This window comes from Nicotiana tomentosiformis, chromosome 2 (genome assembly GCF_000390325.3).
Source record: "Nicotiana tomentosiformis chromosome 2, ASM39032v3, whole genome shotgun sequence".
Lineage (NCBI taxonomy): Eukaryota > Viridiplantae > Streptophyta > Magnoliopsida > Solanales > Solanaceae > Nicotiana > Nicotiana tomentosiformis.
This window is the reverse complement of record NC_090813.1, coordinates 117,106,354-117,178,442: the sequence shown is the minus strand read 5'-3', so window position 1 is coordinate 117,178,442 and position 72,089 is coordinate 117,106,354. Positions and strand designations below refer to the sequence as shown.

Sequence of the window (72,089 nt, the reverse complement as noted above, 5' to 3'; positions counted from 1 at the left end):
GCACCGGGTGACAACATATAATAGGAATTAGTAGATTTTTGGCCTTAGATTACATTTAACAAAGGCAACTCTAAAAAATTAGCATTGTATAGCCAAATTCCAAAAAAACATACGTTCCTATTTATTCTCTCCCTCTCCCTCTCTCCCCCACATTTCTTCTTCTATCTGTCCTATCTTTTTCATGAATAAATAAATACAATTGGTTAGGCGTTCAATTAAAGTTTGAAAGTTTGGATTCCACCAATGATTTGGACCGAAACCTTAAACCGGTCTTGGAGACCTTAAACGAATTCCCCATTAAATTGCTGGAATTTTACAACGTCGACTAATCCGATGTCGGAGACTTAACAGAAAATTACTTGATTCAATGAAAAAGCTTCAAATTAAGTAGGAAGTAGCGTTTTTGTATTGGGCATAATAACAAGCACAAGAGCTGATGTAGAGACCTCTTAAGGAGGAGTTGACTCAGGACGTTTTCGAAGTTCCTTCTCTTTAGTTTTGAGAATTGAGATAATATTCTCACGAAAATTTTGAGTTATATACTACGATATACAAAGAAAAATTCTTTTTGATATACAAAAACGAAAAATAAATTTTTGATATATATATTTTGATATAGACAGAAGAAAAATAAACTTGTAATATATATTTTGGTATACATATCATTTAATATGTTATACACTACGATATACAAATACTACAATTATTTTCATTGTGATATACATTGATACAGAGACAAAATAAATTTTAAGCAACTATATTTATAATTTCATATTTTAGATATACAAAGAAGGAAAATAAAATTTTAATATACACAAAGAATGAAAATAAAAGTTACGGTAAACATTTTGATATATATAATATTGTTGTTATATATATTTACTAGCTACTTAGTGCTAATATCTATATTTAGGGCTTTTTTTGGGTTTAATTATGTGAATCATTAGCACTTTTAGTGTATTGAGTATTAATTTGACAAATTTAAGAGTTAATCAATCACATTAATTCAGGATGTGAAAATAAAACTTGGATAATCAAAGAGTATTCTAATAGGATGATAAATTGTGATTTTTCTGAAACTAAAACAACAAATGTAAAGCTCCTAATTTTTTCCGCTAATTATTATATGCTCAATCAAGCTCATAGTTGGACACAAAGGTGATTGAAGAGTTATAAAGGTATAAAATACATAAATCTTATATTTAGAAGGTTGGCTGGATGGTTATAAGAAGGGATAAGTAATTTGGAATACATTGGAGTTGTTTAAGGGGTGAAACTGATCTTAGCCACAAATAACCTAAGTTTCAATGAGCATATTTATCAATATATAATAAATTGAGATTTGAACTATATATCAAAAGAAAGCCTTTGAAGTCTAGTTTCTATCATTTCAAACCGTTTGTTATTTTGATATTTCTATAAAAAAAAATTATGGACGTTTTATTGAAGAATGTCCTGCTAGAAAGATGGACCGCGGGTTTGGGCGCCCGTCATAATGTCAAAACTAGCAGAAACTTTTATTTGGGCGCTGTAGGGACCGCTGGACGCTGGTTGTAGCGCCTAAGGCGTAAAATTATGATAAAAGGGATAGGGAGAGTGAAAATAACTTCATTTTTCAAAAATTAAACCTCTCCTCTCATCCTAAGTCATCCAAGGGTTCTCATACTACCTAAGGTGAGTTCTCAATGTGATTAACGCTAGAATACTACTTCCAAACATCAATTCTAACAATATTCAACCTCGAAATCGCTAAATTCTCAATAAGAATTCAAGAACTAGATCTCTCTCCTAACCCAGGTTTTCGTGACTCAAGGTAAATTTCGTAACCGCTCTCAACCACAATTGTTAGAGAGGTTTACGTTTTATATTCGTTCCTAGAAACTACTACAAAAACTTAGATTAACTGCGGACCTTAGAAATTGAGAAATATGAAATCTAGGGTTTCTAAAGTTGGAAATTTTAAGATATTTACAATTGATTCTTAAATTAACTATGTAAAAAGATTTATTTGGTGAGTTGAACCCATTGGATTGAAGCAGATAAAGGTATTCAAAAGCAAAGGAATTAAGGTGAGTAAAGAAAATATTTTTACTAAAGTTGTCTTCTAACAAAGATCATGACAAAAGTAATTGTTGGATTGTATACGATGTTAATGTGGGCTATGATTGGAAAGAGTGTACTCACATTATAATAACCCGACCGATCGTTTTGAGCTCTAGCATATCGTTCGACGGTTTGAGGTATTGAGTAGCTTCACCTTATGTATTATGACTTGCACGTGTGCTTGGTTTCGATTTTCGAGGAGTTCAGAGTTGATTTGGAAGAATAATTCTCTTTCAGAAGTTTTAAGTTAGAAGAGTTGACCAAGGTTTGATGTTTGAGTAAACGACCTTGGAATCGGGATTTGAAGGTTCCAATAGGTTCGTATGATGACTTCGAACTTGGACGTATGTTCAGATTGAGTATCAGATGGTCCAAGGAGTATCAGCGCTTACTGTGCAAAGTTGGCATCTTGAAGATTTTAGAATTTTCTAAGTTTGATTTCAAGTGGATTTTGGATTTATCGATATCCGTTTGGGATTCTGAGCCTTGGAATAGGTTCGTATTGTGATTTCTGACTTGTGCGTAAAATTTGGTGTCATTCCGAAATGTTTAAGTATTAAGTTTGAATAATTTAAAAGTTAAAAGGAGGTTTTGATCGTCGATTCATACTTTTGATATTATTCGTGGGGTTTCGAGCCTTTGGATAAGTTTGGATGAGGTATTGGGACTTGTTGGTATGATTGGACGGGGGTCCCGGGAGGCTCGGTTGTGTTTAGGGATGGTTTCAGATCATTTCTCCATGTTTTGTTATTGTTATTGTTGCTGGTGTTTGGTGTTGTTCTTCGCGAACGTGAAGGGATGCACGCATTCACGAAAAAGGAATTGTGGTTGCTGGGAGTTTGTACTTCGTGTTCACGATGGTGGTCTCGATTTCACGAGGTATGGACAACAAAGTTACGCGTTCGCGATGAAGAAGTAGGGCCTGGGGGACTTGGCCTTCGCGTTCGCGAAGGTGTTGGCTACATTCGCGATGGGACAGCCTGGTAAAACATCACGTTGGCGAGCCTGCTCTCGCATTCGCATAGAAGATTTGGGAGCAGAAGCTGAGTGTGCTTCGCGAACGCGAGGCACTTGCCGCGTTCCCGAAGAAGGAGAATCTGGGCAGAATATAAGTTTGCAAAATCGGAAATTGCTAATTTCATCTCATTTTTCTCTCTTGGTGCCGATTTTGGGGCGATTTTGGAGAGCTATTTCATCCACCTATTGGGGTAAGTGTTTCTAAATCATTTTTAATTATATTTCATGAACATATATATGGATTTTAACATGAAAATTTAGTAGAAATTGTGGGATTTTGGAAAAAACCTGTAATGACCTGACCGGTCTTTTACTTTTAGAACCCTGTTTTTCTAAATAAGACTCACCATATATGATTTTACAGTTTTATGACTTGCGGGGATGGTTAGTTCGATATTTGGAAGGGTTCGGGTTGAAATCAGAACACTTGGTTCCTTAAGTTGGCCTTAAAATGCTAAGTTTGACTTTGGTCAACATTTTGAGTAAACGACCTCGAAATCGGGATTTGACGGTTCCAATAGGTTCGTATGGTGATTTCAGACTTGGACGTATGCTCGGACCGGATAGTGGATGACCCGGGAGCATTTCAGCGCATAATATTGAAAGTTGGTTCCTTGGAGGTTCTTGAAGTTCTTTGAATTTGGTTTAGAGTAGGTTATTGTGATATCGAGGTCTGGATGGAATTCTGAGACCAGGGTTAGTTCTGTAATGTCATTTAAGGCTTGCACGCAAAATTTGATGTCAATCCGAGAAGTGTAAGTACGTTTCGGCGCTTTGGGAGTAAATTAAAGAACTTAAAATTCATATTTTTGATCCAATTGGTTTGAGGTGTGATTCTTAGTTTTAATATCATTTTGGGCATTCTGAGGGTTCGAGCGGGTCTGTTTTATGATTTCAAACTTGTCGGTATTTTCGAGCGGGGGCTCGGGAGGCCCAGGTATCGATCGGGCGAGGCTCAGACCAAGTTGAAACTTGGGAGCAACAACTGAAGTTCCTAGATGTTGGCGTAATCGCACCTGCGCTTGGCCAGCTGCAGGTGCGAGCCAAGGACTGCAGAAGCGAGCAAGCCAAGGCTGCCCAGGATCCGCAGGAGCGAGGAGTTTGGCGCAGTTGCGACCGCGCAGATGCAATGACTGTGACAGTAGAAGCGGCTGTGTCCGCAGGCGCGAAAGAGTCTGCCGCAAGAGCGGTTGCGCAGGAGCGGCCCTGGCTCCATAGGTGCGAAGGGCGAGTGGCCAGGCCGGTTTCGCAGAAGTGGACTTTTGACCGTAGAAGCGAAAGTCCCTCCGCAGGTGCGGAAATCGCTGAAGGTAGAATCCTTCATTTAATGCGGGACTTAGTCATTTTGGCTCATTTATTCCATTGTTGGGTGATTCTTGGAGCCCTTAGAGAGGAAAGTTTCATCTAACATCTTGAGGTAAGTAATTCCTACCAAATATGAGTCAAATACATAACTTATGAGTAGATTACAACATGTAAATTAGTGAAAATCATGGGTTTAGGAGAAAAACCTAATTATTTTTGATAAAAATGAGATTTAATCATGAAATTCTTTATGGAATCTAGTAAAAATCATATATTTGAGTTCAAGAGGTTATGGATAACAAATTTCTTTGAAAATTTCCGGAATCCGGGTACGTGGGCACGTGGAATATGAACTTTTGAGCATGTATTGATTAGTTTATATACTATTTGATTAGTTTTGGGTTGATTCGTCATCGAATTGAGGGTGTGAGTACATTCTTGGATTGGAAAGTAGGTCTTAAAATGAGGTAAGTCTATTTTCTAACATTGTAAGAGGGAATTAACCTCATAGGTGAACTTAATCATTATGTACTTCTATTTGTGAAGGCTACGTACGTACGAAGTGATGAGAGTCCGTGCGTAGATACTATTCATGCTTATGTCCGGGTAGATTTAGGCTTACACCATCTTTTCGTTGATACCGTTGTTTGTTTATGCTTACTAATTGTTTGGATTAAAGCGGAGGTTGAGGATTTCAATATTTTAAAGGTTCCGAGCTGAATTTGTTATTTTGAAAAAGAATTGAGAAATATTATGATAACTTGAGAAAATCTATATTCAACCGCTTCGTAAGTATATTCCGCAAGCGGGGTAAATTTCCACTACTCTCATGGGAGCGGGCCGTTTGCCTGGGCAGGTTAATTGATGTATCTATGATTTGGACCGCTCGACCCTCGGCAGTGCACAGTACTTTATATGTATATTTGGATCGGGCCGTACGTCCTCGGCATAATTCGAGCGTAAGGATATTGGAACCCCTTTCTATTTAATACTGTTCCATGGACTTGAAAGTTGAAAGGATTAGACGAGAGAAATGACTTGGTTCTTACTTGAAATGAAAGGATTGTCTACTTATTTTCCTCCTCTGAGTTCTATTATCATTTTATATATCATGTTTAATTAGTACTTCACACTACTATATATTTGGCCCATAGTAAGTGTCGAAGTCGAACCCTCGTCACTACTTCTTCGAGGTTAGACTAGATACTTACTAGGTATATGTTGTTTATGTACTCACGCTACACTTCTGCACTTGATGTGCAGGATCTGAGGCAGGTGCATCTGGTTATCAGTCCGGCGCGTACGCTTGACTTCTAGTTCGAGACCACACGGTGAGCTGCCCTTCCGAGCCGTTCAGCAGCAGCCAGATTCTCTCTTTTGATTTATTTTCTGTCTATTCTATTTCAGACGGTAGAGTAGAGATCTTTTGTATATTCTACTAGTAGCCCACAAACTTGTGACACTAGATCTTGGCACACACTACTAGACTTGTGATTTTGGTTTTATTCCTATGGCTATAAATACATTCAACTGCTTTTGTTTTATTAATTTAAAACAGTTTCTTACTAAACCTATTAAATTAAGAAAAGTTATTTACTTGGAAAAAACTTATTAAAATGGGAAAATCACTAGATTGTTCACTATTGGCTTGCCTAGCAATGGTGATGGGCGCCATCGCAGCCAAAAATGGAATTTGGTCGTGACAAAACCAAGAATTGGTAATCTTGGATTTTGACCACGAAATTGGATATGGAATTAGTAATAAATTATATATTTGAGTTTGTGGTGCTACATAATATTTATCTTCAAAAAAATTTTGAACCCGGGAACGTGGGCCCGGAGATTGGCTTGGTTGACTTTTCGAGCGCAGTTGAGAATTGTTATAAGCTATTAAATTAAGAGTATTTGAGTATATTTTGATTGGTTTAAATGTCCGTTGACTAGTTTCAGATTCATTTGAAATTGGTTGAGGAGTTAGAGAGGCATTTAGGTCGGTTATCGGAATTCGGAGCGAGGTAAGTCTCCTGTATAACCTTGTGAGGGAAAATTTATCCCGTAGGTGCTATAAACTATGTGCTTCATGTTGTTGGTGCTACACACGTATGAGGTAATGAGTGTCCGTGTGTATGCTAAAATTCTTGTTTAGGTTCGGGTAGAAATAGACTCTTGTCATTCTTTAATTACAATATTTGAGATATCCTTACCTGTTTAATTGCATTAAATTACATTTTCGCCTTAGACTAGAATTGCATAAAATTATCGAACTTGCAATTTTAGATATTTGACGAGCTACTTGGGTAGCAGTAGAGTTAACACCTCCTTTTACGGATTGCTCCAGTGTTGAACGAATTATACGGAAGTTTTTTAAGTCTCAAGACTCACATATATGTTCACGAGTGGGGTTAGTGTCACGACCCCAAATTCCCTCTGTAGGATGTCGTGATGGTACCTAGTCTCTAAGACTAGGTAAGCCTATCAATGCGGAATAATAATAAATATCTAAAATAAATAAACTACAATTCAAACAATTTCAACTCCCAAAACCCGGTAGAAATAAGTCACAAGCTTCTAAGAATTTATTCTCAATGTCTCTATATGTCAAGGTCTAGATAAAATATAAGGAAGCAACATAAAATGATAGAAGGGGACTCCGGAGTCTGCGGACGCTGGCAGATACACCTCGAAGTCTCCGTGCGCAGGTAACTCAATGACGTCTAGGCTGGTAAAATATACCTGGATATGCACAAAAAGATGTGCAGAAGTGTAGTATGAGTACACCACAGCGGTACCCAGTAAGTGCCAAGCCTAACCTCGGTAGAGTAGTGACGAGGTCAGGTGAGACCCTACTGGAATATAATAATGGCATGGTAAAATGTTTATCAATGTAGTAAAATAAAATGACATTGAAAATGAATCAAATAGTATGTCACATTTAATGACACCAAATAATTGCAAATAATATCTCGTGGAAATCAAAACAGAATTTCCTTCAACTTTATGAAAATCACAATAATAATCAAAGGCAACTACGGCCATAAATCAATATCAACAAGGGCACTCCCGAGGTACCGCCTCGTAGTCCCAAATCATAAATAAATTCACAATATCTCATTTTCTTATATCACCGCAGCCTTCACAATTTATTTAAAGAAAATATTTTTTCCGAAATAGCATCCCGCATTTTAGCCACCCTTATCACACCGCATGACTTCTAGTAGTTTCCCTACTAGCCACGCGTATCAAGCCACCCTTATCTCACCGCATGCGTTTCAACACCCAGACCTTATACCACCGCATGCGTATCAATATCACAATATATCACAATTTGCAACCTCAAGTGCTCAAATAATTTAACTTGCCAAAATAATTCAACAACAATATTTTTTCACAATAAAGAGCTCACGGCTCATGCCAAAATAAATCATCAATAATAGTTTGCCACAATAAAGAGCTCACGGCTCATGCCAAAATAAATCATCAATAATAGTTTGCCACAATAAAGAGCTCACGGCTCATGCCAAAATAAATCATCAATAATAGTTTTCCACAATAAAGAGCTCACATCTCATGTCAGAATAATTCATCAATAATATTCTTCCACAAGTTTTTGCCCAAAACGAAAACGAAATGAAGGAAATGACCATTTTTGGTCCTTAAGTTTCTGCCCCAAAAATACTATTTCGGTCGCTAAAAGTCCAATCCCGTCGCTAAAAGTGTCACATCTGGTCGCTAAAGGTGCACACCAGGACTATTTACACCAACAGTTTTATTTCACTAAAAAGGCTCTAACTCCATCATACGAACTCGGAATTCGACGATTCTTATTCCTATGAGTCACAAATAAAACTACGAACCCATTCGATCAATCAAAACTCAATTCAGAGCTCATTTGCTCAATTTGGTATCAATTTCGCTCGTTAAACAATTAACTCATATTTCGCGCTTAAAACTCCATCGCGACTTGATAAAATTAGATCAAACTTTCCAGATCACTCCTATAATTCATTATCAAAATGTCGAAAGTCTCAAAATCGAATTTCGATCTCTAAAACTAAAAATGGACTTTTGGATCATTACATGCTTATGTTGAAAACATCAAACTCTTCCTCGAGAGCCTATAGTGTATCAATCATAACTTCTTGTACTCAACTCCAACTGCCAAACGGTTTAAAGTTCTACAAACTAGATACAAAGTACTACAACTTTCATGTTTTTCTCATCGCCCAACTCCTTATAGATTGCGAGATATAAGCTCCCAAAGTCAGCCCTGTGCAGCAGAAATTTCTGGCGATGCACACTGCTGTAGCAAAAATCTGCAGTAGCAGCTTCAGTCAATCGATCATAACATTTTGTATAAATGTCTGAATGATAAATGGTTTATCATTCTGGAAACTAGAATCAAAGGGCTATCCCTTTTATGTTTTGAAAATGTTCAGATTCCTTATAGATTTCGAGATATAAGCTTCCAAAGTCAGCTCTACGATTGCACCGGTTGCTGTCCAAAAACAGCTTCTGCAGCAGAAAAATTCCAGCAGCTCCTTTTTGTCCGAAATTCATTCCGTTAACCTTTCGAAATCCACCCGAGGTCCCTCGGTACCTTAATCAAATATACCAACATGTCCCAAAATACAATATGAACTTAGTTGAGGCTTCAAACCATGCCAAACAACGCCGAAATTACGAATCGCGCATCGAATCGAATTATGAGTTTTCAAATCTTCCAACTTCTATATTTTACGCCGAAACATATCAAATCAATTCCGATTGACCTCAAATTTTGCACACAAGTCATAAATGACATAATGGATTTATAAAAAATTTTAGAATCGGATTCCGACCCCGATATCAAAAAGTCAACCCCTCGGTCAAACTTCCCAAAAATTCAACTTTCGGCATTTCAAGCCTAATTCTACTACGGACTTCCAAATAAAATTCCGATCACGCTCCTAAGTCTAAAATCACCATACGGAGCTGTTGGAATCATCAAAATTCTATTCTGGGGTCGTTTGCACATAATTTGACATCCAGTCACTATTTGAACTTAAACTTTTAATTTTTCATCAAAATTCCATATCTCTGGCTAGGGACCTCGGAATTTAATTTCGGGCATACACCTAAGTCCCAAATCACGATACAGACCTACCAAAATTGTCAAAACACTGATCCGAGTCTGTTTGTTCAAAATGTTGACCAAAGTCAACTCAGTTGAGTTTTAAAGCTCTAATTCACAATTTAATCCATTTTTCACCTGAAAACTTTTTCGAAATTTTTTTTACGGACTGCACACTCAAGTCGAGTAATGGTAAATAGTTCTTAGATCACATAATTAATCATTAAATTTAAAGATAATATTTTGGGTCATCACATTCTCCACCTCTAAAACAAACGTTCGTCCTTGAACGGAGTTAGAAAAAGTACCTGAGCTGGTGAATAAGTGTGGATAACAGCTGCGTAAATCATTCTCGACCTCCCAAGTCGCCTCCTCGACCGGATGACCCCTCCACTGAACCTTTACAGAAGCAATGTTCTTTGACCTCAGCTTTCGAACCTGCCTATCTAAAATAGCCACTGGTTCCTCAACATAAGATAGATCCTTGTCCAACTGAACCGAACTGAAGTCTAACACATGAGACGGATCGCCGTGATATTTCCGAAGCATAGAAACATGGAATACCGGATGACCGGCAAGGAGACTAGGTGGTAGTGCAAGTTTGTAAGCCACCTCTCCAACTCTCTCAAGAATCTCAAAAGGCCCAATATACCTAGGGCTCAAATTGCCCTTCTTTCTGAACCTCATCACACCCTTCATAGGCGAAACCCGGAGCAATACCCGCTCACCAACCATGAATGCAACATCACGAACCTTCTGATCCGCATAACTCTTCTGTCTAGATTGGGCTGTACGAAGTCGATCCTGAATCAACTTAACCTTTTCCAAGGCATCCTGAACCAAGTCTGTACCCAAAAGTCTAGCCTCGCCTGGTTCGAACCAACCCACTGGAGACCGGCACCGCCTACCATACAAGGCCTCATACGGAGCCATCTGGATGCTTGACTAGTAATTGTTGTTGTAAGCAAACTCCACAAGTGGTAAGAACTGATCCCAAGCACCTATCACACACGCACGAAGCATATCCTCTAGTATTTGAATAGTGCGTTCGGACTGCCCGTCCGTCTGAGGGTGAAATGTTGTACTCAACTCCACACGAGTACCTAACCCTCTATGTAAAGCCCTCCAAAACCGTGAGGTAAACTGTGTATCCCGGTCAGAGATGATGGATATCGGTACACCGTGAAGTCTGACAATCTCGCGAATATATACCTGAGCCAGCTGCTCTGAAGAGTAAGTAGTAATCACAGGAATAAAATGAGCTGACTTAGTCAATCTATCCATAATCACCCAAACTGCATTGAACTTCCTCCGAGTCTGTAGGAGCCCAACAACGAAATTCGTAGTGATCTGCTCCTATTTCCATTCTGGAATTTCCAACTTCTGAAGCAATCCACCCGGTCGTTGATGCTCATATTTCACCTGCTGACAATATAGGCACCGAGCTACATATTTCATTATGTCTTTCTTCATCCGCCTCCACCAATAGTGTTGTCTCAAGTCTTGCTACATCTTCGCAGCAACCGAATGTATGGAGTACTGCAAACTGTGAGCCTCCCGGAGAATCAATTCACGAAAACCATTTATATTTGGCACACATAGCCTGCCCTACATCCGTAATACATCTTCATCTCCAATAGGGACTTCCTTGGTATTGCCGTGCTGAACTGTGTCCTTAAGGACAAGTAGATGGGGGTCATCATACTGATATTCCCTGATACGATCATAAAGAGAAGACTGAGAAACCACACAAGCCAAAACTTAACTCGGCTCAAAAACATCTAAACTGAAAAACTGGTTGGCCAAGGCCTGAACATCCAAGGCCAAAGGCCTCTCTGCTACCGGTAAATATACTAAGCTGCCTAAACTCTCCGCCTTATGACTCAAGGCATCGGCCACCACATTGGCCTTCCCAGGATGATAGAGAATGGTGATATTATAATCCTTAAGCAACTCCAACCACCTCTGCTGCCGCAAATTAAGATCATTATGTTTAAATAGATGTTATAGACTTCGGTGATCGGTGTAGACCTCACAATGGACACCGTACAAATAATGCCGCCAAATTTTTAAGGCATGAACAATAGTTGCTAACTCCACGTCATGTACGTGATAATTCTTCTCATACACTTTTAACTGTCTGGACGCGTAGGCAATCACCCTACCATCTTGCATCAACATCGCGTCGAGACCAATACGCGTCGCGTCACAATACACAGTATAAGACCTTGAATATGTAACTAATACCAACGCTGTGTCGGAGTCAAAGTGATCTTGAGCTTCTGAAAGCTTAACTCACACTCGTCTGACCCTGTAAATGAGGCACCCTCTTGGATCAATTTGGTCTTAATAGTTGTTAATAATCAATTACAGAATCGTCATTTAACCTCATGTTAACAAAAATCTCGTTGCAAACCTTCACAATACTGATAACTAGATGCGAGGCATGAAGACTTCATAATTATTTACTCAAATTAACGAGTCACATTTAACGCCACCTAGGCGGGTACCTATCTCGTAGGTTAAAAATTAATAATTACAACACGAATTTGACAACTATGCCCAAAGAATTTCATATAAGAATTTTCAAATAAGTCTAACATGCATGACTCCCTATTAGTACTATAGTACAAATTTAATTTCACAAGGGAGAACTTAAACACAAGAATTTTTCTCACAAGGATCTCGTCCTTATACAACTTCCACCGCAGCTCGTAGCTTGGTTTAAACATATCAATTTACATAAAAATGTGAGGATCTTGTCCTCAGTTCTGAATCACAAGTAATATGCACATCGTGCCAATTGAAAATTTCCATTTTCTCCTTTTAAATAATTTCAGTTACACCAAATCACAACACATAATGAACCCCACACCGGTAGGGCATATAATTCATAATTTACAATTAATTATTCGGAATTTACATAAAATTTACCGAAATGAGTAACAGAAAGCCACATTTAGCCTCGCAGCTCTTATTAGTGACCAACACGAAATGATAGGCGTAGTTATCTCTATAAAATCTCCCAACAGGGGTAAACACATAAGTAGATTATAGAATTATGAAGCTCACTCATAAGTGGAGCACAATAGGAAGACTCGTTTCGATATTGAGAACCGAATCAACTTAAGAAAATTATTCCTTTATATCAAATCGAGGTCGTACCTGTAACGACACCATCTGATGTAGCGACCTCCGCCATACCGTAAAACAAATATATCAACGGCTGGGTCTCCACCTCTAGGACGCCTTTTACTCATATGACCTTCACCCCTAACTGGTCGTGTGGGTGGTGTAGTAACTGCAATGGGGCACGTAGCCTGAGTGCTTTGATGAAATAAGTCTCTCCCAAGTTTTTGACAATTTTTCTCATGATGTGCCTAGTATCACCGTATTCATAACAACTCCTTTGCGGGTTAGGCTGCTCATATTGAGTCTGTGCCAGATAACTGGAATAACCATTGTAGGAACTCATGTCGGTGGTGCATTAAAAGAACTTACTGGAGCACCCCGAGTAATCCGTGTGCATACTGGGCTGGACGACTGCCTGAGCCAAGTGGGCGGTGTTGCATTGGCTGGTCTGCTCTCCTCATAGGCTTACCACGAACACTGGTGGAGAATTATCTCTCCCAAGGCAAATTTCTTCTTTTGTTATGCTGACTCAACACTGTTGAGCTGACCCATTTCTTAACATACTCTTTAATTCTTTTTTGGGGTAACCCTTACCCCTATTTATACACAACGATCACAAAAGTAGAGCTCCATACAGACAAATCTTGGCACGAACCACATAGTCCAGAATCTCGTCAACAACTATACTTACTCTGAAGCACTCCAAAATCCGCAACAGTGACGTCCACGCTGAGTAGACCTTCTACAAATTTAGAGTTGTTTCTATAACTCCTTTGCTATTTAAGTATAGGATTATTAAGGAGGCGGACATACCGCAAGTCCCAACCTTATCCTCTACAAAATCTCAGGTCTTAAACATGTGTAAATTTTAGGGAACCTTTCAATACCACATATATACATTTCAGGCCAAAACTGATATAATACATGACCCCGCAATCCACCCATTGGTAGTGGACTCTCCCTACTCAGCGCGAAGTCATAGGTCACAACGTACGATAATCCACAATAATATAATTCAACCAGATGCCAATGTCCGTTGCACCCCGCACATGATTCACTAGGTGATCTCTCAATACGCCCACATCTTCAGTCGGAACCACACGTTAAGGAAATGTTTGAGCATCTCTGGCTCCCTGGTAGTCCATCTGTGGCATCACGAACCGTCGACACACAACTGATATTGAGTGCGCAATGTCATACACGAGTAGATACAAAGGAATATGAGATATGTGTTTCACGCTAAATCAATGCCGCACGATAATGAATCAAGGAAGTGAATATTTTTCTAACAGTTCCATAGCCTCCCGAAGATAAGTAGAGACATTTCCGTACCGATCCGCAAGACTCTACTAAACCTGCTTGTGACTCATAATACCTATGAACCTAGTGCTCTGATACCAACTTGCCACGATCCCAAATTCCCTCTGTAGGATGTCGTGATGGCACCTAGTCTCTAAGACTAGGTAAGCCTATCAATGCGGAATAATAATAAATATCTGAAATAAATAAATTATAATTCAAACAATTTCAACTCCCAAAACCCGGTAGAAATAAGTCACAAGCTTATAAGAATTTATTCTCAATGTCTCTATATGTCAAGGTCTAGATAAAATATAAGGAAGCAACATAAAATGATAGAAGGGGACTCCGGAGTCTGCGGACGCTGACAGATATACCTCAAAGTCTCCATGCGTAGGTAACTCAATGACGTCTAGGCTGGTAAAATGTACCTGGATATGCACAAAAAGATGTGCAGAAGCGTAGTATGAGTACACCACAGCGGTACTCAGTAAGTGCCAAGCCTAACCTCGGTAGAGTAGTGACGAGGTCAGGTGAGACCCTACTGGAATATAATAATGGCATGGTAAAATGTTTATCAATGTAGTAAAATAAAATGACATTGAAAATGAATCAAATAGTATGTCACATTTAATGACACCAAATAATTGCAAATAATATCTCGTGAAAATCAAAATAGAATTTCCTTCAACTTTATGAAAATCACAATAATAATCAAAGGCAACTACGGCCATAAATCAATATCAACAAGGGCACTCCTGAGGTACCGCCTCGTAGTCCCAAATCATAAATAAATTCACAATATCTCATTTCCTTATATCACCGCGGGAGCCTTCACAATTTATTTAAAGAAAATATTTTTTCCGAAATAGCATCCCGCGTTTTAGCCACCCTTATTACACCGCATGACTTCTAGTAGTTCCCCTACTAGCCACGCGTATCAAGTCACCCTTATCTCACCACATGCGTTTCAATACCCAGGCCTTATACCACCGCATGCGTATCAATATCACAATATATCACAATTTGTACCTCAAGTGCTCAAATAATTTAACTTGCCAAAATAATTCAACAACAATATTTTTTCACAATAAAGAGCTCACGGCTCATGCCAAAATAAATCATCAATAATAGTTTGCCACAATAAAGAGCTCACGGCTCATGCCAAAATAAATCATCAATAATAGTTTGCCACAATAAAGAGCTCACGGCTCATGCCAAAATAAATCATCAATAATAGTTTTCCACAATAAAGAGCTCACAGCTCATGTCAAAATAATTCATCAATAATATTCTTCCACAATAAAGAGCTCACGGCTCCCTCACAATGAGTATAAAAATATTCAGGAGTAAATAATTTAGGAAAATAATATTTCAAAATCTTTACTACGTTGCTTCAATATCAAGTTTAAAAATGTCAAATACTTCATATTAATAATATTTAATTTAAAGAAAATCAACCTTCAAATAATGCACAGAATAAAAGAAACCAAGTTTCAACTAAACAGGTAAAACAATTAGTAAGAAAAGATCAAACAAATTTGAAGTATATATCTCACATCAATGATGAAGAATATAACAAGATAAAATAATTTAATAAATGCGCAACAGTGATCTACACAATTTAAAAATATAATCTTTCGCAATTTAACCCGTGTACACACTCGTCACCTCGTGCACACGACTTTCAACATATTTTAATAATCACATCAATACCAATCCTAGGGGAAATTTCTCCCACACAAGGTTAGACAAGTCACTTACCTCGACTTGCTCCAATTTAACCAAGTAATATGCTTTTTCCTCGAATTTCCAACTCCGATCGACTCGTATCTAGTCATAACTAATTCGATACAGTCAACAAAAATTATAGTAATCACTTTCATAAGAAAATATTATATTTTTATTAAAATCCGAAATTAGCTCAAAATTTGCCCGTGGGACCCATATCTCAGAATCCGGCGAAACTTATAAAATCCGATAACCCATTCAATTACGAGTCCACCCATACCAATTTTACCAAAATCCGATAACAACTCGACCTCCAAATCTTAAATTTTTGTTTTTGGAAGATTTTGCAAAAATCTTGATTTCTTCCATTTAAATCCGAAATAAATGATGAATATGACCATGGATTTATGAAATATGTTGAGGTTTTATTTTAAGATGTAATATTCTTAAAATGAGGGTGAATGGGAAATGGAGGGAAAATAAAATTTTGAGTAAAATTTTAAGTTTCCCACTCTTAACAATGAGACATTGTCCCATATTGGAAGTGGAAGACATTTTTGGTGGGTATATATATAATTGCTCTTCTTGTAGCTCTTAAAGAGTTAAGAAGAAAGCAAGCCTCGCGCCGTCGTCGTCGTCGCTCGCTCGGCTCGGCTCGGCTTCGGCTACGGCTACGGCTTCGGATTCGGATTCGGATTCGGATTCGGATTCGGATTTGGTCAAATGATCGATTAATTTTTTGGACCAAATTTATTTGTTAATAGTAAATATTAACGTAAGATTATCCGTATTTATAAACGGATATTTTCCAATCCGTGTATTGATAATTTGGCAGCCGGATAATGGTCTTCCCACCATGAAGTGCTTGCTCCACAAACATGAAGTGCTTGCTCCACAAACATGTAATGCTTGCTCCACCATGAAGGGTGGACGTTTGGTCTTGCACTCCTTCTTGGCTGCTATATATATGAGCAGCAAATGTTGAAGAAAGATACCAAAAACTCAACATACAATTCGCTCAACAAATTGGCTATACATTGCATTCCTTCCTCTCAGAACTTCCATACGTTTTTCTGAGTATATACTCCTTCGTTCTGCATTGTTTTTTAACTTCAAACAAAGCAACTGTAAGTGTGATTTCTACCGAACTTTGTGTTCGCCGAAACACTGGGGTTTGAAGTACCGCTACACCAGTGTGTTATTCGTTCTATCCTGGGAGGAAATAATCCATTACCTTGGGTACTAGGAGGGGATTAAATTCCTTAAGAAAACACTGTGAATTCAGTGGGCTCGAATTTATTATTATTGTTTCATTACGTTAACTTATATTTTGCAGAATTAATATTTACAAATACAGGAATATTGACGGGAATAACAATCTTAAGGAATTTAATATTTATTTCTGTACTTGTGTTATTCTTATTATTCTGCAAACTAAAACCTTTGTGGTTTGTGTACTCCCGTTTTGGAGAGTTAAGCCTTCGTGGCGTTTTGTTGGATATTAAAATCTACGTGATTTTTACTCTAGTTTGAAAACGTGTATTAAACGTTTGTTTGTGTCATTCTTTTACAGAAAAGATGATGACTGAAAACGAAAACCAAGCTGTTCCGATGGCGACTGCCAACGCAACGACAAGCCGAACACCGGCGTTGGCACCGGCAGAAAAACCCGGAAAATTTTCCGGGATTGATTTCAAACGCTGGCAGCAGAAGATGTTCTTCTACTTAACTACGTTATGTCTACAGAAGTTCATCAAGGAAGATGTTCCTGATCTGCCGGATAAAACTCCAGATAATGAACGCTTTCTCGTGATTGAAGCGTGAAAGCATTCTGATTTTTTATGCAAGAATTATATTCTTAGCGGACTGGATGATAATCTGTATAATGTATACAGTAGCATGGAGACATCCAAAGAATTGTGGAATGCGCTTGAAAAGAAATATAAGACTGAAGATGCCGGGATGAAGAAATTCGTTGCCGCAAAATTTCTGGACTACAAAATGATAGATAGCAAGTCTGTTATTACTCAAGTCCAGGAATTGCAAGTGATTATTCATGATCTACTTGCTGAAGGTCTTGTAATCAACGAAGCATTCCAAGTAGCAGCAATGATTGAGAAGTTGCCTCCGTTGTGGAAGGACTTCAAAAATTATTTGAAACACAAACGAAAGGAAATGTCCCTTGAAGATCTCATTGTTCGGTTGAGAATCGAAGAGGACAATAAAGCTGCTGAAAGGAGAGGCCGTGGAAATTCAACAATAATGGGAGCAAATATTGTTGAAGCTAACAAAAAGAGGAAGAAGGCTTCTGGTCCGAAATACAACCCAAGCAAGAAGCGGTTCAGTGGAAACTGCTACAACTGTGGGAAAACCGGACACAAATCTACGGAGTGTCGTGCTCCGAAGAAAGACAAGAAAAGGGGTCAAGCAAACATGGTAGTAAACCATGATGATGTTGATAACTTGTGTGCCATGCTCTCTGAATGTAACTTGGTGGGAAATCCTAAACTGTGGTGGTTTGATTCAGGAGCCACTCGCCATGTTTGTGCAGTTAGAGAGGCTTTTGCTACCTATGCTCTTGCTGAACCCGGAGAGACAGTTTATATGGGAAATGCTTCAACAGCAAAAGTTGAAGGATATGGGAAGGTATTTCTAAAAATGACTTCTGGCAAGGTCATGACTTTGAACAATGTCCTTCATGTTCCCGAAATGAGAAAGAATTTAGTCTCTACTGGACTTCTTGTTAAGCACGGTTTTAAGTGCGTCTTTGTATCCAACAAGGTTGTAATTAGTAAGAATGAAATATTTGTGGGAAAAGGTTACCTCACCGAGGGCCTTTTCAACCTAAATGTAATGGTTGTTGAAAATAATAATAATATTTCAGCTTCTTCTTACTTACTTGAGTCAAATGATTTATGGCATGTACGTTTGGGTCATGTCAATTATAAAACCTTACGGAAAATGATTAACTTGGAAGTACTGCCCAAGTTTGAATGCGAAAAATCAAAATGTCAAACATGTGTGGAATCTAAGTATGTTAAACATCCTTATAAGTCAGTTGAAAGGAATTCAAATCCTTTAGACTTAATTCACACAGATATTTGTGACATGAAGTCAATACCATCTCGCGGTGGAAAGAAGTATTTCATAACTTTTATTGACGATGGTACTCGATATTGCTATGTTTACTTACTGAATAGTAAAGATGAAGCAATAGACGCATTCAGGCAATACAAAAATGAAGTTGAAACGCAACTTAACAAGAAAGTAAAAATGATAAGAAGTGATAGGGGTGGTGAATATGAATCTCCTTTTGAAGAAATATGTTTAGAATATGGAATTATTCATCAAACAACAGCCCCTTACACGCCCCAATCTAATGGGATTGCGGAAAGAAAGAATCGCACATTAAAGGAGATGATGAATGCGTTGTTGATAAGTTCTGGTTTGCCACAGAACTTGTGGGGGGAAGCCATTCTTACGGCTAATCGAATATTAAATCGAGTGCCCCATAGCAAAACACAATCCATTCCTTATGAACAATGGAAAGGAAGGAAGCCCAACTTGAATTATTTTAAAGTGTGGGGGTGTTTGGCAAAAGTGCAAGTTCCTAAACCCAAAAGGGTAAAGATAGGACCGAAAACCGTTGATTGTGTTTTCATAGGATATGCGACAAATAGTAAAGCATATCGATTTCTGGTTCATAAATCAGAAAATCCCGACATTCATAATAATACGGTTATAGAATCAGATAATGCTGAGTTTTTTGAAAATATATATCCGTATAAAAAGGAATGTGAGTCGTTTGGTGAAGGATCTAAACGACCTCGGGAAGAAACAAAAGAAAGTACATATAATCAGGAGAATCCAAGACGTAGTAAACGTCAAAGAACGTCTACTTCATTTGGACCAGATTTTGTGACTTTCTTATTGGAGAATGAGCCTCAAACATTTAAAGAAGCTATGACTTCTTCGGAATCATTGTTTTGGAAAGAGGCAGTCAATAGTGAAATAGAATCCATATTGAACAACCATACATGGGAATTGGTTGATCTTCCTCCTGGAAATAAACCTTTGGGTTCTAAATGGATTTTTAAGAGAAAAATCAAAGATGATGGCACTATTGATAAATTCAAGGCAAGGCTCGTAGTCAAAGGGTATAGACAACGAGAAGGTCTAGACTACTTTGATACATACTCTCCAGTTACAAGAATTACGTCCATACGGATGTTAGTAGCATTAGCTGCAGTGTATGGTCTTGAAATTCATCAAATGGATGTTAAGACGGCCTTCTTAAATGGAGAGTTGGAGGAAGAAATTTACATGGAACAACCTGAAGGGTTTGTGGTTCCAGGTAAAGAAAAGAAGGTATGTAGACTTGTTAAGTCTCTTTACGGACTAAAACAAGCACCCAAACAATGGCATGCGAAATTTGACCAAACAATGTTGTCAAATGGTTTTAAGATAAATGAATGTGATAAATGCGTGTACATTAAAAATGTTCCAAATCACATAGTCATTGTTTGCCTATATGTGGATGATATGTTGATAATGAGTAATGACATTGCCAACATAAATGCTACTAAGCGTATGCTCAATAGCAAGTTTGATATGAAAGACTTGGGAGTTGCTGATTTAATTCTGGGAATTAAGATCAATAAGACTCCTCAAGGTCTGGCATTGTCACAATCTCATTATATTAAGACAGTACTTGAAAAATTCAAGCACTTGGGCTTTAAAGTTGCAAAGACTCCAATTGACGTGAATCTTGCATTAGCAAAGAACAAAGGCCAAAGCATATCACAATTGGATTATGCTCGTGTATTGGGATGCTTAATGTATATCATGAATTGTACACGACCAGACATAGCTTGTGCTATAAGTAAACTGAGTCGATATACGAGCAATCCAGGCCAATCTCATTGGATGGCAATGAAACGAGTTTTGGGATATTTAGAACATACCCAGAACTTTGAATTGCACTACAGTAATTTCCCTGCGGTGATTGAGGGATACTGTGATGCAAATTGGATCACCGGTTCAACTGATTCTAAGTCCACGAGTGGATATGTATTCACTATTGGTGGAGGAGCGGTATCTTGGAAGTCGTCCAAACAAACATGTATTGCCCGCTCTACAATGGAGGCTGAATTCATAGCCTTAGATAAAGCCGGTGAAGAAGCTGAATGGCTCCGGAATTTCTTGGAAGACATTCCATTTTGGCCCAAACCGTTGGCACCAATATGCATACATTGTGATAGTCAAGCGGCAATTGGAAGGGCTGGGAGCGTCATGTATAACGGTAAATCTCGTCATATACGACGAAGACATAAAACCGTTAGGCAATTACTCTCTAGAGGAATTATCACAATTGACTATGTAAAGTCAAGTGATAATGTGTCGGATCCACTTACAAAAGGCCTAACTAGAGAGGTAGTTGAGAAATCATCAAGGGGAATGGGGCTATGGCCGAGAACAAGTCATTGTGGTGGTAACTCTACCTAGAAGACTGGAGATCCCAAGATCTAGGTTCAAAGAGATCAAACAAAGTCATTAATGACGGTTCAACATTGTCAAATAAAATTTTAGTCCATTCTCGTGATGAGACAATGTTCAGTACCAAGGATAAAGCATTAAGGCTTTTTAATGATTTCTAAATTTGATACGGGGTATATCAAATAGTGTATCTACAGGATGACACGTTTAGGAATCACCTATTTAAGTGTGAAGTGTGAGCCGCTTCAAGGAGAACTTTGTAAGGCCAGTTCTCTACGCACTTATGAAACCAGGCGGTGTTCATGGCTGAAACGAACACAACAATGAGAACCAAAGACGGTTAAGGGTTGATTGTGTGACTTATGGTTGTCTAGGTATACACCAAAGATCGACGGTTCAAAGATATCAAATCTACCGATTGACCGAGTATATCCGACATAAGTTTACTACGGAAAGTTCAAAGGGAAACCTACTTATCCAGATGCGATTAATCCTTGCTTGTAAATCACACAGTTTTTCATGCATACTTCCGTGATATAGCCATTCCCCATTCATGTGGGGGATTGTTGAGGTTTTATTTTAAGATGTAATATTCTTAAAATGAGGGTGAATGGGAAATGGAGGGAAAATAAAATTTTGAGTAAAATTTTAAGTTTCCCCCTCTTAACAATGAGACATTGTCCCATATTGGAAGTGGAAGACATTTTTGGTGGGTATATATATAATTGCTCTTCTTGTAGCTCTTAAAGAGTTAAGAAGAAAGCAAGCCTCGCGCCGTCGTCGTCGTCGCTCGCTCGGCTCGGCTTCGGCTACGGCTACGGCTTCGGCTTCGGCTTCGGCTTCGGATTCGGATTCGGATTCGGATTTGGATTTGGATTTGGATTTGGTCAAATGATCGATTGATTGATTAATTTTTTGGACCAAATTTATTTGTTAATAGTAAATATTAACGTAAGATTATCCGTATTTGTAAACGGATATTTTCCAATCCGTGTATTGATAATTTGGCAGCCGGATAATGGTCTTCCCACCATGAAGTGCTTGCTCCACAAACATGAAGTGCTTGCTCCACAAACATGTAATGCTTGCTCCACCATGAAGGGTGGACGTTTGGTCTTGCACTCCTTCTTGGCTGCTATATATATGAGCAGCAAATGTTGAAGAAAGATACCAAAAACTCAACATACAATTCGCTCAACAAATTGGCTATACATTGCATTCCTTCCTCTCAGAACTTCCATACGTTTTTCTGAGTATATACTCCTTCGTTCTGCATTGTTTTTTAACTTCAAACAAAGCAACTGTAAGTGTGATTTGCTACCGAACTTTGTGTTCGCCGAAACACTGGGGTTTGAAGTACCGCTACACCAGTGTGTTATTCGTTCTATCCTGGGAGGAAATAATCCATTACCTTGGGTACTAGGAGGGGATTAAATTCCTTAAGGAAACACTGTGAATTCAGTGGGCTCGAATTTATTATTATTGTTTCATTACGTTAACTTATATTTTGCAGAATTAATATTTACAAATACAGGAATATTGACGGGAATAACAATCTTAAGGAATTTAATATTTATTTCTGTACTTGTGTTATTCTTATTATTCTGCAAACTAAAACCTTTGTGGTTTGTGTACTCCAAAACGAAATGAAGGAAATGACCATTTTTGGTCCTTAAGTTTCTGCCCCAAAAACACTATTCCGATCGCTAAAAGTCCAATCCCATCGCTAAAAGTGTCACATCTGGTCGCTAAAGGTGCACACCAGGACTATTTACACCAGCAGTTTTATTTCACTAAAAAGGCTCTAACTCCATCATACGAACTCGGAATTCGACGATTCTTGTTCCTATGAGTCACAAATAAAACTACGAACCCATCGTTCAATCGAAACTCAATTCGGATCTCATTTGCTCAATTTGATACCAATTTTGCTCGTTAAACAATTAACTCATATTTCGCGCTTAAAACTCAATCGCGACTTGATGAAATTAGACCAAACTTTCCAGATCACTCCTATAATTCATTATCAAAATGTCGAAAGTCTCGAAATCGAATTTCGAACTCTAGAACTAAAAATGGACTTTTGGATCATTACATGCTTATGTTGAAAACATCAAACTCTTCCTCGACAGCCTATAGTGTATCAATCATAACTTCTTGTACTCAACTCCAACTGCCAAACGGTTTAAAGTTCTGCAAACTAGATACAAAGTACTACAACTTTTATGTTTTGCTCATCGCCCATCTCTTTATAGATTGCGAGATATAAGCTCCCAAAGTCAGCCCTATGCAGCAGAAATTTCTGGCGATGCACACTGCTGTAACAAAAATCTGCAGTAGCAGCTTTAGTCAATCGATCATAACATTTTGTATAAATGTCTGAATGATAAATGGTTTATCATTCTGGAAACTAGAATCAAAGGGCTACAAATCATGTTTTGAAAATGTTCAGATTCCTTATAGATTTCGAGATATAAGCTTCCAAAGTCAGCTCTGCGATTGCACCGGTTGCTGTCCAAAAACAGCTTCTGCAGCAGAAAAATTCCAGCAGCTCCTTTTTGTCCGAAATTCATTCCGTTAACCTTCCGAAATCCACCCGAGGCCCTCGGTATCTTAACCAAATATACCAACATGTCCCAAAATACAATATGAACTTAGTTGAGGCTTCAAACCATGCCAAACAACGCCGAAATTACGAATCGCGCATCGAATCGAATTATGAGTTTTCAAATCTTTCAACTTCTATATTTTACGCCGAAACATATCAAATCAATTCCGATTGACCTTAAATTTTACACACAAGTCATAAATAACATAATGGATTTATAAAAAATTTCAGAATCGAATTTTGACCCCGATATCAAAAAGTCAACCCCCCGGTCAAACTTCCCAAAAATTCAACTTTCGGCATTTCAAGCCTAATTCTACTACGGACTTCCAAATAAAATTTCGATCACGCTCTTAAGTCCAAAATCACCATACGGAGCTGTTGGAATCATCAAAATTCTATTCCGGGGTCGTTTGCACCTAATTTGACATCCGGTCACTATTTGAACTTAAACTTTTAATTTTTCATCAAAATTCTATATCTCTGGCTAGGGACCTCGGAATTTGATTCTGGGCATACACCTAAGTCCCAAATCACGATATAGACCTACCAAAACTGTTAAAACACTGATCCGAGTCTGTTTGCTCAAAATATTGAGCAAAGTCAACTCAATTGAGTTTTAAAGCTCTAATTCATATTTTAATCCATTTTTCACCTGAAAACTTTTCCGAAATTTTTTTTACGAACTGCACACTCAAGTCGAGTAATGGTAAATAGTGCTTAGATCACATAATTAATTATTAAATTTAAAGATAACATTTTGGGTCATCACGGTTAGTGACCCGTCAAGTTTTCATATTCTTATGAGATCGTTCTGAACGCCTTAGTTGTACCATTATGTATCGGGTCGTACGACCTTGATAGTATTATGAGATGCATCTTTGGTTTGCGTCGGTCGACCCTCGATAGTGTACACAATTATGGATAGGGCTGAACGACCTCAGCAGGGATCGGACCGTACGCCACGGCAGGAACTCGTGCCATTAGTCTTAAAAGATCGGGCCGCTCACCTTGGTAGAATCATGTATAATATTTGATATGAAGTCAGTGTACCTGTGAGTTTTCCTGACTTGAGATGTGACTATCTATTTGGTGTTGACTATTATTTATTTTATTCTAATAAGTACCTAGTATTTGTGGACTTTGTATTTACCATCCAATTGGGATCGTGTTATGTATCTATATCTGCTCTCACTGTTTTACTTGCTATGCTTCATCCATGCCTATTTTTAGTATACATGATTTATAGGACCACTAGTAAGTGTAGATGTCGACCCCTCGTCACTACTTCTCCGAGGTTAGGCTAGATACTTACTGGGTACGCGTTGATTCACGTACTCATGCAACACTTATGCACTGATTGTGCAGGTATTCTTGGATGGTCATTTGGCATATGAGCGCAACTGTTGAGAGGACTTTACGGTGAGCTGCATTCCATGTTATGATACGCAGTACACAAAGTCTCCATCATGTTCATTTATGTTCTCATATCTATTTTTTGATATTCCAGACATATATTGTATTAGTATTGTACTTCCTACTATATGCACATGTACTTGTGACACCGGGTTTTGAAAGTTTCTAGTTGATATTATGGTTTCGCTTAATTTTGTCACCACTCCCTTTTCATGTTTAATTAATATTTTGTATCGCCATGATTTTCTCCGTATTGATTTTCTTTAATTAATAAAACTCATGCTTTAAAAGTAATAAAATGATTAATTAAGTTGATAGTTCACCGTTGACTTGTCTAAAGCCGATGTTGGCTGCCATCATGACCTATATTGTGAATTGGATCGTGACAGCTTGGTATCAAAGTGCTAGGTTCACTTAGGTCTCACGAGTCATGAGCAAGTCTAGTAGAGTCTTGCGGATTGGTACGGAGGCGTATGTACTTATCTTCGAGATGTTACTAGGCCGTTAGGAGAACTTCCCTTCTTGATTCCTCGTCATGCGATTTGATTTCATCGAAGTTTATGTCTTCATTTTCTTCCTACTCATCCTTATACAATGTTGAGCGCTTGTTGTCAATTAATAATCAAAGAGTTGTAGTGGTGCTGCAGTTGTGGCATCAAAAAGGGACTCTTGAGCAGAAATTGAGGAATAGAATCGATATAAAAAAGATTTTGATACAATCACCGCTGACCCAGATGGAAACTCCATCAATGGAGAAAAAATAATGCGTACAAAATCTGGTGAAGAGGATAGAGACATAAGAAAAATTTCTCCATGAACTGAAGTTAAAGACTTGCATAAGTGGTGGAGCCTACTTATAGGAAGGGATGTCATCGCGAAAAAAGGTAGGTAAAAAAAATTTATATATATGTATATTATGTATTGACTTTCCTTAATTTTTTGGTATGTTTACTTTCATATATTTTGACACCTTATATATTTTGATACCCCTTAATAAAACTTTTGGCTAGCCAAGCTCGTATGTTGTTTGTTACCGGTTAAAAATTTTGATGGCCCTTCGATTGCACCCGCTAGCAATTCTCTATAACATAACTGTCCTAATTTTCAAATAATTATTTCCTTATTCTGCTGTTATGTTAAATATCTCACCAATGGCTTTTTCACTTTTAGTCCGCGTCAGAAACTATTTACATTCGTAAGCCGAAAAAATATATAAAATTTATATAATTTTTGTATATAACATATAGAATGTATAGATATACAAAACAATATATATTTTCTCGACTATTATTTTGAGAGAGGCTATACAATGTCATTTTCCCAAAAGTTTCCTGCAAGGTAGTCGTCTTCAAGCAAAACAAAATTTTTAAAAAAAAAAAAAGTGAAAGAAAAAATTGAATTAATTTTTTTTTGAATAGTGAACGCGCTGTGAAAAAAAATCGAAATCTTTATGTCTAAACCTTTTTTTTAACCGATTAAATCATAAGCCGCATCCTCAACTTCTGGACGAGTATGAGAGTTTGGTTCGACTGAGACGGATGACATACATTTTACCATGTCAGCTAAATGTGTATAATTGGTATACCTTTAAAGGAGTTTAGGTATTCAATAGGTACTTACCCAAGTTCAAGTGTCTAAGCGAAAATGTCAGACAAGTTTAACAGGCTGTGTATGTACAAGGCTGGTTCCGAGGCCTAAGCCACTAAGGGAATGGCTTTAGGCCCCCAAATTAGTGAGGCCTCGTTTTTTTAATAGTGAATTTTATATTTAATTTTTAAAAAAGTTATGAATGTTTTAAAAATAAAAATATATGATCTTTATGTAAAAAGTTGTTAAATAGTGATCATTTAGTAATTTATATTTTTTCATCACTATACTTTTTCTTTGTTCTCTAGTCTAATGGAGTATTAAAGTTTATATTTTGTACCCTCTTTTCTTTTTCATATTAAACTGTATATTCTCTCAATAATAACACAAAGAAGATTGAATGGATTAAATTGCACATACTTTTTATTCTTTCTCAAGTTTCTAAGTGTCAGATCAATGAATTATATTTTAATATTAAGTAATTCAACTTCTAGAATCATACTTTATTGTTTCAATATCTATTATCTTTTTTTTTTATTTGACATTTGTTGTTTTTACCTAATATAGTTATTGTTTTTATATTATACATTACTTCAAAATTTAAATTTGTCAACTAGAAAATACAGTATCAATAAAATTACTTAATCACACAATTAAAAAAAAGAAGAGAAAGATGGATTGAAACTAGTGACGGAGCTACATTACCCGATGCGGGTTCTGCCGAACCCAGTAACTTTTATTCATACCTTATGTTTTTCTTAAAAAATCTATTGAATATGTATAAATATATAACTTAGAACCCACCGAACCCATAAACTTCAAATTTTGGCTCCGGCTCTTATTAAAACGTTAATACAACCTCAACATGGAGCTCTTTAAATTAATGTTTCAAAAATAAAAGATTTAATAGATTGATTGTATAGTCAATTGATAAAGAATTATTAGAAAAAATTGATTATAAAAAAATTATTTATCACTTTGCATCTCAAACAAGTTAGGAAAATAGACTTTACATAAAAATATATATGATTCTTAAATGTAAGAAAAGACTTAAAGACTCTAAATAATGTTTGGCATTAGGCCCCCCAATGTATTAAGCCGCCCTTGCATATGTATTTGGCTAAAAGTAATTATATTCAAGAAGTCATGGATAATATGAATATCCATATTATTCGTCGGTTAACCCATTTTTTATCCGTATTAAATATGATTCGGATAGAATATTTTATCCAATTTTTGTATTACTTGTTTTCGACCCCCATATCCAACCCACCCTGCCTGTTTGCCACCCCTATATGTTAGATATTGCAATTGGTTTAGTTTGGGTTGAACTTTTGTTTTTTCTGGCAACCTCCCGTACTATGAATGATTAAACCTCGCAATCTCTTTTAACCTCACAATGGGAAGGATGTTCGATTGAATTACTTCCGTTGAAAATTACACTATGCAAATAAGGTAAAAGTATTTGTTTATACATATAATTGTTGAATCATTGACATAAATTAAGGAACCATCTTATGTAGCAGTAAAGGTTGTTTAAAAAATATTTTAGCTTGCAGGTTCAAATTTCAAATGTGATATGCTTTACCTTTTCCACTTATCAGAATTTCTAACTTCACCACCGTGCGACACCCAGTGTTCGCATACTACATGATGAAGACTTCAAATTAAAGAGTGTAGGGCAGAACAAGTTAGTAACATGCTGAATTTCCTATCGAAATTTCTCTTGATTTGCAAGGACCAGTTTAACTTCTTAAAAAAAAAAAAAAAAGACCATTTCTCGATTTGTGCGTGTCATCCTTACGCAGGAGTCATGCTAATCTTTTTTGTATCGTTCCAATTTTATCGGACGTCCTCGAAGGGACGGACCAGTTTAACTCATTTTGAAGCAATCAAAAACTATCGAAATCTGAACAAAAACAAAAACTAAACTACAATTAATTAATAGACAAGGATAAGATCACAAGTGAAATTAACTTCCCCTTTGGAAAAAAACAAAGGAAAATGAATGCTACATCTTAAGTACTACATATCTCGAAATTCTAAGTTAAGATGACTGAATGGAAAAGAAAGCACGTGCTAAGATTGATTGGGCAGTTGCAACTCAAGTAAACAACGTAACACCTTTAAAACCCTAGTGACTCCCATGAATCTAAGAGTAAGCTTGAGGTATTCCACTATTTTAACCAAGAGTTTATTGAAGGCAAATTTTAAAAGTCAAAACTTTGAAACAGTAGCCTTTCCATCAATCTAAGCACTAAATCAGAAACAAGTCAAACTTCTGATGTAACTAGCCAAGGGATTTTTCTCCATCAATTCATTCACAAGAAAAAATGTAATGAAATGTTAATTCATCATCTTAAAACCAAATATGTTACAATTATATATTTTAGAAATTTCAAGCATTAATGGAAGAATAAGCAAGTTGCATTTCCCTAAAACCCCTCTATATTTTCGGAATTTTTTTACTTTTTTTGGAATTAGTGTTTGGCCATGAAATTTTCAAATTTCGCTTGAAGTTGAATTTCTGAATTTATCGGAAATTTGAAAACTCCAAAAAGCTGTTTTTCAAAATTTTCACTTCAAATCACTCACAAAAAATCAAAAATACCTCCAAATTGTATTCATGTCCAAACACAACTCTAATTTTCAAATACGATTTTCATTTAAAAAAAAATTTCACTTTTTTTGGAATTTCACAATTCCTATGTCCAAACGCCCACGAAGATGTCCCTCTACCACCCCATTTCGTGTTATTTTTCTTCAACTCAATTAGAAGTGTTGTCTAAAAGATGGCAAGTATATAGTATTAACGTCATATTTTTGCCATTGCCAGAAAATTAAGTATAATTTGCACTATTGTATTAATGGTGTAAACTGTAAGTAAGTAGTACTCACCAAAAATCAGTTTATGAATATTCAAAGCAGAATGATGGGCAATAAAGAAAAAGTTGGAGGATTTTGGGTTCAGGAGATTCAGAAATTAATTAGAGTAAGTTACAAGAATGTCTTCATTAATCATGATTACCCCCTAAAAAACAAATTAAATGCGCAAAGTATTTACATAGGTAGGTAGGTTTTATGAGTACTGAGACTGTACAACTTGGAAACATAGGTTTCTTGAAGGAATGCACAAATTCCAAATCTGGCGACTTAAACTTTTTTCCTTAAAAGGAGGTTTCTTGAATGGAAACACAATTTCCAAATCTGATCAACACAACTTTTTCTATTTTTGTAGTCTTGAAAAAAAATACACAGGCTTGGTAGGGCAATCATAATAAATACGTACTAAATTGACAGTAACAAGACAATGGGGTGGTGGGGTAGGGTTTTTTGGGGGTGGGGTTAGGGGAGGGGTGTATGACTGACTAGTAAGTCTGACTTAGATTTTGCATCCCTTAACAAAACCAAACAAAAGCCAAGACAGTTGAAGAAAGAGCATATATTATTACTCATTGAAAAGGGAAAGCTGAAGCTCTAATTTCTCTTTTTCAAAATCCATCAAAGATCTCATACTCATAGATTTCATTGCTTTTGGTATTTCACGCTAAACTGTACAAAACAGATCAAACACTTTGCATTGGGATACGAAGTTAAACCCCTCAAACAATTAATTACTGATACGACTACCACTTAATAGTACTATAACAATGATAATATTATTAAAAAGACGTTTTATTATTTCTCTGATGTTTAATTAAAGAAGTACGTTAGACCAGGTGACACTTGGAATTTTAGACAAATCGGGTAAAATGGTTAATAAGAATACAAAAGAATATAGTTGCTGTGAACTTACAATGTTGATAATAGCTTTTGCACTGAGTTTCTTTCGTTTCTTCTATTTTAAGATGTTGAGTAGTAGAGTAAAGGAAGTTTATCTGCAACTTATTAACAACTGGAAACTAGCATTTATTTTACATTAATGGAAACAAATTCAAATATTTGACAGGATAATAATAAATAGTAGTAGATGATTCTTTATGTTTTGAATTCTGCACTACTCCGAAGTGATCTTGTAAAGTCTTATCTATAGCTTCGATGTTATATTCTATTTTCTTGTGGTTTTATATGAGAAATGAGAAACTTACGACAACATTTTCTTATTTAATATCCTATAGATGATGTAAAGATCTCAAAAAGCTTGACAAAGATTGTAACGTTCTTAAATTAGTTCTAGTCTATAAAATAAAACCCCTATGTTCATTTTGTTTGAACTTCTTCAGAGTAAAAGAATTAAATTTGCTAATTTCCGGTGTGAATTCAGACATAAATTCTTTAAGTTTTTTGAAATAAAATTGACATATTTAAAAATTACATACAAATTATTATAAGTCACAATAATTAATGATTTAAGATATTTTAAAATTCTTTGAAAAAATTATAGTAATAAAAAAAATCTTGTTTGACAAGATATTTGTACTGCGTATAAAAGCATCCCAAGCCTTTTTTTTTCAAAAAAGTTTGAGAAACATATATATTATTTATATATATTCTATACACATATAATATACATATATTATATATTTTTTGACAAGCAAATATAATTAATTTCAATCCATCTACCGATTTTGTATTTTGCCTAGAAAACTTTTGATTAGGTTGAAAGTCTGTATGTACCCAATTCATTTAGACTCAAATTTTTGGAAACCTTGGACAAACTATAATAATAAAGTCCATGTCTAAGTAACAGCTCTTCTTGTAGTTTAGCTTCTCTTCATTTATTGGTCTGTATGCAAATTTAATATCTTTGTCTTGACTCTATTATAAGGAAGCTGGAAGTTCCTTGGACACCTCCACCTCCAAAAAGGAGAAATAATACGACAAGCCTAAAGACCAGCCAAGACGAAACGATAAAGCAAATACTATGTGCAAAAGATAAAATTACCAATTAATAAGATTTATATCGCCAACATAATTATATTGCACCACTGTGAAACATTTTATTTGGCCAAAAATATGTCTTTAGTAAAACAGAAAATACAATGCTAACTAAAGCACAAACACTAAAGAGAAGAACGGAACTAAAAGAGAGTTTAAGCTATATATGCACGGTGTAAATGTACTATTAACACAATTAGGTCACTTATAGGATAATTAAAAATAAATAATTATAATAATCATTAATCGATAACCTAGTAAAAAAAAGTAAATAATCTGTTATTTTAAAGTTATAGTACACTGATAGATTAAAAACAATTACACTATTAATATATATAACTTAAATCCACATGGATATAACTACGAAATTTTTGGTTTTTAAGGTTGTGTACTTACTCAACTCCAACAAAGTGTCTGTTCACGTTAAGAACAGAGATTGTTAAGGATATAGTTGTTATTTGTATCGTAAACTCTCTTGAGTACTTTTAGTTTTCTTTAACTATTTGGTATTCAGAATCCACTAGTCCAACTAATTAATGCATATTCACATCATATAGGGCTTATTTAAAGGGAAACACTCCAGAATTTCTCTATTTCGATAACTCAAAGCTGAATCTTCTAGTTAAGAACGAAATCCATCGCACCTTTGTATTTTTAGTTTGAACTAATTAATTAAAAACTTATAACTTAGCTTCTTATTATAACCTTATCACTCAGATAATTGAGATTGCTCGTCCAAACTAGCTTTTAGTTAGTATATTAGTATGTCCGTATTTGTTAATAATAAAAAAAAGATCTAGCTCGAATACTGTCTTCTTTCTTCCTTGTGGTCTAGACCAACCCCTCAAGTAACAGAACTTTTCGTAGTTTGTCTTTTCTTTGTTTATGGCTATACAATTATTACAACTTAATTAGTCTTCCTCTTGATAATTTTCAACCACTAAACACGGTTGAGGTATTAAACAAAAACAAAATTAGACTTGTATGTATAGACAATATAAAAAATAATTAAATATTTAAATTACATATATAATAGCTATAATAAATATTAAACAATTGATAACTTGATAAAAACCGTAGTAATAATTAATATGCTACAAAGGTTAACTTGCACCGTTAATAACCTTTATGCCCTTCCAGGATAGGGGTAAGGTTGTATATATTTTATCCTCCTCATACTCCACTTGTGAAAATTTATTGAGTTTGTTATCGTTGTTTACACTATTCAAAAATATAACTTAAATCCACGGGGAAATTAATAAGAAGGCTAAAGAACCAGATAAAGGAAGATCAAATTCCCTATAAAAGAAGATAAAATCACAATATCTTGTCTCTTTATTTGTGTGTGTGTGTTGTCTGGTTGTCTGTTGAACTGCAGTCTGCTGATTGTCCTTCCTTCCTCGGCCAATTGACAAGAAAGCACTGAAATGATAGATGTATCCATCAAAACATGACTTCCACTTCTCCTTTTCTCTCTGCAATTTTTATTTTACAAAATAAATAAAATAATGATACAATGGAAAAAAGGCTGCAACTTTCCTATATAAACACTTGTTTCCCTCTCCCAAAACAAACCAAGAACCCGAAAGACAAACAGAGAAGCCAAAAAGAGACTACTCTTCTAGTTTTGTTTAGTTTTCTGCCAAGATCTCATATCTCTTTCCTCATTTTCTTCCTCTTTAGTGAAACTCTATCTCCTTATTATAACATCCACTGAATTTGAGAAAGAAAAACAAACCCCTAGTTCTTGATTGTTAGCTAAAATTCTAACCTTAACTTTCCCTTTACACTATAGTCTCTCTTAGCACCAAACTTGAAGGCAAAATTCAGAATCTCTTTTAGTACATTAGCTTCAATTATAGTCAACTTTTTTCCTACAGTACAAAAGAAAAAAAATGGAAGCTTTTCATGCCCCTATTAGCTTTCACTTTCCCTATGCTTTTCCTATCCCAACACCAACAACAAATTTTCTTGGAACTACACCAAATCCATCAATTAATGGTAGCCCTTGGATGGATACTAGAATTTGGAGCAGACTTCCACATAGGCTAATTGATAGGATCATTGCTTTTCTTCCACCACCTGCTTTCTTTAGAGCTAGAGCTGTTTGTAAAAGATTTTATGCCCTTCTCTATTCTAGCACTTTTCTTGAATTGTACCTCCAAGTTTCTCCTCGGCGCCATTGGTTCATATTCTTCAGGCAAAAAATCCCAAGAAACAATATTTACAAGAACAATAGTAATGCTTCTGGTACCTCTGATCATAGAGTTGAAGGTTACCTCTTTGATCCTGATAATCTTTCTTGGTTTAGGCTTTCTTTTGCTTTAATCCCACAAGGTTTTTCTCCTGTTTCCTCTTCTGGTGGACTAATTTGCTTTGTTTCTGATGAAGCTGGATCCAAAAATATCCTTTTGTGTAATCCTCTTGTGGGATCTATGATTCCATTGCCACCAACTTTAAGGCCTAGGTTATTCCCTTCTATTGGTTTAACTATAACTAACTCATCAATTGATTTAGCTGTGGCTGGAGATGATTTAATATCTCCTTATGCTGTTAAGAATTTAACCACTGAATCATTTCACATTGATGGGAATGGATTTTATTCAATATGGGGTACAACTTCTTCACTTCCAAGATTATGTAGCTTTGAATCAGGGAAAATGGTGCATGTTGAGGGCAGATTTTATTGCATGAATTTCAGCCCTTTTAGTGTACTTTCCTATGACGTTGCTACAAACAATTGGTGCAAAATTCAAGCGCCCATGCGACGATTTCTACGTTCGCCTTGCTTAGTAGAGGGAAATGGGAGGCTTGTTTTAGTTGCAGCTGTTGAGAAAAGCAAACTGAATGTGCCAAGAAGTTTAAGGCTATGGGCATTGCAAGATTGTGGGACAATGTGGGTTGAAATTGAGAGAATGCCACAACAACTCTATGTTCAATTTGCAGAAGTGGAAAATGGTCAAGGGTTTAACTGTGTTGGACATGGACAATTTGTGGTCATAATTATAAAGAATTCAGATAAGGCATTGCTGTTTGATTTTTGCAAGAAGAGGTGGCTTTGGATTCCTCCTTGTCCATTTGTGGGAAATAATAATTTGGATTATGGTGCTAGTAATTATAGATCAGAATTTGGAGGGGAATTGCAGGGATTTGGTTATGATCCTAGACTTGCTGCTCCTATTAGTGCACTTCTTGATCAGTTGACATTGCCCTTTCAGTCTTTCAACTGATTGTTAAACTGTTTCAAGTGGAGTAGCAGTATTAGTACTATGAATAGTAGTATGTTTTTTGGTTATTTTATTTTGTGTTTTAATTTTAGTAACTACTCCTTCTGTTATATATAACTAAGAAGTTTGTACTCTTAATTACTCTTGGCTTATTATGAGTTTTTGGATTGATTAGTTGTTTTCTTCTCAACTGACAAGTTTAACTTTGAGGTCGACCTTTAATATTTTTTGTGTGTATGTGGTGGTTGTTATTAATCCAAGAGTTTTCTTGCATGATTTCAAATTATCTTCTAAATGATAGTAATAATTTTCCATTTAAGCTAACAGGCCAGTAGATTTTGATTTTTAATTACAACTTATAAAAAGATAATTTGTTCCTTTCTCTAGTAAAAGAGTGAGTTTACTTAGCTATAAGAGTTCAGCAACACTAACAAACTCTACTCACTTAGGTATTTCTTTTTTCTTGAACCCTTTTTTTCATAATTCCTTTTTATAGTAAATACAAACTACTTAATAATGAGATAATTAAATCAACAATGTATAGAAGATAAACTAGCTGCCTAAGGACGACTTCGACAAGGATCTCTCATCATTTTTCTATTTACAGTGGTTTTATTTAATCATCTTTGAAATAACTTAAAAAGTGCACTCGCAATTTTTCATGTATGTAATAGTAGTAAATAGTATATAAGAACAATAATAAGGTTTAGAAAATCTCATACCACGTCGTAGAAGAATCTTCTGCAGAGACGTATTTCTTTTTTTCTTGCCCACACTAACCTCTTCGCTATACGATAAATAATTTCAATCTTATAACTGAAACAAATTAATTACATGAAAATAAGCTTCTGATTGATTAGTTCTTCATATAAATGATATCATAAGTGCTGAGGACTGCTAATTACTATGATTGCTTGCTAAATGTAAAAAACGGAATTCATACTCGTTTACTGAATACCCTAATGCTCCAAAAGTATATCTTTTGTTCTGACATTTATTTATCTCTTCACCTAACTAGTTTCGATCATTCCTAGGTTGGTCCATATAAATCTTGGAAATTGGTAGTAATACTGTATTTGTAGGACGACAAATAATTTCATTACAACACTAAAGTAGGCTGAAGAATCTACGTTGGAAATAGAGGCTAGCTAATAAGACATTTTCTTTCCAAAATATGAAACTGCAACTACCTTCACTATATTTCTAATTTGGCTAAAAGACATTTTATTATTGATTTTAAGAAGTATACAATTATATTTATAGTTTTTAATTCAAGTGGAGCATTCCCCCTTAACAAAAATACGATTATTAAGTGCGCAATGAGGTCAAACTCATGATAGGCAAGAAATCACGTGCACATGGTTTAGCAGTTTACTATGCTCTGTGATTCAGGTTCTTTTTTAGAAGGATTAGATTTGCTGCGAACACGACACAATTCATGAAAATATTGGGAGTTTTTTTACCAAAACAATTGTGTGGGACATGGAATAATGCTAAGGAAAAAAAGCCTCAAATGAGTCTACCGATCTGCTAAGACAATAATCCCTCCTTTTTATAAAAAGTGTTAGCATATCCATTACAAAAATCATGTAATAACGTTATATTTCACTAAATTACCTACATCTATTCCTTAAATCAGTAAGTCAAGATTATATACCTTCTTGGAGAAATATAATAAAATAATTATGTCTACTTGATTCTCTAAAGTAACAAATATTTTGTGGATCAATTTATTTTATTAAGTGACAGATAAGAAGGACCGGAGGGAGTATTTATTAAGTCAAAATGATAAAAACTTTTTTTTCCATTACAATATAAGTAATAATATCTCATAAAAGAATAAACTTTTCTTCTTTTTGGTCCCAAAGTTGTCGCCCCTCAATCAATCCTACACTATATGGAAGAAATACCAGTACAAATGTAAATATGGCTATTTTCACCATTACCATGTAAGCATCACCATGTTTGCCTAGTAACAAAAGGTATCGTAACTAATTTCGATTAGGTAAAGTCTAATAGCTTGTTGGACAAACTTCTAAAATTAGCTTATTTTGAGAAGTACTTTTCAAAAAAGTATTTTTGGTGATTACCCCTGTACTTTCGAAAATGGTCTAAAAATACCTCTCGTTATACTATTGGGCTATATATACCATTCCCGTCATACTTTGGAACAAATATACCCTTATTTTGGATGGAGTGTCACGTGTCAGCACCAGATGAAAACGACTCATTTCTTTTTTTACCCGATCCGTTTTTAAAAACCCACCACCCGACCCGTTTTAAAATTCAGTTTTTTTAAAGCATATATTTTGTAAATTAAAATTTTTTTTTGTAAAAACTGGAAAAAAAAATGCAAAATATATATTTTTAAGTCTTTTTAATTTTTTTAAAGTATTTTTTTTGTAAAAACTGAAGAAAAAAAATGCTTTAAAAACTGAAAAATATATATTCTGTAAAAATTGAAAAAAAAGGAATCTGCAAAATATATATTTTTAAGTCTTTTCAATTTTTTTAAAGTATTCTTTTTGTAAAAACTGAAAAAAAAATATTTTTAAAAAAAATTGGAAAAAAAAAAGACTCTCCTAAAGCAGTGGACAACATATGCATTAATAAAAAAATAAAAATCTTTTTCAAAATCTTTTTCTTTCAGTTTTTACAAAAAAAATACTTTTTCTTTCAGTTTTTACAAAAAAAATACTTTAAAAAACTGAAAAATATATATTTTGAAAATTTTTTTTTTTTCAGTTTTTACATAATATATATTTTTCAGTTTTTAAAGCATTTTTTAAAAAAAAATTATTTTTTTCAGTTTTTACAAAAAGAATACTTTAAAAAAACTGAAAAGACTTAAAAATATATATTTTGCAAATTCCTTTTTTTTCAGTTTTTACAACAAAAAAAAATCAGTTTTTACAAAATATATGCTTTAAAAAAATTAAATTTTAAAACGGGTCGGGTGGTGAGTTTTTTAAAAAGGATCGGATAAACAAAAAGAAATGGGTCATTTTCATCTGGTGATGACACGTGGCACTCCATCCAAAATAAGGGTATATTTATTCCAAAGTATGACGGGAAGGGTATATATAGCCTAATAGTATAACGAGAGATATTTTTAGACCATTTTCAAAAGTACAGGGGTATATTTGGCCCTTTGCCGTAAGCAGTTTGTGTTTGACTAATTAATTTAAAAAGCACTTTTGAAAAATAATTAGTGTTTGACCAAGCTTTTAAAAACTACTTCTAAATATATTATTCTCAAAAGTGCTTTTGGAGAGATACTTTTTTCTGCTTCTTCTCAATGGTACTTTTTTTCCTTCTAAAAGCTTGGCCAAACACCTCAATTTTTTGGAAAAAAACACTTTTGGCCCAAAAAAACTTGGCCAAACAGGCTATAAATAATTGGGGTAAGAACAGAAAGTACAGAGGTGAATATGAAACAATTGAAGGATTTCAAATATATTGTAAGAATTTTGAACAGAAAGTACATAGCTCAGCTAAGGAAATAGAACTTTAAGGCTCAAATTTATTAATGCAATTGAACTAACAGGACACCCAATCTTACTCTAGTGGAAAGAGTATTGTACCCTAAATCCAACACGAATACAATGCCTAAATTTTGTCCTTAAATCTATGGCAAAAGAATATGAATGTATTCAAATAAAAGGAAATTGAACTTCTCCATATTTTGTATCAGAAAAACATAATTTTAGATTTACTGATATGCTTTGGTAGATTGTTGTGTCAACTCGCAATTGCTTTGGTAAAAGGACAAAAAACTGGAGACCTCTATATATACATGCAAAACAAGGACATGGCCTTTGATCTCATGATTTCACTCTAACCATAAGAACTAGATGGACGTTTCTCTTGAATATCGATCTTAACTCTTCATTTGCCTCGATACCTATTCTCCTGCACAAAATTAACAGATATACAACGTTATAGCAATACAACTTTGCCCAAGCGAGATCATTCATGTTAAACGGCACTTTGCCAAAACAAAAATAAAAGCTATGCTTTCTATAAGCAATAAGACATTGTGCAGCCAATCATGTTCTCTATTTTTGGCCCAGATATTAAGCAGAGAAGTCATCCACAGCTACTTCATGTTTTTAGTATTAATGAAATAGTTGGGAAACTTTCTCTGAAAGAACATTACCCTATTTTGGAACCATTCTTTCCTACGAGAATCTTGCGTTGGCTTATCTTGTGTGTGATCAAATGCTGTTCAATTCTTAGGGAACCATCACGTAACTCCTTCCAGTCCATCAGGCGATGTTCAATGCCATACGGAATTTCCTATATAAACAAATTAGCAGGTCATTTTCATGCTTATCTTTGTCTCCCTGCTGGTCAAAGAAAGCACATCCTGTTAAGTGTACAAACAAGACAATGGAATACCTGATGTATGTAATGTAGCAACTTTTCCCTGACAACTTCCATTGAAATATTCTTCATAACTTCTTCACTCATGACAAGTGGATCTTCATCCCATGGTCTTTTCACTGCCTAATCATAACAAACAACACGGAATACGAATTAGGCACTAAGAAGACAGATTATGAGACTACGCATCCAGTTTCATCACTGAAAGGAGATGAATGCATTAACAGAGAGGTCAAAGCAAACAATAGAGCAAAGAAAAGAACCTCTTAACTTCACACATGTACAATAACATATATGAGAAACAACAAAGCAACCCTAGCTATGCACCCTCTTTACAGAATAGTGCCTGCAGTAAAGAGGGGAGAAAAGAGTGTGTGTGTTTTTTTGGGGGGGATCGACATGATGATGAGGCTGACAAGTAAACCAACTGGAGTTCACTAATGCAATGCGCTTTAATATATAGCAAGACGTGTACTGCCCTGCACAAAACCAAAGTAGGCATCTAAACTCACAAGCTCAAAGTAGAAAAAACTTGATCACGCTACAGATGCCACAACATAATGGCATCCACACTCGTCAAAAAAGTAGAATATGATGTATTAGGTTCAGGTTTAATGGAAGTATATAACCATATAATCTGGGAATTTCTAATCTCTTTTTTCCCCAAGAGATTAGAGATATTGAACTCCTTGCTCATGTCAAGGCGTTCACGCCTTACAAGGTATGCAGCCTTTCAGCGCTCATAGAGGCTCCAGTACATGCCATGCACACAAGACCTCCCAAAACGACAACATTACCCAAATTCCACCATTAAAAGCAAAAGGATCACCTTCAATAAAATAATTAATCATCAGCATCTCTTTGGGAGCTGGAGGGCTGGGAGGGAAGATTGGCATCTCAAGAAACATTTTTCTGAACATATTAATTTTCCAATATTTGAACAGGGGATATCTCATTGAAAAGAGAGAGAGGAAGAGAGAGAGAGAGAGAGAGATTTTGGGGTGGGAGGGTAGGGTATTAAATGTTATGGAAGTTCATCATTTGAAATTTTTCATGTTGCATTCTCTTTAATCAAGACGTAGATAAAGAAAACTTCTAAAATCAAATCACAAGGAAGCAAAAGCCACAACCACAATAGACTTGTATACTTAACCAGCTCAAATGCCTAGAATGCACCATTTACTAACATACAGAAAGGTAACCCCCCCCCCCCAAACACACACACAGCCTCATACATAAAACATGCCTGCTCCGTCAAGTATTGTGTTAGATCTTTCACTCCAGCTCCCTTTAGTCCCGATATCGTAAAACACCTACAAATGGGAGATCAAGAAAGCACACACCATATTGAGCTTTAATCTCAATTAAATTGAATAAGGGATAGTGAAATACCACAGTATGAGAAGTAAAAGGTTACCTCTCATATCCAGGAAGGTCTTTGAATTCCTCAGCAACTTTCAATATATCTTTCTTCTTCTCGATAAGGTCAACTTTATTGATACACAGTAAACGTTTCTGGTTTGGGTTAACCTCAGAACCCATTCTCTCAATCAACCTCACAACTCTGGAATCAGGCCTATACATTTGTATAGTAAAATGTTACGGAAACATCTATTTCAACGAATTAGACTAAAGAAATCATTCATGCAAAGTTCTGATGAATCTACTCAGTGCTATAGATACATTCATATATACACCGTTCACTCCACTCTAAACATTTTTTTTCCTCGATAAGTTCACTTTAACATGGAAACCTATACCTACATTTACTGCACAAAGCTACTTAAGGTGATCCAGGCACAAGAAATTCCAAAGCCTCTCATTTGGGTTAAAGGATCCAGAAATTTACAGTTCACACCACAATCTCAATATTTGGAGCTCTGTTAGCATATATACATATACGAAGATAGGAAAACCTGACACTTCCCAAGCACAAAGCTATAGAGAATAATTTCATAACTCTAGATTGGTGTTTGCAAGTTAAAAATTATATTTCCAAATACAAAAGGGAAAGAAAGATTACATAGACATAAATGCCACCCCAACTTGAGAAATTAGAGAGACATTTGGAAAATAACACATCGTCTTTGACTACACAGAAGAAAGGAAACCCACTCTATCTGTCACATATTCTACAAATAACCAAAATGGAAGTTCTCACATTTCTATCTCAGCAACAATCTTGGAAGGTCTCACATTTCTATCTCAAGTGGCAGCCTGCTCTTTAAAAGCGAGAAGTTTATCTAGGTTTATAACACGCGACTTGAACCCATGTTTTTGCATAGGGAGACAAGCTTCCCCTTGAACAAAAACCAAAATAACTTTGGTCAAAATGGGCCCAGAAGTCAAATTTGACAAGACTTTTACTTGGACCATAAGATTACTTCAACAATCATCTTGATCCTAAACATGATTTTTGGATATAAAAACCTTGACCAGCATATAAGAACTTTATCCGAGTCAAATTTCACTTCAGAGTTGCTCAAAGACCGTTAAAAAACTTAAAGTAACAAAATTCACCGAAATTGGTTCACTGACCCTCAAAAAACTTAAAGTGCTGAAACATTTGGAATGGGAACGTAGTTTCCTTCCATCAGCTGTGGAAAACAATGGTATCACATCATTGATGTATTTCAATCTGATTTTCATTTCTGGAACTCGGATCTCACCTCTATGAAGCAATTATACAGCCTTCTACCTCTCAAAATTTCCAAAGCAAAATTATCCGTGCCATCACCTTTTCACCTCAACAATCACAAGTACATTTGTTCCACTTAGTTTGTTTTATTGAATAATTTTTATTGTAGTCTGCGGCCCAACTTGTGCACACCTTGACTAATCCACCCGGTACCTGCTACCTTCCACCAGTAATTGCACTGGTAGCTCTGCCCACTAAGAAATCACCTAGAGTTATTATTTGTCTTTTTTGGGATTTGAACCCTTGTCTACCAGAGCCTTTGCCACTTTATTGACCACTATGCCAGAGTGCATGTAGAGTTGTTCAAGCAGTTTAACTTATCAGGACATAAATCTCCAGCCTTAGTCAAGGATTTACAGTGTTACAATTTTGTTAAACAAACTATCTGTTAAACACCAATGATTTTAGTAAACCTAAACTATAATTTCAGTGGTTCATTATTATTGGAGATCTATCCCTTGAAATTTCATGTCTCAATGAGAATCTTCTTTCAGAAGCTATAATCCAATAACATATATGTTTAGTTCATATTGGTAAATCCTTCTGAATGATTTAAGAAATGCTTTTAAATGGAAATCTGCAATGACAAATCTTTGCATGCAACTCCTAAATGACTTCTGTTTCATTAATAAAAATCTTATTTACAGAGGGAAAAAATATGCGAGGAAAAAAGCCCCATTTGTTGGAGCATGTCAGATGATGTGCATCATCATCAAGAAATTCTACTCTCTCTGCATCCAAGGGTGTGGCCTAGTGGTCAATGAAGTGGGTGAGAACCATGAGGTCTCAGGTTCAAATCCCAGCGGAGGCAAATACTAGGTGATTTCTTCCCATCTATCCAAGCCTTGGTGGATAGAGTTACCTGGTGCCTGTTGCTGGTGGGAGGTGGCAGGTATCCCGTGAAATTAGTCGAGGTGCGCGCAAGCTGGCCCGGACACCACGGTTATCAAAAAAAAAAAAGAAATTCTACTCTCTCCACCCTATATTATGTGACAACATTTAGCTCTGCACCAAATTTAAAATGTCAATTGACTTGCACCTTATATTGGTATTGGTGAATGCAACATTATGCAGGGAACTGTTTGCTTTATTACTGGTCAAAAAAGTGATTGAAAATTTATATGGGCTAATGCACCAATCAGAGAGGTATCTAGACCAAAGATACAAGCCAATAAGTGTGCATCTTTAGGGTAAGGACTGCCAGTATTGAACAACATCTCCATTTCATTAAAGAAATGGAAAACCAAATCTACCTTTTTCTTCGAACTCGGGCTAACGAATGAAAATCTGAAGATTAGAAATAAACATATCAATACTAAACAAGTAAAGCACATTTTGCCATAATTTTTTTCCTTCCATTAGTAACTTATTTCTCACAGGTAATTATTGATAAAAGATATGCATATAAAATATCATGAGATGGAGCATATAGTTATTACAATAAATATAGAAGATGGAGTTTTGGGGTCAAGTAAAGAAGAAAAACTAACTTGGTAAGATGCCTATGAGCATCAAATATGACAATCAGTACATCATATAGATTAATAGACCTCCATGCACTTTCAATACGTGCTTTCATGTCCTTGTAGGGAAATCCACTTTTCTTTAGCATAAGCCCAGGAGTATCAAAGAAACACTGTAAAAGAATCCATCAAATATGTAGCAATCCCTAAAAAGGCCTTGACATCTAAGAAAAGGATTACTCCAGAAAATATAACTCCTTTTTTTCTCAATATTTTAGATGCACAAAATATACTTCAACCTGCAAGATTAGCACATGAGGTCCGACATTTTTCACCATTAGTCATACTTTGCAGTTTGCTTCTTTCCTCTTTTGTGCAAGGCTTCTCTTTAAATAAATAAAAGTTGTTCAAAAAGGAAAAATAAATAAAAAGTTCTGTAAATAAGACATTTGATGTACAATCATTTCTCCCAAAAAAAAAGGACGTTCGATGTAACTGTAAGAGTAAATATTCCCTTTTCAAAAAGAATGATGGCCGAATCAAGCTTGTGTCAGCTTAATCAAATTATTGACATTTATTAATCCTAAGAAACTGAGATTGTAATCTTACTCCAAGAAAAATACTTTTTCGTTCAATTAGTGAGTTAATTTCACGTGTGGTTACTGAACTTTACCCTCGTAAAGTCACATTATCTTTTTGTCACATCAAAGTAACTAAACTTTACTCACTATAACAATAAAATCTCAAAACTGTTTCTAGTGAATTATGTGTGAATTGCTTAGAAAATACAAATGAATGGAACGTTAAATTTCCAAAACCAAGTAATCATTTCTTTTTAAATATTTGATTACTTGTCTTTTGTTTTAAATATGGGTAGTCAAACTTTTACAAGGTGAGTTTTTTTCTTCAGTCATTGCATTTTCTAAGTCGAAAATTTGACCTTTCGGTCATTTGTATTTGTGAGCCGAAAATTTGACTTTCCGGTCATTAGTATTTCTGAGAGATTCACACACGGTTCAGTTACTTTAATGTGACAAAGAATAGTTATGTGACTTCAGTGTCATAGGGGGGTAAAATTTAGTCACCAAAATGTGACAAAAAATGGTTTAACAACTTTATATATGGTCATGTTGGAGACTAAAGTTCATTTTGGCAAATAGACGCATCTCAAGCTAAGTAAAAGAACGAAGGTCAACAACCAGAGAAAAAGAGAGAAACTGAAACCTAGTAATTCTAAGTACACTTACGATTTGTGTCTTTCCTTTAGTCATCACACCTAAGACTTCATGAATAGTGGTATTCGTCTTCCGTGATACAGCAGAAACTTTGGTCCCAACCTACAGAAAGAAAAAGAGGTAAGACAGACAACAACCATATAGCAAAAAGACTACTGCAGGGATTAGTTGCCAATAAGAACATAATAACATTCTGTTTGGGGTAAAATAAGAGCTATAACAGTTTCATAGGGCATACTCTATCGCGAACACAACAGCAACAAAGCCTCAATCTCATACTAGTTGAGGTTTTTATTCAAAAATTATATGTTCAGCAACAGAACAAGGTAAAAGTACTTAAGCATATGATTGTCCTAATCAGCATTGACCACCAATATTCGCAAATTAGTCATCACTATACTCATATAACCAACAACGAAGATAAAGCATGGAAATTTATCAAGATGAGTCGCCGAACTATGCACTTGAAAATCCTAATTGTATGATAAACAAATTTATATATTTTCAGCAACAGAACAAGCAAAAAGTTGTTAAGCATATGATTGCCCTAATCAGCAATTACCACTAATACTCGCAAATTAGTCATCACTATACTCGTATAACCGACAGCAACAATAAAGCATGGAAATTTATCAAGAAGAGTCATCGAACCATGTGCTTGAAAAACCTCATTGTATGTACAAAATTTTATATACTTAGGAAGACAAAATAATCTAAAAGTACCAAAGCACGTCATTTGCCCTAATCAGCATTAACCACCAATATATCATTCAGCAGGAAAGCCTTGTGCTTTTTCTAGCTTTCAATAGGTTTCTTTCTTCTTTGAATTAGCTTGGATCTCCATTGAAATAAGGAAAGCAGAATGAAAACTCTAAGCCTGCATCTTCATATATCTAACATTTTAGCTAACATTGGCAAATTAGTCATCACTATACTCGTATAACCAACAACACCAATAATTATAAAGCACAGGAATTTATACAGAAAAGACGTCGAACCATGTAATTGGTCAATGAAGATTTGCCAGCATTAGGAGCTCCAATAATTCCAACACTCAATGACATTTGATCTTCCTCCTTCACCACCTCATCATCCCCTTTATCTTCTTCATCTCCCTTTTCATCAAGTGCAGCTTCTAGAAGACTCCTAGCCAATAAAGCAGCTCTTCTTCTCTTCTCCTCTTCTTTAATCAAGATTCTTGTACTCTTAATCGCTGATGGGTCTTTTTCACCAAAGACTTTATCTTTCACTCTTTCCCTATACTTCTCGTCCCAAGTGGAGCTGCTGCTTACACTGTTTTCTGAATTAACATCATTGTTTAATCCAACACCCACATCGTATTGAGAACTGTCAAAGACTGAGGATGATGACGTGTCATCTTCTTCAGGGGAAGAAAGACCAGTGCTTGTTGGGTGGTCTTCTTGAGGTTGGGCTGAGTAAAGGCGACGAAAAATGGTTGAATTGAAACGGGTTTTGCTTGGATTTGAAGAGTTCAATGTCCTAAAAAATCTTAAGGCTTTCATGTCAAGAACTTCAACTTGAGCTTATGCAAAATCCTAATGCAAACCAATTCGGAAAAAGCATGCAGCCAGATTTTGTTTTTGCTTTGTATTGGTGTAGAGAAGGAGATGGTGCGGGGGGTTGGGGGGGGGGGGGGGGGGGGTTGCAAAGGGTGTTGAACTGTGAAATGGACAAAAGGAGGTTTTGAGGGTTTTAGAAATGGAAGAGAAGGGATAAATGGGGATTTGTTTGTCATTATGAAATTGTTCGAATTTGGGCTTATGAGCATTGAATTTGTATTTGGGCCAGTATATACATGTGGTTTATAGTATAAGCCCAATACTGGACTTTGGTTAGATTTCTGTCCGTTGATTTCCAACATATTTGCAATGGCTCAATGGCATGTTCTTAATTATTTATGAAAGTTTTTAGTACTAAAGATTAATAAAAATATCTAAATGTTAGTTGAAACAAGTAATATGAAGCTTAAAGTCTAGATAGTACGAAGGAAAATGACTTTCGTCCATGAGAAAAGTAAGTTATTATGAAAATTCTGTTAACCAAACACCAGAAAATGACTTTTTCATAAAAAATATTCTCTCGAAAAATGACTTTTATCGTATTAAACACACCCGGAAGGGATAACTTTGGTTCCCGATCTACTTTCTCCATGCACTAGCTCTCCCTAAAATGATTCCAAAGAAAATCACTATGTTGGCTAATATATGAATTCATACTCTTATGGGATAAGAGTGTTGCAAAATACGTTTGTTAATTTCAAAATTGTCATTTTGGTTGCTACCTTGCTCCTCTAACTATTACGGGTATATATATTTTAACTCCCACTGCTAAAGTTCATTTACAAAAATCAAATTTCGGTTTGCACAACCATCATTTTATATGGAGCATGTTATCACTAGATTGCATGACCAGACCACGAAAATCCATTATCTTCTTGTTCTTTCTTCTTCTTCTTCTTTTTTTTTTTCGAAAATCCATTATCATGGTCAAAGCTATTTCTAGTAAATATGGTCAAAGCTATAAACACAAATATTCGCAAGATTCATTAGCGCTTTACAGAGTCCTGCATTTTGGAATATTACTTTTCCAACAACCCCACAAAGATAGATACCATCATTTTTCACGATAAACTATTATAACATCAAATAAACTGACCAAATTTAACAATGAATGGCTAAACCTGACTGAATTCATCCTTCATTTACAACAAAGCATACATTATCCACGTGGGCATGTACTTAAAATAATCGTCATCGATATTTAAAGAACATTCTACAAAGACGGGAAGGATGATTCTTTTTCCTCTTTTCTTCCCTTGTCCTAAATTGGAAATATTTGTACAATTGAGCAGAGAGATGCTTTCATTTCTTAACTATGTAAGAAACAAAAAAAAATGGTACACCCTGCAGCTGCAAAATCAAGCAGGCAAACCACCACAGCAAACGTTGCTCTAAGCATTCTATGGCATTTGCCTCCAGCACATCTGTAAATATTTTCTTGCCTCTTCAAAGTCCATAAACAGGTCTCGGTTCTTTGATTATCACTGGCTCAAAATTTCCCTTTCTATCTTTAGCATCATCTTTGCAAATATCATACGCATATATAAGTTTTAAGGGGATTGAGACATAAGCTCATGAAGGCTGATTACATCACTGATGTGCAGAATGCCGGGCCTTTGGTGGAACATATAGTGTATCACCGCACTCAATTGGTGTATGACTAAGTGGATTCCATCTATCAAACACGATACGGCCACCTCGCCCCATCCTTCCACGAAAGTTAAATGTGCGTGCATGTAGGCCATTTGGTGTTGGAGAACCTGGAGGTATAATACCTGCAGCTGACAATTTGTCTGGGTCCAGAGGTTTTGTGAATAGCAAAGGTGGCTCGTTCGGATCCTACAATAACCCAATTAATGCAGAAGTTTAGTCACAAGATTACTGTTAACGAGTGGATTCAGTTTAAATACATTTCAACTCACATGCAAAGTAATATAAACGTAACATATGAAAACACGTGTTACTATAGAGTAAGACAAAGTACTAAAGGAAGCAACTTAGGAACGCAGGTAACCACCAATTTATGCAGCCATCCAACCGGCACGTGCCTTCGCTTGAACTCTCGCCTCATGATTCCAGGAGAAGCTATCACCGCCTTGGAGTCGGGGAAGGTTATATTTTGTGCTATATGACGACCATGCGGACGACTAATAGCAGGATCATCAGAGTCGACAAATTCGTCCTCACTTGAAACAACCTTACTTGGGAAGGAAGGAAATTCAGGTAGAGCCAAGGTATCCCCGAAAAGATCACTTTCATTCTGAAATTCAAGAAAGTTACGTTTATTAATTCAAAGTAACATTCAACATGAATAACCTCAAACCATAAAGCCTGAGGAGGATAACCAGTTACATTTGGTACTGGAAAAGGTCTAATGATATCGTAATATGACTAAACGAGACACAGATAAGGAAAATCTGCCTCCAAATTTAAGTGATCTACTGCAGTAAAGAGCTATTTCCACTCCAACATATCAGTTTTTCCTTCTCTTTTTTTTTTCAAAAAAAGAAACTAGTGCCACTCCATTCAGCAAAACCAACTTTTGATAGGCAGCTGAATTTCTTTTCAGAACAGCAGTTACAGATTTATCCACAGCTACATGTAAGATTCTAATAAAGCCTCAATTCATCAAACTTAAAATGCAATCATAATAAAGCATAGAGCAGATACGTTCAATCTGTTTCCAGTTTAGACATAATAAGAAATAAAATACAAAATTATTAAATGATGCTCTCATTACTGCTGGTAAGTATATTAGGTTAAAAATCATGACAAATAAAGAAAATAGTAACCATCCCTGCATACCTTGTGTTTCATTTGAAGTCTCTGGAGACTAATCTCACTCTCAATAACCTCTCGCTTCTTCTCCTCTCTCTGCACACAATAACATCAAGGAATATGAATGCTGCTTACTATGCAGATCATAAGGAATCAATTTACATGGGTCAGTAACTTGTTCGTGAAGTTTACACTAGCAATTGTTAAGAAAGACAAACCTTGATGAGAGCCTCAAGGATGAACTTTGCTTGGTCAAGATTGCGCCTAACCTGGACAATGTGAGACGATATAATGGATATCCTATGGGACATTTTATTGGAAAAGACCAAATCACATATAGCATCAATTCGTCTATAGTCAGTTAAGCTTTCATAATGCAGTTTACCTTAACCTCCCCCCACCCCCCCCAAAAAAAAAACAAGTACATTATCCTCCACACAAAATAATCATGTTACGGAACAGCTGTTAGTTTCTTTTATTATTAGGTACTAAACTATCACAATGTAATTCTACATAAGAAAGGTTCTATTAAGCGAACAAGAAAGGGTGATACAATACTCCTTCAGTAAGAAATGATGTGAGCACTAGACTGTTGGCAAGAACAAATGGTAGTATGCAATTGAACAGTCACCATCATCTTAGACAAGATGTCTAGATTCATTAATGGGCAAACAGAGATATAAAAACTGCAATAAATTGGCATGGTTTCAGCAATTCATGCCAAACCTAATGCGATGTTAGATCAGAATGAAGGAAATGAGGGTGGGCTGGAGATGTTGATAAGCAAGATATGACATGAGAGGATCGCCATGGCCAATACACTGGGAACTGACACGGTAGACAACAATTGGTAGAACCCCTGTAGTTCAATTAAGAGGTCACATACAAGAAGAAAAAAAAGCTAAAATTGTCCTTGAGTTCACCTGGCGAAGCTTTTCAAATGACTGCGCGTTGTTTTCCCTCCTTTGCATCTGTTAAGGAAAAAAGGAAGCCACAAATTCTCCATTAACACAAACAAACTGCCATGAGAATCAAATTGTCAACGTCGAAAATTTGACACAATAAGATTGGGACATAGTCATAGAATGGCATACCCTCCTTGTATGAAGTCTGTGGGCCTTCTCCCTTGGCCTAAATACATTATATGGATTCGTGTCGTTAACTGGTGGAGGAGGCTGAAATCATGACAGCAATCAACAGTAGTCAGTAGATAATCAACAGCAGCAAATGAAGTCACATAAAAGAATATCAAATCGTCATAATACTGTTTCTTTCAATAAGTTCAAATATTCATTTTGCTTTTTCTTCGAACAAGTTCAAAACTTCACTATGCTATAATAAAGATAACTGCACAATTTTTCATTGTATGGGCAAAACTAGTAATCATTGTTCGCCCGAGGCAGAATTTAAGAATTGTTGCTGAAAGTAACAGTCAAACAGGGCTGTGGAGGCGGAAATATTTCAAAAAATAGAATAAAGAAACAGACAAGAGGTTCACTGTACAATCTTCCACATAGATGTGGTTAACAAAAGCAAATAAATTGTGCCAAGTACTATATAGTAACAAGTGCAACATTAATTTAAAGTCGCCTATATGTGGTTCACAAATTCAGAAAGTTGAACTGACCTGCAAACGCCGAAGAACAGGCTTCTGCCACCGCTCCCGCTGATAGAAAAGAAACAGAGATTCCCAATAAAAAGAGAGGGATGCATGAGGATTCATCTTTAAAACCACATATAAATGGACACCATTAATGCTGATAAAAAGCAAACACCAAAGGCAGTAGTAGTCAAGCATTTGGAGCTTTCATATTGAATAGGATACATCAAAATCAATCAGTGTGATCCAGAATTTCTGATTAAAGACTAGAACATACAAGTTGGAGGACAAATTTTCATGTTTTACTCCGCATAAACATTTGCTGACATGCAACAGGATGCTTTTAACCCATTCTCAAATCCATTTCCATTTAATCTCTTTATCCTGGAAAACACAAACCTATCAAACCTATGGAACGCATACGATGGGATGCTCATAATACATCCTCAAACTATTTTCCAATTAAGAAAAACACAAACTTATTCAGAATACAGGACAAAAGAACAAGGTCACAAGGTGTAAATGAAAGACTCAGATTCTCTATGACTACAAATCCAGCAACAGTCTTCTGTCAAAACCAGCAATTCCACAACCTTCAACAAGTTCCTCATCAGAAGTCGCATGACATCTGCTAACAAACATCAAAGAAAATAGTTGCAGGCATCCCACCCATCATTCAAACTTTTGCCCCATAAAAGGGCACATTTAGGATTTAGCACCTATAGACTGAAGCAGCTAATATTAAGAAATGACCTCAGATCTTACAAGAAAAATAATCTGTCAGAGAGTAACAGGAAAACATGCTTAGTAATTAGAATATGAACTTTTTGCATATATCAGACCTTGTGCATATAAAACAGATTTTTCTTTTGATGAACATTGTGTTCACCAAAATTTACAACTGTAAAGTGGTGAGAAATGCATACCTTATCCTTCCAGTAATTATAAATAGACTGGAATACTCCATATTTAATGGATAAAGATTGCAAGGCCTGAATTTCTCAAAAGAAAAGAAAAAGGAGACAAAAGATGAATAAGTAAGAAAACTAGACTGCAGTAGATCAGAGAAGCAAAATAATCTCACAAAGGAAACAATTCATAACAGCTAAGATCCAAAAGCAGAAAAATCATGTACAAGTTATGTTGTTGATACTGAAGAAACAAACATATTTTCCAAGATCAGCAACGAATATACAGAATCCACATATGTTATAAATCAACATAAATTGCAGAACTTGCGCATTTTCAGTGAAATATCAATTAATGAATATCTAAGAAGTTTCACCTGTTTCTGCCGAACAGATAAATATATACGAGAACATGATATCTGATCTTAAACACCAAGTATTTTACTTGAACATTATCTTGAACAGATAAATATATCACCAAGTATTTTACTTTACATGTCAATATCATTGGTCACCACTCACTAGATCTCCAGTACCAAAAAGTTTTGACAAATAGGAGACAGCATTTTTAATCACAATGGAGGAGACTAACCAGCATTGTCCAACTATAATGATCTAAATGCAATCAAAAGCTAAAGCTTAAATCCACAATGATGAATGATCCCAGCTTTCTTATTCATTAAAACAAAAATATTCCCAGCTTTCTTAAGTTGACACTAATAGATGTTAATATGCACAGATCATTAATGCAGACTTTGAAATGTAGGCTGTAGCTACCTTCTGGGCAACAAATATTCATTTTCTCATAAATTTATAAATTTAACAAGAAATAAATACAACAAATAGAGAAAAGAGTCCATGTAACTCTTACATTTAAGAAATGAAACTCTTTGAGCTAATTGAAATCCTCCTTTGATGTCAAAGACAAACAACAACAACAACAACAACAACAACCCAGTATAATCCCACTAGTGGGGTCTGGGGAGGGTAGTGTACGCAGACCTTACCCCTACCCTGGGGTAGAGGTTGTTTCCGATAGACCCTAGGCTCCCTCCCTCCAAGAACTCCCCACCTTGCTCTTGGGGTGACTCGAACTCACAACCTCTTGGTTGGAAGTGGAGGGTGCTCACCACTAGAGCAACTCACTCTTGTCAAAGACAAAAGCTACACAAAACTTCTCATTCGCCAGTTGATCGTGCTACATGTCTAATAATCTCAGTGCATCCTAAGGCCATCAACTTTCGTAAAACTTTCTTTAAAAGGATGTAAATAAAAAGAAATAAAGAATAAAGAACAGGCAGAGGGAGATGTTATTACACATTAGAAATACATTAATCATGAGGACCATTGAAAAACACCCCCATGTATTTTTTCAAATCACTTATTCAAGAAGAGAATGCAAAAGCTAAACGGATTTAAAATAGCAGGAAACGGCTCTAGTTGTTCGTATAATGATGGAAGATTTTTTAACTTTTAAGTAGCTTGCAACAGTCATGCAAATTAGTATAGGAGTTAGCTAAAACAATGAACATGAATTCCCCAGTAGGTCCACACATAACTACAAACATATGAAGTTCTTATTAGAGCAAACAATATCAGTAACTCCAAAGTAGACTCTTTAAAAAACAAAGCAACACGCCAAAGTCAAACCTGCAAAATTAATGGACTCACAAGAAGAGTTAGTTTTCACCTCAACAGCAGCATCAAAACTTAGAAGCACAGGAACTGCAGAGCCAAGAGTAGTTGCTATAACTCCTGCTCTTTCTCGAGCCTTGTGATCTAAAACTTCTAGTTTGTACAGGATTGTCTCCAACCTGTATCAGGAAACAAAGTGATTCATTGACTATGATCAATAAACAAAATTCAAGTCATGAATAAGGCATATAATATTGAAAGGGAAAAGAACTGAATGAAATGCATAGAGCATAGACAATTTACAATCTTTCCAGGGATGAAAGCATCAGAAACCTGAAGCTAAATACAGAATAAAGATGAGAATGATTAAACGGACTGAAAGCAACTTGAGGAAGAAGGAAAAGGAAGTGTCCGTGAGCCGGAGAGCAACAGACATGCTAGCTCTAAGAAGAAAATTTGGGTCCAGTACTTAGCTTATGGTACGGGAAGGATATTACTAGAAGGAAAGTAAGTGTATATGTTTGATGCGTCTAGGATGAAAGGGAATGCCATACAACTCTTGCAACTTCAGCACAAAAGGAAGTAGTGTCTTCCATGTGGCAACCAACATGTCACAATAGGACTAACAGACAAAAAAATGAAATCCGACTCATGATATCAATGGAAGGTCAAGGAAGGTCTGAGAAGAGCCCCAGGTTTATAAGTTTTAACTTTAACATCAAATCCACCATCACAGCCCCAATGTCATAAATGGCCTTGCTGGCTTTGTCTCTCCAGAGCCTTGTCAAGATGCCACAAGATTTGCTTGGAGCACTTCAAAGGTAATGTCAGTTTGCACAGTCAAATCATGTTCACACAGTTGATATAATAACGAAAATGAATTTTATTTCTAAAACAAAAAGACCCTCTTTGTGAAACGCCATAATTTGAGCTTATCCTTCACGTGGTGGTTTTCTTTCACTATAAGCATGGGTCCTAGTCCCTTTATGGTTTAGCTAATTAGCTAAGTGTATAGCTTAAGGCACTGTGCTATGACTACAAAATGGCTTCTGCCCGCCTTATTCTCTCTTCCTTATACCTGGAGCATTAGATTAGCTAAGCTCTCTGGTGCATTGGCCATCGTCTGATGCGTGCTTATGAATTACAGCTATGATGTATATTCCAAAGAAAGCATCCATTATCTTGAGGTAGATTTTAGCATGTCTTACTTTTGATCTTCCAACGAATGCTCACAAGTACCATTTTTAATTACTGTCCGTGAATGAAAACATATCCAACTTGCGGTGGCAGGAGGCATGACTAGATTAAACAGAGCAGAATTCGCACTCAATTGAAACAAAAAATAAAGGATGAACCAACCATAAGGAAGAAACAGATGGCACATGTCTTGAAGAAAGCTATTTACATGCTGTGTGTATAAATGTAATAGAATAGGTACGCAGAAGCATGGTTTAAAATCTTTACTTTTCAGCTGCAAGAACCTTTCTTTCTCTGTTGAGCTCTTGAAGCCAATCTTCATCCTCATTGTCAAGATCATACTCAACAAATTCTCCAATCTCAGCCCGAACTACAGAAAATTTAACAAAGTATCACAATTTACTAGCAACTCAGATGATAATACGAGTGTACCCTCCAGTACACTTCACACGTACCTCCTCTAGCATGTATATATGACGTTGGCTGAGCAAAAGTGGGCGAATAATCTCTTTCATATGTATCCACAATCACAGACTCAGGAGTAGGTATTTCAGGAGCCAACTTCTTGCTAGAAGTTTGTGGTACCTAAACAATAAATTATTTCCAACATAATAAGCTTAATTACAGACACAATTCACCAGCACAGCAATACCCAAATTCTCATACTTACTGTGCGCCATGATTAAGACCAAGTAAATTATGAAAATTTCGATGGTCTAACCTTCAAAGACAACTTAGGACAGTTAATATGAAACAAGGGGTTTAAAATATGGATTGAAGTTATACGCCTGAAAATGAAATAATTTTGTACACAATCAGTATAATTTAACCTGTTTAATAGGTCATTTACCAAAAGGTTACCAATCAATGCTATTAAATACAATTACCTCCAATTACTTTTTAAGTCACCTGATTGCCCAAGTAAAACTTAAAGCTCTTAAAATATAAAATGTTAGTAAGAGTTAGTTAAACCGAACACTTAATTATGAACAATTCATGCATGCAAATTTACAATACATATAATCCATCCAATCAAACATTCAGGCAATGAAGCATAAAACTACAAGAATTAAGCTCAAAAACCTCATTTTCTGTGGCTTCAGCAGCGAGACGAAGAATAAGGTTTCGCGTATTAGTCTGGCCATCATCATCCTCAAAATCCTTGATAGATTTTAAAATTGGCAACTTCTTGTGAATGTCAAGTGGACGCGGCCTAAATGAGAGTCTACTCATTCTCAACTCAGCTCATTCTCCACACAAGAATTCTCTCTTTTTCTACTCTTTATCAAGTTTCAGCTCAGCTTCCAACCTTTAAAAGAAGCAAAACAAAGTAAGCTACAAACTCATCAATATTGAACAAAATAAAACACTATGAGTTCAGTTTAAGGTTTCAGTAATTCAGCAGAGTACGACTCGTCCGAGTTATCCGAGTCGACTCAGTGACCGTTTCGATTGACAACAATAACGGTCGATTTTTTCTTTACCTGTTGGTTCTCCACAGGGTGAAGGATTTTCGTTTGGAAAGAGATGCGAATGGTTTTCCGGCGTGGGTGGCAGAGGGTTTTTGTACCAGTGAATTGCCGGAGAAGAATGGAGAATTAGTTAATTCCGGGGGCTTAATTAGGGCAATTTGAATGGGGGGTTTTGAGAAGAGAGGGAATTTGGGAGTTGTTCGGGTTAACTCCGGACCCGTATAGTTTCGGTCATAAATGTATGCGTTCATGTGGCTGGTCCTAAGTTACAATTATTGTATGAATCAACCAGTGAGAGTAATTGTTTGAATTCTAGTTTAAGTTGGACCTGTTTTTTTTCTTTTTAGTGGAAATATTTTTATGTAAAAATATTGTACTTTAAAAATTTATTGGTGACTTGAATGTTTTTCAACAAAAGTAAAGATTGAATGATATTTTGCCACCTTTTTTACTTACTAGTCTATGGGCACGCGCTTTGCGCGTGTACTCCATATCAGTTAATTATAAACTTTTAAAAATTACAAATATTATTATAAAAATATAAATATCGCTAACTGATGAATATTTATCCACTTTCTTATTATACAACATTAGTGAAAGTACATATAAAAAGTTAAAACTCATTCAAGTGAGAGTATATATGCTACTTAGATGATTAGATTCTCGCATTCAAAATAATTAAAATATCCTAAAAAATTTGAAATAATGAAATTTAAATCAAATTAGTTATATAATATAAGTGAAAGTACATATAAAGAGTTAAAGATTATTTTGGTGAGAGAATATGTGCTATTTAGATGGTCAAATTATCGCATTCAAAATGATTAAAATATTCTAGAAACCTTAGAAAATGAAATTTGAATTAAATTTTTTATATAATGTGCATGAAAATACATAGTATAACTTGAGTGACAGAATATATTCTATTTAGATGATCGACCTCTTGTATGCAAGTTGTTAACTCACATTTCACAGTATGAAAAATAAATTATTGTTACACCCTAAGAAAAAAAGAAAACACAGAATGATAAATCAATTATTTGCACACTAAATTAAATAAAAGAATGTAAGGCAAAAATAATGATTACATCTTTTAAAAAAATGAATTTGAAAATAGTAAAATGATAGATAAATACTTGCTTTAAAGAAGAACTCGTTCGCTTTTTGAATATGGCTACTAAGGATGAGAAAAGGTTAGATGGGATAATATCAAGACAAGAATTAAAACGCCCAATTTATAACCTTTTAAAAGATGATTATGGAACCAATTTTGTTAAACTGTAATGATCATGGACACTTGCAAATCTTAAAGAAGTTTAAAACTTCATTCCTATAATTTTGGTTCATGATCAACCTAATCTTCTTCTCACTGTCCCTTTTTACGTCTTCGACTCCCAGCTCTCCGAGGCTCCAACCCATCTTATATTTCATCTATTTAAAGCATAGAGTTACTTGCCTCTCTGTTTTTATATATTTAGACGATAAGCAAACTGTTGTAGCTTTTGAGCTTCCAAGTTAACAAACATTATTATTACTTAGTTGAAAAATAAAAGCGGTTTTATCTTACAAACTTATCCATTACTTAGCATCTTTGAGATTTTAGTAAGAGTTAAAGGTGGCTTTTAAAGGTTAATGATGCCACGTCACCTTAATTAATACCACAATTATATATAATTATCGAATAAAGATATAGATTAGTGATAATTGCCTTTTTATTTGAAAATTAACCAAACTTAGCGTGAAAATTCATGTCACTTCAAGGAGTTCAATAACAACGATAGTAATGAAGAGAGATGTATGTAGATTTGTCCAAAAATATTATTGGTATAGTATTTGCTTAAAGGGTATAAAGGTCATTTAGTTTTTAAAGGTTACTTTAGTAAAATAACTTCACCTAAAAGTCTTCATGCTTATAATATAGTATATGATATATGATATGATATAATATAGTATGATGATTTGTTTCTTTACTAATCAAAAGATAGGAAATAATTAACTTTTTCTAAAGTTTGTAATTTATAATGACATAATGTCGTCTTAACCGTAGTTGATATTTCGTAGAGATAAAAGTATATTGAAATGAATCTCCCAACTCTAATTACTAACTCAAAACATTCAACCCCCCCCCCCCCCCACTTATCATGATGAGAGAACAACACATTTTTTATTAATTGATAAATTGATTCTTAACGATTAAAAAAAAAGATAGGAATTCTTATTGGAGGAAACGATTAGGGTACAGCATAAATCACCTTCACTTCGTTTTGCCACAAGGTTGGTGTGAAAGAACCAATAATAGATTCTTACTCTTGAAAAAATTGTAATTGACCAAAATTAGTGTTAACCAGTTTTTTAAAGAGTGGGGGCGCGAGGCGAGGCGTTCTACTTAATATGGGGCGAGACAAAAGTCCCGAGGTACGGGACGTAAGCCTCATGGATCTTTAAATTTTTAATTTATAAATTAATAAAATAATATTAAAAAGTATAAAAGGTTGATTAAAATTAATAAAATTTAAATGGATTAAAGAAACTCATTAAAAATAAAGTATCTAGAATATTTTTACTAATATAAATAATCCAATAATGTTAAAAGTAATATGATACAAATCAACTATACTTAACTTTCAAATAATATAATTTCTTAAAAACTATTATCAAACTACACATTTTACCTCCCCAAAAGTAAAATAATTAATAAACTTCACCATTACTGTAATTTAAAATATTATTCCTTCACGATTAAATACAAAATTACTTTCAAATTTGAAAGACGTAGAACTAAGACATGAAGACTAATGGCAAGTGAAGATACAAATTTTGGCTATCTATATTCCAAAGAAATGTTCAAATGAAATTCACTCTCACGATGTTCGTTTAATTAATATGCAATATTGTGGCTCATTATTTGAGTTACTCTCAATTTTTATATTCCTGAATCCTGATGAATAGAACTTTTATCGTTCATTTGTTGTAGAATTAGGAGGGCCAACAAAGCTAATTAGGTAATTCAACACATGATTTGCGTAAGAACTATCGGGCAAGCCCAAGCGTTAGAAGTGCTCAAGGCGCTTGGTCGTAAGCCTCATGAAACTAAACCCTGTGTATGAGCCTCAAGGCGTTTAGATAGTGCCTCGCCCAGGGCAAGCCCTGAGCGAGACCAAAAAAGCTTTTTAAAACAGAGGTGTTAACATTGATGATGAAAAAAACCCTAGAAGTGAAAGTCAGAAAATAGCAAAGAAGTTTGTTGTTTGGGTATAACTTAAGAACACTTTAAACCAATTTTGGCGAACTAGTTAACAAAGAAATAGAGAAGTTCGTTATATCAAACAAGTGAGGACAACAGAGAATTCTATAAGAGGAATATTTCATTCTTTCCCCTTTTTAATCTCATAAAACCCCCATTATTTTAATCCCGTTTCAATCTTCAGCAACGGTCACAGGATATGAGGGGATTTTAGCTTTACCCATTAAAGTTAATATATGAGTTTAAATTATGCGCAGTGACAATATAAAGAAGGTTAAGTTAACCTACAACAAGAAATAACTTATCCAACCTAGAAAATAGAGTAATACCAAAATGGCAAAATTCTTTATCACCACCAGTGTATATATCTTAATTCTTTTTGGCATCCTTCTCTCTGAATATTCACACTTCACTCTTATACTGACTCCATCTCCAAGAATCATCTTCACTATCATAGTCCTCAACTGGACTCTCCATTTCTGGAACATCTTGTTGCTCCACAGCTTCAACTTCTTTTTCCTCAACATGTTCAGAATTCGCTTCTTCCTCCTGTGCAAAATCAATAATGCTTCAATGTATGAATTAGGAAATTGGGGGGAAAAACATATAATGCTTATGTCATTGCTCTTATCCCCAAGAAGGTATGACCAGAGGAGATGAAAGATTTCAGGCCTATAAGTTTAAATTGAAGCTTCTGCAAGATCTCATAAAAAATGCTGGCACAGAGAATGAAGAAAGTTATGAACATTCTGGTTGCAAACTCTCAGATGACCTTTGTTAAGGGGAGACAAATTACAGACGAGGTGCTTATAGTAAATAAATGTCTTGACAGTAGGAGGCAAGGGGAAGCGAGCTTAATGTGCAAGCTGGACATGAAAAAGCATTTGATCGTGTTAATTGGGCGCATTTATTAGGCTTGCTGAAAGATATGGGGTTCAGGGACAAGTGGATTGGATGGATAAAGTGTTGCATCGCAAATGTTAGGTTCTCAGTGATTATAAATGGTTCTCCCGAAGGCTTTTTTCCTACATACAGGGGCTTAAGGCAATGGAGAGACTAAGTTCAACGATGCGAAAGGCAATGAGGTGTCAGTGGATCAAGGGTTTTGGTGCTGGGGCTGTGGGTCACGATGGAGTGGAAATCTCTCAATTAAGGTATCTCAGGGTGATTCTTCTATTATTTGAAATGATTTCTGGCTTGAAAATAAACATGGGAAAAAGTTCCATGTTTGCAGTTAATGAGGTACATAACATACCCTACTTGGAGATGTCTTGGGCTGTCAAATTGGAGAGCTTCCTACAGAATATCTGGGTATGCCATTGGGGGCTAGGTACAAGGCGAAACAGGTGTGGCAAATAATTGACAATCAGTGTGAAAAGAGACTTGCTACGTAGAAAAGATCATACTTGTCTCTTGGAGGAAGGGTGGCTCTCATTAACAGTGTTCTTGACTCTCTTCCTACATACCCTATGTCTTTGTTTCCCTTGCCAGTAAGTGTTAAAAAGAATCTTGATAGAATTTGGAGGAACTTTTTGTCGGGAGGTAACAAAGAAAAGAGGTCCTTTCACTTGGGTGGGAAAAGGTGAAGCTTAGCAAAAGAAGAAGACTGGGTACTAAAAACTTGAAAATTCGAAATGATAGCTTATTAACGAAGTGGTTGTGGAGATACGGAAAAGAAGAGGGGCAACTTATGGAGAAGGCTTATACCAGACAAATATGGTATACAAAATCTCTGGTTCTCTGGTTCTATGTTGCTCGGACTCTCCGAAAATATCGATGGGTGCGTGTTGGATCCTCCAAAAGTAGTGCATTTTTTGAGGATCCGACACGGGTGCAACAGCTGTTTCGGAGAGTCCCGGCAACATAGCTAATGTTTACCAGCCCTGTTAATTCATCTCATGGATTGGGACTATAGAAACACATCTGCAGCCTATGGCCTACTTTTGTTGTCAACAAGGATCAAAGTTGGAAATGGCAGGCAGACGAGGTTCTGGCAAGATGCTTGGGTAGGACATGCCCCTCTAACGTCTCAATATCATGATCTCTATGATTTCTCTTATAGTACTGGCTCTCTGGTTTCGGAATGTTGGAACGGAAGCAACTGGTGCCTTGATTTTTGTAGATACTGTTTTGATTGGGAAGTCCCTAGAATGGCTCTAATGCTAACGGATTTAGAGAAGGTGGTCATGTATGATGATGTTCCTGATAGAATCATATGGACAAAGCAGATAGATGGTGTTTTCTCGTAACTTCTTGCTATAAAACTATCAACAGTGATGGTGGCAGCTCTACAGGCTGGCCTTGGAAGAGGATATGGAAGTCCGAAGCCCCCTATGAGTTTAGAAGTTTCATGAGGATAGTTACACACAACGCGAGCCTCACTCAAAGTAACTCAAAGAGGGGTGTCGACTGATATCAGATGTTTCATGTGTAACAAGGAGGAGAACAGCACTAGTTACCTTTTTTCACATTGCACAGTGGCAAGGCAGATCCACTGAAGGATCTATTGAACATCTGGGGAGTTGGAGGGATGTGTCAATCAGTAAGAAAGATATGGAACAACATCCCAGGTTGTGTGTGTTGGGCAATATGGAAAGAGAAGAATGCAAGGTGCTTGGAAAGGAAAATAGAAGTTGTACAGAAAATTAAATACTCATGTGTATGGCTTTTTGGTGCAACCTAGAGGATGTTAGAGATGAGAATAGCATGCTTGATTTCTTAGATTCACTGCAGGATTAGAACTTTTTGTATAGATGGAACCATTTCTTTTTGTTTTGGTGTAGAAGGTTCCAATCATTGTAATTCTCTGGTACCAACTTAGTACCAAGATTCTGTTATTAATATATATAATACTTTACCAGTTTCAAAAACAAAAAACAAAACAAAAAAAGATGACAAGCAAGAGAAGATTCATACATTGATCTCCTGAGTTCCCTCCTCCACTTCCTCCTCCCCTGTCAAGTCAGTTGACTCATCTTTATCGGCTTTCTGCAATTCCTCGGCTTCAATTTGTTTTAAACGCTCAATTACTCGTTCAAAGTGGGAATGATCTGCAACAAGTATATTATCATGTAAAACTCTGCAGAACAATTAGAAAACATGACACATTTTAGTGGCAAAGGCTTTCTCTTCTTCAGGCCAATGGTTCTTTTTCCTTCTATGATGGTCTGATGACACGGATAACTTACGTGGTGCATGGCGGTTAAATAACTCCAGCCTTTAGACATTTTACAAGTATACTAATGATTATGGGCTACGGTAAAAGTCAAATCAAGATAAGATATCAATATGTTTTCCAAATAAAACAGAAAGCAAAGTTTAGGGGAGTAGTTATTGTGCTTCTGAACCCCATTAATGGTGGTCTGGTCAAGCGAGAAACACGTAAGTAAAAAAAAATAATAATGAGATCATCGTTACATTAAATACACAATTTCCTGAAACTGAATCATCAGGATATCAAGACCATTTTCTTCTAAACTAAAACTCAGATTATGAGATTCAATTGAAAAAATACATGCATAGCATGTCCATAAGTAAACAAGCGTAATACTAGCTCAATTGTGGAAACTATGATAAAACCTGTATGTTCCTGCAGTCAACGTAGGACGGAACCTGGCCTTGTTTACATTTTTTGGAACCATAAAGTAGCAATTCGCAAAATGAAATAAAGATAGAATTTTCAGAATATCCAAATTTCAGTTCTTTAGTACTGATTTGTGGTCAAACAAGATGAAATACAAGACTAATATCAACGAAAATAGAGCAGAAGAAAAAAGCTGCATCATGAAGAGATCTAGAATTTCAATTCTGGAGACTAAAATGCATAAACCAAGTTGAAAAATAATAAAAGATATCGAAACGTCAGATCATGCATATATCATTTGAGAGGAGAATTCAACATACAGATACAGTGGACTGAGATCAGAGGATCACAAGACAAAAACATGAAAAGAGGAAAAAAGAAAAGAATTATGGAATATGAATCCAGGCTGCAATTCCTTTTTCTTCTCCTTTTTTTTTTTTTGATAAGTCAGGCTCCAATTCATTTCTGGACTTGGATCAGCCATAACAACAGACTATGCATGTATACTTTCAGCCACACCCAAGTCATGTTTTCCATGCTGATGAAACCTTACTCTTAATGGAAAATTTCTCTGAATAAATGATATTTATTTGTCCCATGTATCTTCAAATTGTATTTTATGCCCATTTAAACGAAATGCTATGAAATGATAAATGAGTCTTGGAAAAATAAATAGATGTGAGTGCAGTAGAGAGAGTTGAAGAAAATTTACCTTTGGAACGATTGGTTAGAGCATCATGAAGCCTAAATGGATGTTGCCGCTCTTCTTTCTTGTATTTTAGCTTTAGCTGTCTACGTGTCCGGCCAGGAAAAAGTTGTTGTATCAGGGATAAGTCAGTCCCAAACTGCTGCACAGCCTGAAGACAAGTTTTGTTCTAAATGTCTAAGAGTAAACCAAGGAAAAACAAAAGAGGAAGGGAGTGCATAACAGTACTATTTGTGCCCAATCACATGAAGTCCGTCCATATAGCTCTAATTGGTGCCATGACACCTATAAGTCAAAAGTTGTACCATTTTTTCAACTGCTTGATTTCTTGTAACATTGGGATTCTGCTCCACTGCTCTTAAAATAGAAGTTAACAACTAATTACCTTACAAAAGGGAATTTATCAAAAAGAATTATCTTATGAAAGGGCTCAAACTATCTTTGCACAAGTCCAAACCATATAATGCAGTTCCCCATACTATCTCCTCCACACCCCATTTATCAAATTTATTCATTTCTTCATTATTCTTTACCAGAGCATAAGAAATTGCAATTCTATGTGCACATAATTTGATACACGGTTTTCTTTACCATAGAATCTTGACAGTCCTGGTAAAGCGACGGGGCAAGTTCTGAATTCTGACATCACATTGAGCATATAAAAGGAGACTTCAGAATCTCCAGGATCCAAGGACAGTTATAACTCTCTCTCTCTGACCGGATATTCAATGCCCAACTGGGCAATGCCAAGGTCTGTAAAGGTCTTGATGCTGGGAAGGGACATTATTGGTCTAGGCAGAGAAGAGGAAGATATGAGACACTACTCCAGCATGCATATGGTGGGTACTGTGGAGGAACGGAACCAGAGAGTTTTTGAAAGCAAGACTGACAATAATTTTAGACTTAAGTTTAGATGTATGCCTTTTTGGCTTTTTGGTGCAAAATGTGCAATGTGAATGATGTGGAAAGCATTGTGGACTTCATTAGTCTCTTAGAGTAAAACAGCTGATTTTTTGTAAACTGCTGTATATACTGCATGGTCTTCGTGCATTCAGTATCAACAAACGCCATTTTTAAACAAAATATATTAATAAAAATATAATAAAAATCAGATTTCCACGATTTCTCAAGTTTATCTAAGATCCCCTTTCTCTACTAATTTACATGCTGAGGATATAAAGATGCCAAAGAAGTTAATGTTGGTGCCAGCTTCCCAATTTCTTTTTTCTGTAACTTTAGTTAGACCAGCTTCTCACTTTCCAACAACTATATTCCTGAAAAGGTAACTATGTTCTACAAAAACTATATCACATGAATTGTTCGTCTTCCTTTGAAGTATCCATGTTGAATGACACAGGAACGGAGATTTCGTGCTAATTCTTCAAAATACACTAAAATGGACAAAAAGCTACATAGCATTAACCGGCTCTCACTTACACCTAGGTCAGATATACACCTGTGAATGAGTTCATGTAACATAGACAACGACTAGCCTTAATCTAGTCTATCAAGCATCCCTTATATAGAAATACTTATTTTCTTTTTGCTTTAAAACTCATCTACCCACAATTGTAGATGCCATCGCATTCCACAGTTCTCGCTTGGTTGGGACAAATATTTCTATGTAATATTTGACAAGTACGCTTATTTCAAATAGAGAAAACAAGTAACATTTAGATAGCTAGCAGCAAAGATGTCCTACATGAGTCTTTTGCTACTACCTCATAGGAAGGTCTCAACAAATTGAAGCAAATTGATAACATGTTTGACAGTTTTATAAAAAGGAAATACAGAAAGGAACCTACAAACTTGATCTTCCAGACTGGGAACGCCTAGGTGCATCAACTAATAACTTGAGCATTTTATAAGTTGCAATTCTAGAATTCGCTATTTAAGATTGAAGTTTCCAATTCAAATTTTAATTATTCCCCCATTTACACCTGTATCTTTCAGTAGCTACAAATGAGAGGGATGTACCTCATAGAACAGTTCTGTTTCCTGTTTTGACCACCTTGTGCTGGGTGTTTTGTCCATATAAGTTTGATAATTGAAGTAGGCAGAAGAATCTTGAGCCCGAGAACCTATTTGATGATCATTATCTTCTGCACCGTCATCTGAAGGATAGGTCTCATCCTCATTATAATTAGAAACAGAAGCACCAGCACTGCACAAGCACAAATCATAGAGAAATTGTAACTTGGAGAAGAGAGGACTAAGGGAAAAAACATGTAACGCCTCCAAGATAAATAAAAAAGAAAACTATGACACAACAAAAGCCACTGATTGCAAAACGCATTGAACTTCTAAAATCTCTTTTCCTTATTAAGTTACCTCTTTTGAATATATTTAGGTACCCGAGAGTAAATATAATGTACTGTATGGCATAACTTCTCTCATATTAGATATGACGAAATTATACATTTTAAACCATGGTCAAAGATCACCTAATATACTTACTAAGAACCATATTAGGTTCAAGGAGCATAAATTTATAACACATGTAAACTTCTAAGTGTTTACCAATGGCATCTCTTTTTCATTTTCCTATGACTAGTGAAAACAGTTTTTCACATGACGGCTACCTTCCAGCTTCCTGATCCTAGCACATAACAGCCTCCAAAGGAACCATTAGAAATTGGACAGAGCAATACTATTGAGAATTGACATCATAACCATTAAATCCTAAGGCCATTTTTAGGAACTTGGAATTAGCGTAATTGATGCCCTAAAGTTAGCTTATAGTTCAGCTTGAGCAAATCACAAGAATATTTCAGGATAAAAGTATCCAACATTTATGTAGGATAGGATAATACTAACTATAGCATACCAGCATATAAATCAAAGGGCGTCTATTTTGGAGTAAATTCCAAATTTTTGGGATTTGAGGAGATATCCTCCCTTGCTAATGCTCACCATCTTGGAGGATAAAATAGGTTTTCTTTTCCATATAAAAGTTCATTGTATAGAGAATAGAGGAATTACCTCCAGAACGAGCATGGAGTAAGAAAATAAGTGACAAGATAAGTGACGGAGAAATGTAAAACTTACATCAAATACCCAGGGTATTTCTCAATTATAAGAAAATGCAAAAATTTACAAGCTAATACTAAAGGATAGAGTTCTTGACGCATAAATTTGCCATCTCCTCAAAAGAGAAGGGAAGGAATTTTATTGATCTTTTTTCTTCTATATACGAGTTAGCAAATGCTGCTCTAGACAATATGAGCACTTGCTTCTCTCTTATGAATGCTTATAGGTGCAGAGATAGTATGGAATATTGTCTTGATTGGTCAAGGGAGAAGATTCTTCTACAAAACTCAGGTAGTTGCCCACCAGAGAGAATCATGCAGCGGATTTTCAAGATATGAGGTTTCTGAGATGAAAAAAATGTATGCACATGGAATCCAAGCTTTATCTGGTGGGTGGACTAAGCAGCAGAGGCAGGTTCTCACCTATGACATATCATGCTTTCTTTCTGTGCATAAGATACTTCAGATTTTGAACGTACAGATTGTCAATTCCGTTCCTGTTCAGAAAATTTGGTCATTGTGCCTGTTGATACTTGATAGTGCTTGTGCGGATTCAGAAATTCCTTCTCTCCTTCTGCACTGTACTAATCGAGCCCTTCTAGGCCAATACAGAAGTAGTATCATTTACAGTAAGATAGTTGTGGAGTTGGGTAGTGAAAACCTTGTGTTGGGCAAGGAATCTTGAAAGGACTTGTGTTGGGCATGGATTCTTGAAACTATAGGTAGTTAATCGGGATAGTGCAGTGTGCAAGGATTTTTGAGGCAGTCGTTCGGGAAGGATTTCTAGATAGCAAGTAGTAGCTTGTTAGGATGCACTTCGCAGGAGGACTAGCCCAATAAATATGCATGCATGCATTTCCTAGAAATTCCCTAATATCTGGTTGCTGAAGTAGGTCTTTAGTGAAAGATTTCCAAATAAGAAGCTACCTAAGCTACATGTTAGTCCCCAAGTATAACCAGATTACTGGATTCATAACAACTGAAAGAGAACTTTACCATACACGCAGCACTACCTTGTTTAAAAGACATTTTGCATTGATATCTTAAGAGCATCAACTACTGTAAGTTTCCGTCATGTTATACTTGGTAAAAATTCTCAGAGCTATTTGCAAATTTCAGATGAAATTACAAGGAAGCAATCCTTGAAAATAAATCATTTTATTCTGTCATGCTATTATGTATGTGAAAATGCTTTGGTGCAAGTAATAAATAAATTCATGTTAAGTTTTTCCAATACGCTTCCATTTGCTGATGGAGATATCTGCATTGGATACAATTTTACCACTGTGCTAATTCACCTTCTATGAATCCAGCTACTGTAAGACTTGAACTTGATATATTTAGTATACCTCTCAGTCTCTGCCGGTTTAAGTGGAAGGCTAGGTACAGAGAGTTTGTACTGCCTTGTTTCAGGCGCAGATTGAACAGAGCTTGTTCTGTCCTTTACTTCTTAATTAACTATACAAGCAAATACGACTTGACCATTTCTGGAACAGTATTGATGCTAGCTTTGGGGAAGATGGTTCTCTTGGCTGGTCAACGTAGCTTAGAAAAAAGAGGAAGAGCTGAGAAAAGGGCAATAAGGGAGGAGTCTTCATATAATTCTGGAAAAAATGGTTGGACAGGTTGGTTAGAAGCGTAATCTAAAAGTAGAGAAAATAATGAAGCTGTAGACGATACAAAAGAGACTTATGGTGCTCGACGAGTTAGAAGATGGATCTGAAATGAGAAAAACAGACCTAATGAATGAAGTCTCTACCACAGATCGTCTACCATTTTCACTATCAACAACAATATAAGAAAACCCAATCGAAAGGTTAAATGCAGGTTAGTATCTTTTTCGCAAATAAAGCAAAAGATAACTGTAGATTAGTATATTTAATTGTGAAAAAGCTTCTGATACCTCTGATCTGTAGTAGGTATTTGTGACGCTGCAGCATCTTTTTTCTGCAAGGATGGCAAGAAGGCAAACAAGAGAATCAAGGATGACTGTGTCATTTTTAATTTCTCCTCTTTCTAGGAGGTTGGGGTGCAAACAAGAGAATGCAAGAGGAAACGTACCGCCAGCCGCTCTCTGTGCTCTCCTAATATAATTAGATCCTTAATAGGTACCTTTTGGTAGTCAATCTCATACTCGGGAGCCTCAAGCAAAGCCTTGTTCACTGTAAACGAGGAAGTGCCTGGTCAAGAAAAGATAAATACACTATGCCAAATGTCAGCAACACCCACTAGGCTTACCTTGTCTCCTCTTTTGACGAGTGGAGTGAGAAAACTTCTTAGGTTTCTTGTTGGCTGCCTGGTCTGAAGCTTCAGTGGTCTTTTTACTCTTCCTAACTTGCTTTCCATCCTCAGCAACTGTTCTCTTTGACTTTTTCTGTACTTTTTTCCCTTGTGATTCATTTTCCACCAGAAGATCCTCATCATTACCATTTGTAACAGAATCATTAGGTTGTTCAGGCACATATTCCCCATCATCCGCTACTACTTCAGACTCATCTACTAGTCTATTTGCATTTACGGACTTTCTTCTACTCCTTAATGATCTACCCGCTCCGTTCTCTTCAGTAATTGCAGAAAGATCAGATGCAGGCAATTTTTGCTTTTTAGTCTTTGGCCTCTGATGTACCTAAACAGACATAGTTGCAAGTGGGTTAAGAAGAGAAATAAAGGGCTCCACCAGCAAGGCAAACTATTCCAAAAATTGAGAAGTAACTAAAACAATTTGAAAAACAGTTTATTGATTTACAGGTTCCTCAGGCATCTGAGAAGTAGATTCAGGGAGTTCTGCTGGGATGCCAACATCTGAATGCGAAGCCTCGATAACATATTCGTCATGAACTGGAAATTCATGAGTAGATTCTGTAATAATATTATTATCAAATCCTCTGGCTGAGAAATCAAGGACATCATCAGCAGGGAATCCATGTTCCTTCTCTCTATCCACAAAATCCATTTCAGAATGAACTGAGTGTGAATTTGGCTGACATGAAACTGACTCTACTGCATCTGAATCAGGGATGCTTGTGTCGTATCTCTCTCTGTATACTTGTAGCTTGGACTTGGGTTGAAACCTTCTGGTACTCTGCCCTGAATAAATGTTCGAAATTAAAAATGAGTGCAGCACATGATAAAGTACAGGTGCAGGAACCTGAAAATTCTCCCATACCAGACGTAGTAGTTACCCCAAGGATATCTGCTTCCAAGGAAGGATAGCTGTCCATCTCCTGCAACCGACAAACTGGAGTATTTGTAAGTACGCAAAGGAAACTAAATGACAAATGTTTTGCTGCTCAGTAAAAAGTGGGGAAGGGCATGAATTTGACCATCTGACAACTTCCACTAACAGGAACAACACTTCCTTGACAAGTCAATGGATCTTGGCATGCTGCCACTTCATCAGGTTGAAGATTAGAAGTGCTAGGAGCTGAATCATCAACTGAAGAAACTGGAATTGAAAGTTGTTCTTGTCCCTTGTCTGCACCAGCAACATGAACAGCAGATGGATCTGTAGCGGGACTAGAATTTTCTGCATTATTATAAGCAGCACCACATTTTACTAATTTAATCTTTAATAATTGGCCAATTATCCAAAATAAGGTAACTCCTTTGCAGCATCCGTTATCAAGTTCCAAGTTTAAAGGTAATATGCAGGAAAAATTAGTAATAAGAGAACAGAAGAAGATAGGCCATTACCTATGGCGCTTGAGATAGGAAGTAAATCATCAAACGAATCCAAACCTATATATATGTCTGCATACTGAAAATTGAAGAACTTTAATTAGGATATAAAAGGTCTGTTAACAATATCAAAATATGGATAAGAAAATATCACCTCTCCCTCGGATTTCTCAAGACAAGTTTTCGAATCTTCACTGTTATCAGGCACTACCATACTTGTATCTAGATATGAACCAACTGATGGACCCAAAGTTTCTGCAGCAAGAGGATGCTCCAAGGAAGGTTCCGCTAACACAGAGCTTTGTTTATCGTCTGCTTATATTTAACAAAAGACAATCATTCTTGAAGAGGTCTTAAAGTATCAATGAAGAACATTAAAATATAGGCTATTAAGAGCATATTTTATAGTATGACATTTCAAGTGCTAAAACCAACTTTATCTCGAAGGAAAATTCTATTACGCACACAAGAAATCAACGCTTTTATGACCTCAACAATCAATATATGATCAAATTGCAGCAACAAAATGTTCCAGAAAAAGTAATAATAGTAAGAACAAAATAAAGGCAAGAAAGCTAACAATTTTGGGAATTCTTTCCATCCTTCTTAAGAGCCTCAAAAGAATCAGTTGCTACAGTATCACCAGTGGGTTTTGACGTCAAAGAAACTGTTGAGGATGCAACAGCTGGACCTTTTTTCACCAGACGAGGCTTTGCCCTGGGTTGAAACTTGCCTCCAGCCTTGACTGCATCAAATAACAATATAAACTTGAAAGAATGAGAATATATTACATCACAAACTAAAAAAAAATCCTTTCACTCCACTTACCGGTCTTTGAAGCACCATCAGCCAAAATATCATCTAAAAGGTCCATGGATACACTTTCAACACTGAAACAGAACAATAACTGATAAGACAAAATGTAACCACTAATTAAATAAGTTGGAAAAAAATCTTAAAGAATGTGATTTGATATTTTGTTTATAATTCAATTTGAGACTTACAACTAAAGCAGTTTCACCTACACCTTAAATGGTCTAGTGGATAAGCTTTTCAAGACAGACAGAACCATACATAGAGGTTAAAAAAAAAAAAAAGGTAAAAGTTCAATAGAAAAAATAAAGGGAAATATCTTCATAATTAATTCAGAACTTTGGTAAAATTCAATAATGACAAATAAAACTAGATAGGATTCATCTAAACCCAGAATAATAAGGTGTTACTAGAGGAGTTTCATATAAACAATAAATGGTCTGTGAATAGGCTTTTCGATACTGAAACAAACTAGATAATAAGAGGACAAGAAAAATTAATGTTCTACAAAAATCAATTTTTACTAAATCTAAAATGGGTTTCATCGACATCCCATACAAACACAATATTTAGCCTTAAATTTAACATCACAGGATAAGAACTTGAAACATTACTGTTAATCTCCTTGACGGATTGGTTCTTTTCAAAGATAATACTACAGTAATAAATACACGACAACTAATATGCGTTAGAGAGAGAGAGAGAGAGAGAGAGAGAGAGAGAGAGAGAGAGAGAGGGGCAGCGATGAACCTGAAATCGCCCGGACGAGAGGGAATTGTGAAAACTAAGGTGGCTTTTCTATTATTTGGGGAGGGGGTGGCGACTGGCGCGAGACTTGTTTTTTTTCTTTTTTACTTAACCCCGAAAAAAAGAAAAAATATAGGGGCAGTTTGTAGCTATTTACCTCTACTAGTCTTAGCGCGTATAACCTTATCAATAAATATAAAACTTTAAAGAATTAGATTAATTTTAAAAAGTAGTAAATGAAGACTTTTGAAACTTGTAATCTTGTACATACCATAATATTTGAGTGACTATAAAAATTTATCATTAAAGATAAGATAAAATATTTATGTTTAATTATTTTGAAATTTAAAAGTATTATTAATTTTTTAAACTAACGGAAAAAAAATAGTGTAATTCTTTTTGGAATGAATAGAGTATTAAATAATATA

At 35.7% G+C, this 72,089-nt stretch overlaps 4 protein-coding genes and 1 non-coding gene across 10 annotated transcripts; 1 reads left to right on the top strand and 4 right to left on the bottom strand.

Moving 5' to 3' along the window:
- Nucleotides 1–28,566: 28,566 nt before the first annotated feature.
- On the bottom strand, nucleotides 28,567–28,669 carry LOC117280282 (U6 spliceosomal RNA). The gene has a single exon (XR_004510785.1). It is a non-coding gene; the product is annotated as a U6 spliceosomal RNA (small nuclear RNA).
- Nucleotides 28,670–33,039: 4,370 nt separating this feature from the next.
- LOC104111166 (protein UNUSUAL FLORAL ORGANS) lies at nucleotides 33,040–35,036 on the top strand. The gene has a single exon (XM_009620805.4). The coding sequence runs from the start codon at nucleotides 33,578–33,580 to the stop codon at nucleotides 34,910–34,912; it is 1,335 nt and encodes a 444-aa protein (XP_009619100.1). The 5' UTR covers nucleotides 33,040–33,577; the 3' UTR covers nucleotides 34,913–35,036.
- A 3,299-nt stretch (nucleotides 35,037–38,335) lies between these two features.
- On the bottom strand, nucleotides 38,336–46,347 carry LOC104111165 (GTP-binding protein ERG). Its single transcript, XM_070196010.1, has 8 exons — nucleotides 45,690–46,347; nucleotides 44,704–44,793; nucleotides 43,484–43,629; nucleotides 40,713–40,871; nucleotides 40,538–40,608; nucleotides 39,311–39,414; nucleotides 39,069–39,208; nucleotides 38,336–38,821 (listed from the first exon to the last, which is right to left on the bottom strand). The coding sequence occupies exons 1-8, from the start codon at nucleotides 46,212–46,214 to the stop codon at nucleotides 38,734–38,736; spliced, it is 1,323 nt and encodes a 440-aa protein (XP_070052111.1). The 5' UTR covers nucleotides 46,215–46,347; the 3' UTR covers nucleotides 38,336–38,733.
- A 1,046-nt stretch (nucleotides 46,348–47,393) lies between these two features.
- Nucleotides 47,394–56,089, bottom strand: LOC104111164 (uncharacterized). Its single transcript, XM_009620803.4, has 13 exons — nucleotides 55,874–56,089; nucleotides 55,473–55,698; nucleotides 54,845–54,974; nucleotides 54,657–54,759; nucleotides 53,248–53,371; nucleotides 51,576–51,641; nucleotides 50,677–50,715; nucleotides 50,144–50,224; nucleotides 49,973–50,020; nucleotides 49,268–49,318; nucleotides 49,077–49,145; nucleotides 48,289–48,531; nucleotides 47,394–48,110 (listed from the first exon to the last, which is right to left on the bottom strand). The coding sequence occupies exons 2-13, from the start codon at nucleotides 55,620–55,622 to the stop codon at nucleotides 47,862–47,864; spliced, it is 1,353 nt and encodes a 450-aa protein (XP_009619098.1). The 5' UTR covers nucleotides 55,623–55,698; nucleotides 55,874–56,089; the 3' UTR covers nucleotides 47,394–47,861.
- A 3,216-nt stretch (nucleotides 56,090–59,305) lies between these two features.
- Nucleotides 59,306–71,780, bottom strand: LOC104111163 (uncharacterized). 6 transcript variants are annotated; one of them, XM_070196007.1, is made up of 16 exons: nucleotides 71,665–71,780; nucleotides 70,930–70,991; nucleotides 70,682–70,846; nucleotides 70,256–70,413; nucleotides 70,117–70,180; nucleotides 69,747–69,949; nucleotides 69,590–69,647; nucleotides 69,170–69,510; nucleotides 68,662–69,049; nucleotides 68,485–68,585; nucleotides 68,327–68,370; nucleotides 65,372–65,558; nucleotides 63,623–63,679; nucleotides 63,401–63,545; nucleotides 62,022–62,155; nucleotides 59,306–59,654 (listed from the first exon to the last, which is right to left on the bottom strand). In XM_070196007.1, the coding sequence occupies exons 2-16, from the start codon at nucleotides 70,973–70,975 to the stop codon at nucleotides 59,508–59,510; spliced, it is 2,238 nt and encodes a 745-aa protein (XP_070052108.1). In that variant the 5' UTR covers nucleotides 70,976–70,991; nucleotides 71,665–71,780; the 3' UTR covers nucleotides 59,306–59,507. The 6 variants fall into 6 exon arrangements, with proteins under 6 accessions (XP_070052108.1, XP_070052109.1, XP_070052107.1 ...); XM_070196008.1 differs by lacking the exon at nucleotides 71,665–71,780 and adding an exon at nucleotides 71,529–71,551; XM_070196006.1 differs by lacking the exon at nucleotides 71,665–71,780 and adding an exon at nucleotides 71,127–71,278 and having other exon boundaries at nucleotides 69,768–69,949.
- Nucleotides 71,781–72,089: the final 309 nt, after the last annotated feature.

Excerpts from the sequence above, each read along its gene's own strand:
- LOC104111166 (XM_009620805.4), top strand. The coding sequence starts at position 33,578 with ATGGAAGCTTTTCATGCCCCTATTAGCTTTCACTTTCCCTATGCTTTT.
- LOC104111165 (XM_070196010.1), bottom strand. The coding sequence starts at position 46,214 with ATGAAAGCCTTAAGATTTTTTAGGACATTGAACTCTTCAAATCCAAGC. Across the intron at positions 40,872-43,483 it reads GCTCATAGGCATCTTACCAA|GCCTGATTCCAGAGTTGTGA; the intron begins GTTAGTTTTTCT and ends ACAAATGTATAG. Across the intron at positions 38,822-39,068 it reads AAGAATGGTTCCAAAATAGG|GAGAATAGGTATCGAGGCAA; the intron begins GTAATGTTCTTT and ends AATTTTGTGCAG.
- LOC104111164 (XM_009620803.4), bottom strand. The coding sequence starts at position 55,622 with ATGAGTAGACTCTCATTTAGGCCGCGTCCACTTGACATTCACAAGAAG. Across the intron at positions 50,716-51,575 it reads ATAATTACTGGAAGGATAAG|CGGGAGCGGTGGCAGAAGCC; the intron begins GTATGCATTTCT and ends CTTTTCTATCAG. Across the intron at positions 50,225-50,676 it reads CTGTTCTTCGGCGTTTGCAG|CCTCCTCCACCAGTTAACGA; the intron begins GTCAGTTCAACT and ends TCATGATTTCAG.
- LOC104111163 (XM_070196004.1), bottom strand. The coding sequence starts at position 71,173 with ATGGTTCTGTCTGTCTTGAAAAGCTTATCCACTAGACCATTTAAGGT. Across the intron at positions 69,511-69,589 it reads TGGGGTAACTACTACGTCTG|GGCAGAGTACCAGAAGGTTT; the intron begins GTATGGGAGAAT and ends ACATTTATTCAG. Across the intron at positions 59,655-62,021 it reads AGGGAACTCAGGAGATCAAT|GAGGAAGAAGCGAATTCTGA; the intron begins GTATGAATCTTC and ends GATTTTGCACAG.